At 43.8% G+C, this 61168-nt stretch overlaps 2 protein-coding genes across 2 annotated transcripts; both read left to right on the top strand.

The window, feature by feature from the left end:
- Nucleotides 1–6215: 6215 nt before the first annotated feature.
- Nucleotides 6216–58909, top strand: vwa5b1 (von Willebrand factor A domain containing 5B1). The gene is made up of 22 exons (XM_063207695.1): nt 6216–6354; nt 9047–9208; nt 10528–10747; nt 13396–13559; nt 15733–15864; nt 19421–19545; nt 21238–21414; nt 27259–27369; nt 37039–37241; nt 39427–39541; nt 40249–40434; nt 41087–41294; nt 41876–42075; nt 44022–44301; nt 45046–45162; nt 47104–47418; nt 47976–48113; nt 48933–49064; nt 50300–50374; nt 52346–52415; nt 55822–55945; nt 58070–58909. The coding sequence occupies exons 1-22, from the start codon at nt 6216–6218 to the stop codon at nt 58904–58906; spliced, it is 4230 nt and encodes a 1409-aa protein (XP_063063765.1). The 3' UTR covers nt 58907–58909.
- On the top strand, nt 32381–33613 carry LOC134456323 (uncharacterized). Its single transcript, XM_063207696.1, has 2 exons — nt 32381–32671; nt 32773–33613. Exons 1-2 carry the CDS (start codon nt 32497–32499, stop codon nt 33513–33515), a joined length of 918 nt encoding a protein of 305 aa, XP_063063766.1. The 5' UTR covers nt 32381–32496; the 3' UTR covers nt 33516–33613.
- Nucleotides 58910–61168: the final 2259 nt, after the last annotated feature.

Below are 61168 nucleotides of genomic sequence, written 5' to 3'. Positions count from 1 at the left end.
TCTCTTCATCCCTTCCTCCCTCTCTCCGCGTCGGCACAGCCCTGCAACTCCAGAGGCAGCCGAGAGTGAGAGAGAGCTACTTTTTATAACCACATGTTGCTGTGCCACCTGAACCAGCGCTGCTTGCTATGATGCTGCTGCCACAATAGCACTCCTCTCTCTCTCTCTCTCTCTCTCTCTCTCTCTCTCTCTCTCTCTCTCGCCCTCTGCATCCGTCTCTTTCTCCGTCTCCTCCCCTCCCCTCCCCTCCTCTCTTCTCCTCTCCTCTCCTCTTCTCTGCTCTCTTTTGTTTCGCTTCCCCCAAGAGCGAGAGCCATTCAATTTAGTTTCTGCCTCCTCTGACAGCTGACATTTCCAGCACGCTATTCGCATGGACGCTACTGGAAAACATTAGGAAATGTGGAGAGAAGCAAAAGAAGGAAGAGAGTTCAAGAGAATGCAACAGATTTGAGATTTGTTAAGCACGTGAAATTGGTGTGAGAGAGAACAATTGCTACAAATGAGAGGTAAGGTGTACCATATACTTTTTGCCTTTACAAACAATCTTGGGATGTTCAATTGTACAACTATTCATTTATATTTAAATGAGTTGCTTTTAATTTGTTACATGGCTGTGTATAGTATGAACCATTAAGTGTGTTGTTCAGACCTTATATATATATTCCCTATTTTAAATTCACAATATTATGCTGTTGGCAGTTTTTCTTGTCGTAAAGCAATTATAACCTCTCCCCCAAATCGACAATAGCAATTGCACCTGCTGCATGTGAGAGCAGAGTAGACAGCAGAATATTTGTTTCCAAAGCTGCTCTGCACCAACAGGTGGTTGCCTCTGCCTCTACCTCTGCCTGTGTCTCTGTGTCTGCCTCTGTCTCAGACCGAGTCCAGTTGCATGACGTGCGTTGTATGAATGGTGGCAGGAGCGATGCTCATAGTGGATTTATTTTGGCGCTGTCATGAATGCTTTCCCGCAGGAACCGCAAATGATTCACACCTCTGACTTGTGGGTGGGTGGAGGTTGTAGGGGGTAGGTGGGATTATGATTGGTGTGTGTTGTGGCGGGGTGGGGGGTGGTATTGAGGGGGCGCTGTGTGTGTGCATGCATGTCTGTGTTGGGTGTGTGTGTGTGTGTGTGTGTGTGTGTGTGTGTGTGTGTGTGTGTGTGTGTGTGTGTGTGTGTGTGTGTGTGTGTGTGTGTGTGGCGGGGGGTAGGTGCTGGGATTGCAATCGGTTTGTGTTAAGGGGTGTCTGTGTGTGTGTCTGTGTGTGTGTGTGTGTGTGTGTGTGTGTGTGTGTGTGTGTGTGTGTGTGTGTGTGTGTGTGTGTGTGTCTGTCTGTCTGTCTGTGTGTGTGTGTGTGTGTGTGTGTGTGCGCGCGCATGTGTGTGTGTGTGGTTACACTGGGCTACTGGTCTGTGGAGGCGGGTAGGTGGAATTACGATTGGTGTGTGTGTGTGTGTGTGTGTGTGTGTGTGTGTGTGTGTGTGTGTGTGTGTGTGTGTGTGTGTGTGTGTGTGTGTGGTTATACTGGACTGCGAGTGGCTCCCTCCCTGCGTCTGTCACTTGAATCAGTCATTATCACGATCTGTGTGCCCCAGCCAAATTGGGAAAACACTTGTTTGTCACACTGTGTCACTGCCATGAAGCATTAGCACAGCACCCGCTGATGATAAAATTGGATTTTTTTCTGTTATCCTGGAACAGGATGCAGTCACAGTCAGAGAGTATTAGTTGTGATCAATTTGTAATTGATATATATTTTTACAATTGCTATTGTCAATAATGCTTAAAAGTATGGTTCATTTTTTTCAGACGATGTGTTCTGAATTCTGATCAGGTGTTATTGCTTTGCTCAGAATTGATAAGTAGCCTACCAGGCTCTCTGCAATGTATTAGTCCAAGCAAACGATACTAGTAGCCATCTTTGTTTTCATTAAATAACCCATAACAACATTCGACCTCTATCTTAATATAGGGCAATTGCTTTTTACAGTCACGTCTGTACAGTCTGTGTAAATGGATTGACATCTCTGTATGTATGAGTGTTCGGTTTTGTCTTTTCTGTTTTGGCACGTGTTTTTTGTCGGAGACACCTGATGGCTGTGCAGACAGTGCTAGCAGGGTGAGCCTGCCTGTCTGACCTTTTTGCTTCTCATTCTGCAGCATGGCAATCTGCCAGAGCCCAGCCTAAATGACTAGAAGAGGTTTCCTCTCCGCAGTGACTCATTGGAGTTCAGACTCATGTCTTTTTTTTCCTGTAGTGAAGCGGTATAACCCCCTACCCCTCTTCAGGGATTTTAATAAGACAGGAATCCACACTTAACCCACCCACAGAGTCTTGTAGTGGTAACTCACTGATTTTTACACACACACACACACACACACACACACACACACACACACACACACACACACACACACACACACACACACACACACACACACATTATAGTAATTTTTAATAACTTGCAGTGCAGATGCAGTGTCTGAAATGCTTGATTTGTGTATTGTGAGATTAATGCTTAATCCTTTGTATGTGGTGAAACTGAAGACAAATTTCCACATTGTGGACAATAAAGTATTTGTATTATTCGTATTCGTATACGTAATACGTACCTGTTCTTGTCCACAGGTTGTTGTAAGAACTCCTCTAATCTAGATGGACATATGTCAGAGAGAGGGATGTATATCATCAAGTGATTCTAACGACCCTTTTGTTCAGGAAATCCTGTTGATGTATCATGACATTCAATTCTCAGAAAATTGGTGAGCAGTTAGTAGAATGTGGCTTATATGTAATGTCTGATGCCTCGTCATTCTTCAGGAGCACTGCCGCAGAATTGGGACTCCTTGGCAGCATCATATCAGAGCATGCACAAAGAGCAAAAGTGTTGTTTTAACTCCGGCAACATGGTGAATGATCTTTTTTGTATGAGTGGAACTTCAACTGCAGCAATCAATGTATATTAGGGCTGTAACAATATTGTATTGAACCGAGAAATCGCGATACACAGTCACGATACTGTATCGCGGTAAAAGGACGCAATATTCGTGATAGGCCCTTTCCAAGTTTTGTTACCCATCAGGCCAGAAAACAACCACATGATATTAAGTGATAGTACTTCCAAGCTTCAAATCATCATCATTATATGGGTAGATGACGGATAGGCAGCAAAAAACATTTTTTTCACAAAACATTGTTTATGAGGGAAAAAAGTATATGTCTACGTAGTGCAGCAATTAATCTTTCAAAAAATCCAAGTGGTCACAATGTTGGTCTATTCATTGATTATTTATTTACGTTGATAAAGCAATTTGCTGAAAATATGTCCTTTGGTGTGACGTTAAGAAATAAATATATTAAGTAATGTAGAAATGGCTTGATGGAGTTTTATGAACATTGTTATACTCTTCATATTTATTGCAATTTTTTAAAGTCTTAATTTAATGAGAAATTACCATTTAAGTATTTTTTCCCCATTAGAAGTGAGATTATTAGAAACCCTCGAGGAAAAACAGGGATATCTTTCTTTTAAATGTTCAAAATTGTCCGAATTTATACTAACTTTTCAGGGACGATAATTTGTTCTTCAAACATATTGTTTAGCTCAAACAAATATTTGAGCGTTTAAAACATGTCACACCGTAGGACATTCATGTCACGCTAAAGGACAGAAATGCAAAACTGAGCCAGAAACAAATATATCAACATGATTATTTTGTCTTTTGATCATAATATAATACATAATATAACACTTTACACTTATAAGTCTTTGAATCGTCGATTATCAGCCTATCGTAACTCTTAATGACAGCCATGCGGTCATTGAATGTAACCTGCAGAGCTCATAAGGCTCATACTGAAGGGTGACCTTGGCATGACCATCACACTTTTGTAGGTATGCTATGACTGTCACACCATTGAACCTGTAGTGTGTAGTGGCCAGTGCCTGTTTGGTATCTCAAGCTGGACAGCACATTTATGCTGTATATTGAGCTCTCCACAGCATACTTTATTCATCTATACTCCTCTATATACTCTCTCACTGATCTTTCCTTCACTGTTACGTTATATTTTATGGTTTCAAAGCACCATTAATGACATTTTATATCATTTGACAGTATCTAAAATCAACAGCAAATATTCATCAACAATGCATCAAAGTATAAATTCCAAAGGCCAATAAAGGAATAAGTAATTTGAATACACAATATGTATCTAGTCAAACAACAAAACAAAAAAAATATTTACTACCAGTTGTTTTAAAAGCTATTTCTCAAATATCTAGTCCCTTGGTGTGACCTGTTTGTCCTTTGGTGTGATACTCCAAAGTGTCACACCATAGGACTTTTACCATCACACCATAGGACTTTTACCATCACACCATAGGACTTTTGAGCTTTTGAGTTAATTTAAAGCCATGTTGTTGCCAACTGAAATACAATTTCACCTTTAGTAAGATGCATTTTCATACATCTACATAAGAAAAAAATATGAAAAATATACACTATTGTCAAAATGTATTTTATGGCTGTCACACCAAAGGACTACAAAACTAATACATCTTGTGGTAGCAAAACATAATTGATTGACTGAAGAACTCTGAGAGAAAAATCTAAAATCCACACTTGCCATTGGCTTCTTAAGGGTCTAAAGTCACAATTTATGTACCGCTGGAGCTTCAACAATAGATAATTATCCACAGAATTAACCAAAAAAATTATCACACCACAGGACATTATTTTCTGCGACAAAGTTTCACAAGTCCATACGGTCTCAGAAAAACAGGAAAAAAATTAAGCATTGCCACTTGCTAAAATAGACACCTTGAAAAACATGCCAGGGTTGTTAAGACAAATGACTGAGCTTTGATTATTTATTTAAAAATGTTTTAATATGGAGAACCAGGCTTGCCTCAGTCACACCATAGGACAAATGTGACATTTGACTCAAAATTAAGTATACTTATTTAAGCTCTGGATTTATTACACATTACTTTTTCACAACAACGACATTAGTTTAATCATTTAAAGCATTGACAATTTTGAAAGCATGAATTTACTTAATTTTAAGAGCCTGCGACAGCAAAATTTGCACGTCACGTCATCTACCCATATATATATATATATATATATATATATATATATATATATATATATATATATATATATATATATATATATATATATAAATATTAGTACCCTCTTGTAACCTAACTATAAAGTATCATAGTTTTTATTAATAATTCTAGTTCATACTGTTGGCAATTGTGAAATCGTGGGGTGTATCGAACCGTGGGTCAAAAATCGTGATGCAAACTGAATCGTGAGTTGAGTGTATCGTTACAGCCTTAATGTATATTCATTTATGATACTTTGGCTAGTAAAATAGGCTTGTGCAAGACATATTGTGCGAGTTAAATGGATCTAAAAGAAAGGTAGCAGGTTGCCTTAATCATTTTTTAAGTGGATTGATTCTAAGCACCACTTTCTACCGCCCTGCACGCTGCATGGATCCTTCCTTTGATCTGGCCCATTTGCCTTTGATGGTGATGGTGAGATGCACTGAAGTAAAGGAAGCAGAAACGGAGTGTCCAGCAGACATTCTGGAACACATGACCTGTCCTGTGGTTGGCTGGCTGGCACTCAGTGTTCTTTTGAATCTGATTCTGGAACACAGATGGCCCATTTGAAGTTGGTGACTGACTGACAACCCTGCCCTGACATTTGTCTTCTTTGCCCTTTACCATGTGCATGTCTGGGCGTCCCCTCTTGTGTCAGTGATGGACAGCTTTTCCAATCGAAAAAAAAATAATGGAATATAATAAAAACAGCTGAATGGACTGAATTTGACGAGTTCAAAGAACTAATATTATGAATAACAGCATTACATTTGCATTTACATTCACATTCATTCTTCTATTTCACACAGAATTATCTGTGTGTGTGTGTGTGTGTGTGTGTGTGTGTGTGTGTGTGTGTGTGTGTGTGTGTGTGTGTGTGTGTGTGTGTGTGTGTGTGTGTGGTTGTGTGTGTGTGTGTGTGTGTGTGTGTGTGTGTGTGTGTGTGTGTGTGTGTGTGTGTGTGTGCGTGTGGGTGTGCGTGTGTGTGCCTGTCTGCCTGCCTGTCTGTCTGTCTGTCTGTCTGTCTGTCTGGTCATGTGCTTGTCTATCCACATGTTGTGTTATAAAGACGCCTAGGCTTAAAAGTCGCAGTATGCCGGGACTGATCAGCAAAGAGAAATGGAAGGCCTTGCCCCTGAGCGTGTCCGACATCAGCTCCTGCGTGCGGGGCTACACGCTGGCCATGACGGCCTCCCTCACATACGACAACATGGAGGACCACTCCATAGAGGGTGAGTAGAGCAGTAGAGAGCCCACATGCTTTGAATTAAAGGATAACTTCAGCCAATTTCAACATGCAGTTGTAATGCTCACACTACCCTGAACTTATCAGTACCTGAGTTTTTTTTTTCAGCCTTTTCCGAGATCCTGGTCATTGTAATGGGGGTAGGTGTTTGTTTAAATTTCAAAAAAACATCTTGATTTATTACCAAAAACATACTAAAGGTTATGCAACATGTAAGGGTTAACGTTCTGCGAGAAGGTCGCTACCGTGGAATAGCAGCACGACAGAGAGAATCTTTAGACCCCGACGCGGAGCGGAGGGGTCTTGTTCTCTCTGAAGTGCTGCTATTCCACAAAGCGACCGACTCGCCAAAAGTTAACCCGCTTATTATATGGATATACTTAAATGATTCACACATGACGGGGACATTTCTTTAGACCTATTTAATGTTAAGATTGTTGCTGCGCAAAACAAAACAGTGCCGTTGTGGAACACCGCTAGGCAACAGCTAGGTAGCCAGGACAAAAGGTGTTGTCTATCACAGCAGCTGATTAGAGTGACAAAAGACCGGACCCCCTGCGGAGTGATATGAAACATTCGCTTTAGCCACTGACTTGTAGGCCTATACAAGCCAGTGGCTTTAGCAGTGAACGTCTTGCCATTGACAGCGGTAGCCAGGACAACGGGTGCTGTCTATCACAGCAGCTGATTAGAGTCTTGTTGAAAAGTCGCTTTAGCAGTGAAAAGTCTTGTTGCCATTGACAGCGGTCTGTTATAGACCAACCCGTCCGTTATCGAAAAATAACAGACGTCCGAACGTTGGGGAGCCCCGTTGAAATGAATGGAGCATTCGACAGATGACGTCACAACCATATAATAACACCAGATAACTACAGCGATACCTTTTGGGAAAATATTTGGAGGAGGCGTTGTTAAGAATTTAAAAAATGTAAACAAAACCTGCCCCATTAGAATAGCTCAGATCTCGGAAAGGACTGAGCCAAAAAATGCAGCATCACTGGGTACTGACAAGTCAAGCGTGACTGAGCAATACAACAGTATTGAAATTGGCAGAAGTGGTCCTTTAACTAAGTAAGTGACCTTTTATGCACAAGTGCCTGTCTGTGCAACGCAACGCTGACCTAAAAAGGCAAAGAGCAAAAACAAAAATCACTATGTGAATGTGGAAATTGATTCAACCAATCAATCCAATCCGGCCAAATCAATATCCTTGCTTGGCAGTAGGATGTCCAGGTCTTGTGGTATTAGCAGGAATAATAGAACTGCTTGCATTGAGATGAATGAAGTAAAAACCCAACTGTTTAAAATAGGTTTGGAGAGTTGGACAAGAGGTTCTCCAAAAAGCAAACAGGTTTCCAACGGCACTTGACTTAACAGTTGATCCCCCCCCCCTCATTAAGGGGCACTTGTTACTCATCAACCATCTCTGGTTAAACAGCCTCAGTCATCAGTGCAAGCTTCACAATGTCCTCAGACATCAGTTGCAGAAGCAGTCATTCTCACTAAGATTGCTGTGCTGACACCCTCATCCTCTGGAGACTTCCTGCCTTTTGGGATCAATGCTTGAAAGTAATATTGACTGTTGACCATGATTTAAAATCACAACATGAGAAAGTTGTCCCAGTGACTTTTTAAATGATAGTTGTCGAGACAACCCAGGTTATATTTTCTTTATAGTCTGAGGGTGAGCCAGGTACTCAAAGCATCACTGAGGTAATATTAATCATCGCAAGCTACCGTTGAACTAAGTCGATGTATGGACCACTTTCTCTCCTGTGCTGCAGCTATCCAGATGTGGCCAGGGGAATCTGTAAGTCGGCGTGGCACCACAGTCACTTGCAAAGCTGTGGCCATATTGAAATGGGGGCAACATTTACATTAGCGCCTATGGGAAGGAAAGCTATGCTATACCTGACCCCCCCAATTGAATATAGCCAATACCTGATCAATGATGATAACATTACAAATGCCTTGGTGGCCATACATTCACTTGTTGAGACCAAACTAGCAAGTGACTTGTGGACTGCTGCTCTACATTCATCACATATTCCCTTTAATGAAAAATTCAATATGATGAGTCCAGATGGGGCCAGGCGGACGCAAATATAGTTTTGCGGGATGTAAATCAGATGCCTCATTACCATATTAATCAGCCCTCCAAATCCCCCTGTGCGAGGCCTGGCCTCTCATAAAAGCCAACTCCAGCTGTCTGAAGTGTAATGTTAATCCCCAGTCCTCTCATCACACCACACTTTCCAGCTGTAGACTGATGCGATGTGATGTGTGTAGATGGGAACAATGTAATGATGAATTATTGAGACAGCATGCTGTCCAATGTACGTAACAAGGTGTAACATTTGAATACTGCATGGGCTACATGGGTAACATTCGAGTGCTAAACAACACCGGGGTTGAAATAATGTGGATTCATACAACATTACAACTATATTAATAACGACTTTTCAACATTTGACACTGGCATCTCGGTTTACTGATTGCTTAATTTGTGTAATGCGATATAATGTATCCGCCACTAATGAGTGTCAATGCAGTGCCTCCAAATGTTATCCCAGATCATGTACACAGCAATGTCATGTATTATTTGAATGCATATTAGGACCGTATGTTTTGTTCTGCTACTGTAATTACCGTAACGTAAGGTTTTGTTCTCTCTACAGGAATCTTCATTTATCCACTGGAGGAATGCTCGACGGTCGTCGGCTTCGAGGCAATGATCTCCTCTCAGATCATAACCGTGCAGATCAAAGACAAAACCAAGATCGATGACTGTTACTCTGATTGTTTATCCTCAGCCAATGGGGCACTGCAGTCGGGAAGTGGTCAGTATTTCTCTCTCTCTCTCTCTCTCTCTCTCTCTCTCTCTCTCTCTCTCTCTCTCTCTCTCTCTCTCTCTCTCTCGCTTTTTTTATCTGTCTCCCTGTCGAAGTTGTACATCTATACATCTATCCATTCATCGCACTATCTCTCCGTCTCCGTCTCTCTCTATCTCCCTTGTCTCTCTGTCTTCCTGCGACCCATCCATCAGATGAAACGCAATTTCCTTAGCAATCATAGTGATTAATTGATCACGGTTCTCCTCCTCCATGTTTGCATGCCCTGCACTGCAATGTCCAGGCCCAGGCCACTCTCTCTCTCTCTCTCTCTCTCTCTCTCTCTCTCTCTCTCTCTCATTCATTCTCTCTCTCTCTTTCCCTTTCTTTCTTTGTTTCTTTGTATGACCCGTTGTTAATGTGTACACCTCTCTCTCTAGTGCATCTATATGTATCCATTTGTTGCAAAGATCAAAGGTCACTATCCATGTTGTGTGTCCTGTCCTGCATTGTCCCCCTCCAAGCCACTTAGTGATGGATAGATCTATCCTACTGTATACTCATATTCTGTATACATACGTATTGGTGGTGTCAACAATGATCGATTCGGCAATGCAATCCAATGCGGGGCTTGGACGATCCAGAATCGATCCGGCAAGTTCCAGAATTGATCCGGCAATTTTTTTAAGTTTCAATTACTTCCATGGATATTTCGGGAACAAATGAATGTTAAATTAAATAAAAGCACTTCAAAACATTGCAAGACTGATACAAACTGATACAGAAAACAGCCAATAAATTGTTGCTCAGTATCTGACTGCTTATATTGCCTCATCATAACTGATTAAACATTTGCTTTGCTTTCAGTAGAAATGTAATGCATTGCAATGTAGAATTGAATCGGATCGGATCGGATCGCATAGAATCGAATTGAATCAAATCGCTTCTTCCCGAATCGTGATCGAATCGGATCGTGAGGGCAGTGCCGATCCACACCACTAATACGTATGCTATATTAATGTTCTATACTCATGTCCTATGTTGAGGGTTCTATACTCATGCCATATACTGTACATGTTAGTGTCAATGATGGGCAAAATGGATTCATTATTTACAATCCAGCGCCACATATTCCAAATGACCTTGGTTTGACCTGTCCAATTCAGCCAGGTGATTGGCTGGATGAATGATCACCTTGTTCAATTGAACAGGTAAAACAAGGTCATTTGGAATATGTGGCAATAAATTGAAACTAATGAATCCATATTGCCCATGACTTGTTACTGTTGTCCTGTTGTACTGTGCTGTCCGGTGGTGTCCACCTCCAGGCCACATCGTGATGGAGGAGGACCTGGAGAGGATGGTGCTGGTGGTGAACCTGGGCGAGATCCCCCCTATGGAGACAGTCAGCGTGCTGGTCAGCACCTCCTCTGAGCTCCCCACGCTGCCCAGCGGTGGCATCAGGGTGCTGTCCCCTCCCGTCTGCACCCCCAGGGTCCAGCGCTCCGTCAAGGAAGAACAGCTCTTCTCCCCCAGCGCCAGTAGGAGGTAAGGGCAATATATAATAATAACAAGGGAGGCTCACAGGTACACGGGACAGAGATTGGTGTGCAGACATTATTGTGTAGAGCAGTGGTTCCCAACCTTTTTCTTCAGGGGCCCATACTTTTACCATTGTAAGCTTTGGTGACCCAATCGTGCAAGCACAAGTCACATTCTCATTAGTTATCAGTTTATTCCTCAATTTGTCTTCAGTCAAATATAGAATAAATGTTTAATTTACTTAGATTTTGTTGCTTCTATAGTAGTTTAAATGCTTTTTCATTTATTCAGCATTGGCTATATAAGTTATTAAAATTAACCCCCTTAAAATCAAGAGGGCTTCGCGACCCACTGTGGATCTTTGGCGACCCACAAGTTGGGTCCCGACCCATAGGTTGGGAACCACTTGTGTAGAGCAGTGGTTCCCAAGCTGGGGGTCAGGACCCCTCGCGGGGTCGCAGAGGTACTGAAGAGCGGTCGCAGACAAAAGAGACATCGCATAAAAACAGGAAATACACAGGCTAATGTATTTCCATAATTTGGTTAGTAACAGTATTCACTTGTAAGGTTAATCAATGTATTTGCTCTCCTGTGGATTTCTAGCAATATTAATGGACCAACTACTAATGGAAAATCTAGCAATATTAATGGATAAAAAACATGCCTACATTTGCCTAGAGGCTGAGATATTTACCACAGGTTTTTTACAGGATGACAGTACATTTTCCCAAAAATGGCTCAGGTTTTTTTTGCAAGTGTCTTAGGTATCATTGGGTTAAAAGATGCCACTTTGAAAGGCAGACACTCCTCCATCCCTTTAACGACAGACACTCCATAATTCTCATGGCTGCAGCCCAGACATCAATGAGCTAATTATTTCTGGATGCCCATTAGCGGGACAGCATCTCACTCTGTGTGACCGGAGGATGGTTAATGTGTCCTGTGCAGGAGGGGGACAGGCATCATCACTGTCCTGCCTGCCTGGGGCACTGCTGACCAGACCATGATTTGGGTGCTGGTTACACGTATGCGGAAAAATGTTAAATGACATTTTTTATCAGTTTATGTATTACCACGACATGTGGATACAAAATAAAGACTCCATTGTGACAGGTGCGTTTTAGCCCCCTAAATGGAGGCTATTTTTACAACCAGAGTTTTGAAATGCACATTTTAAAATGCTGTGTACATGTAAATGAGAGGCCAAAACCCAAATATATCCACATACGTGTAAACAGCACCTAATACTACAAAATAGACATTTGTCGTCAACGGATACCATTCCCAGTAATTTTCCTTATTGTCTCTTCAACCGTCTGAGCCCCCATGGTTATTGCTACGTCTTTTTCATGATTTTTTCCCTTAAGGGCTCTGCACACCACTTCTGACCGCATTGCTGAGCACTTTCAAATTTGACGACGTCACTTTCCCCTGCTTACTGGCAGGCAGACTTTATGCCCCAAACGTAACACAGTGCCAGCATAGTACCCTGTTGATTCAACCATAGATTTTAATGAGTGACTCCAACAAAATACGCTTGAATTGTGATCAACAGGTGGTGACGGCAGACTTCCTCACTGGTGTGGGAGACTGTATTGGAAACAATGGATTCGAATGTTGGCAGAGCATTGCTCAGCATTTTGTCCGAGCCGCTACGCAGAGGGCTTAAGCCTGAGGATGAGCCAGGGACCCAAGACAGTTAGTGTTTGTCTTTGTGTAGGAGGTGCATGCATGACTGTGCCATGGGCCACTGCTGGCCATGATTTAAATCCAGACTAACACTAGCATTAAGACAGAAATGTGTCCACACATCAACACTGTTCCCAGAGATTTTGGCTATTGTCTTTGTCACCATCTTGGCCGTTGGTTATCCCTTTATGTTTTTCATGATTTTGGGGAACTCATTGCTAGAACTCATTGCTAAGTTAGTAATTACATCATTGCAAAACTACAGTAAATAAGTAGATGTACAGACTGCTGTGCTGTAGTCAGGATTGTGATTCGTTTTGCAGAAATCCAATTATGACCAGGGGATGGCCATACACAGGCACTCAACACGGGCACATTCCATTGTCCAAACTCCCGTCCTCTACTTGTGCTTGTGGCCTTGCGCTTTGCTGACGCCCTGCCTCCGTGGAGAAAACAATTAAGTATCCCCGCTGTCAACCCAGGCACGACACCTTTTGGGAGACTTTTCTCCATTGAACAGCCTGATGAATGAGACACTGACTTTTGAATTGTGTGTTTGCAAGATATTGAATTAAACTTCTATCATAAATGACGTCTTGTGACGTCATCAAAAGGCCACAAGCCCAAGGGATGACGATAAGTTTGGATAATGGAGAAGACCCAACGTTTCCATGTTGTCAGAGCAACTTTTGAAGGGCTTTTCCCCATTGGACATTCCACAACAGGAAAGGACGGGAGCAGCTAGTTTGACTTGCACCGTGGCCCTGCCATGGCCAACTGGTAGGGCACTCGGCTGCCATGCGGCCGGCCCGGGTCATTTGCCAACTCCTCCCCATCTCTCTCCCCATTCGCTTCCTGTCCACCTCTCAAACTGTCCTGTCAATAAAGTCGTAAAAAGACCAAAAAAAAATCTTTAAGTTTGACTTGCACCCTAGATGGTTAACGGTTGTTTCTGGTTCTTCTAGGAGGGACAGGCATCACTGTGCCCTGGGCCCCCACGATCAGCAGCTGGTCCCGGGCAGCGGGCAGCAGCTGTGCCTGGCATGGCTGCTGGAGGATGAGGCCATCAACTCCATAGACTACGACTTCAACTTCCAGCTGGAGATCCGAAGCCCATACCTGCTCGCAGGTCGGTCAGAAGACACTTTCTTGGTCCAGTTACACCTTGTTTGTTTTACGGTGTTGTAGTGTAACCCATATGTAGCGATATGGTCTTATATTGAACCAAAAGGTTTACGTTAGTACTTGGTAAGTACAGTACAGATCAAGGACATAATACAGTATTACATAGTGTTGCATGTGGATGCTGGTGCAATAATAGAGAAATAGAGAGAATTGGTAGTAATTATACTTTTACAACTTTTACGGTTAGGGTTAGGGTTAGGGTGAGGGTGAGGGTGATGGTTAGATCATACCTGCCCATACCAGCTCGCAGGTCAGATGTTACCTATTGTATGTCTGCGTTCTCTGATTGGAAACTTGTTTGCTGAACAATTAATTTTACTTTTTCCACTGATACATTAGTTACCAGTAGGTGCAGCCTAACGAAGTATCTAACACCATATAAGATTGTGTACTTAAGGTTTTAAGGTTATGTTCAATTGAAGTGCACAGCATTACATGTTTATATATGCACTAAAAAATGGTGTTCCCTTCATTCTACTGTGCTTGTTCCTACAATTTGGCACAGTGCAGCTTGCTGGACTCTGTTCCATAGGGTTAGGGTTAGTATATGTACAGTGTAAATACGTAATATTATTCATGCACTGTATGTTGATGCAGTGCACTAAATGATAAACAGCAAAATGTTGACATCTTTCCTGTTTGGCTTATGTGAAGGGTGCGTTGAGGTAGATGAAATCAATATTCACAACCAGAGGTGGATAATCCTCACTTCAGAAAGTAGCCATCCTACCATGTATTGGTTGCACCAGTGAACACAATCTCAGTAATTTTGCAAAATTGTTCATCTACCTGATTATAGAACTGGGCTCAATAGTATCAGATGGAATCAGTAGTATCAGATGTTGGGCATGGTATGAGTAAATATGGGCTGGAACCTTTAGGCCATTTTCACACTTGGTCCCTTTAAGCCATTTACGGTAAGCAAAATCAGACCTGTGACTCCAAAGCGTACCCAAATCTCTCGGAAGTGAACCGTACTGAGACATTTGTTGACGTGGTCTCAGTTCTATTCACTAAAAAGTATACGGTACAGTTCACTAGTTTGCGCATTGTGAACTCAAAGCAGTCCTCACTTTTTTCGATTAATTATTTCCTCCTTTTTTGAAGTTGGGCAGGAGGAATGTGAGGAAATGTTGGATTTTGAAGTATACTACTGCTTCAATTTACCCTAGTCAACAATGAAGTCTGATGTCAAAGCCTGTACAGTATATCTTATTAGAGAATGAAGTTTGAGGAGAATTTTGTACAGGGTGGATAAGAACGCATGCAGAGGGTTACTGTATGCTCATTAGGTACCGATCACTCAAACAGCGTGTTTACATTATGAAAGGCTGCCTGCTTCAACTAGCCTGCTTTAACTAGCAGTGTTGTGACAAGTTACAAGTTACACCTTTGGTTATAGCTTTGGTTTTAGGTTACACCTTTGGTTTTGACCTCTTGTTTACATGTAAACAGAGTTTTAGATTTCATTTCTAAAAATGTATTTCATTAAAAACATCCCAGTGAGAGGGCCAGTTAAAGGGACATTGTGTGGGATTTTTAGTTGTTTATATCCAGAATTCATGCTGCCCATTCACTAATGTTACCTTTTTCATGAATACTTACCACCACCATCAAATTCTAAGTATTCATTATGACTGGAAAAAATTGCACTTTTCATACATGAAAAGGGGGATCTTCTCCATGGTCCGCCATTTTGAATTTCCAAAAATAGCCATTTTTAGCTGCAAAAATGACTCTACTTGGACCATCACCATACTAGAAAATATTTGTTTATTACTTAGTAAACTTTCATGTAAAGATCAAATTTGGCAATAGGCAGCCCAGTTTCAATGAGCAGCATAGTTGCAGTACCATTTTTGACCATTTCCTGCACAGTGTCCCTTTAAAGAGTTTTTATTTTTATCCACATGTCGTGTTTTCATGTAAACGGATAAAAATATAAATATCTGCATACGTGTAACCAGGACCTATATGTACAGTAGGCCTACATGGTAGGGGTCTGTGCTCTATGGCTGTTTTCTGGTTCTAGTTCTAGATGCTTAGAGCAGTCTTTCAGCTTGCGTGGCCGCTGCTTATTCTATCTAGAGAGCTTGAGAGCATGTTTTTTGGTGCAGGTGTGGAGAGCCCGTCGCATGCCATCCGGGCAGACGCAGACCCCTGTGCCCGCTCCGCCACCAACATCGTGGTCACCCTGGCTGACAAGTACACTTACGACTGCCCGGTGGAGATCCTCATCTACCCCAGTGGTGCGTTTTTAAACAGATTATACATACAGACAAGTTCAACGCACACCTGTATACCCACATGCGAGCATGCACACACACAAACGCACAGACGCACAAACACAATTAATGAATTAGCATTTTTAATTAAAAATGAAAAGTGCAAAGCCAACACCTACAAGGATACACACACCTTCACATGCCACACACACATGCAAGCATGCACGCACGCACGCATGCACACACGCATGCACGCACGCACAAACACACACACACACACACCAGAGCCCTGGAGTACCATTGAAAAGCAAGAATAATGGTCAACACAGCATTCCCGAGCCTATGCCCAGTATAGCCTTGACAACGACCATTTACTTCCTCCAAGTGTGAAGAGCTTATTAGATCACTCGCTATAAAGGAGCCTCTACCTGCCCTTAGTGGCCACTGAAACAACCTGCCTCCAGCTTTCTTCCTCTCTGATAAGATTTCAGAGTCCTTTTTTATCCTATTTCTCTTTATCGTTCCCTCTCTTTCTGTCTTTTTCTGTCTTGCTGCCCTCTTCCTCTCTCCCTCTCTCTTTCTCCCTCTCTCCCTCTCCCTCTCTCCCTCTCTCCTTCTCTCTCCCTCTCCCCCACTCTCTCTCTCTCTCTCTCTATCGCTCATTCTCATGCATCCTCTCCTCTATACCTCTATACTGTAGTACCCTTCCCCCCACTCAAAATATGTCTGATTCTACAGCATGTGTGTCTGTGTTTTTTTCATTTCCTTTATCTGTGTCGGTTCTCTCTGTTCTGGGCTGCCCCCTTGTATGTCTTTTCCATGCGTGTCTCCCAGCCTTTCTCCCTTTCTTCTTTTCACAGTTACACTGTACCTCCCTCCCTTAGTCTCTGCCAGTCTGACGGCATGACAATGAGAAGTTCAAGACACTTGTAATGGATCTAAGCTACTGTATTGTGCGGGAGATGAAGAGCTCCTTGAGAGAGAGAGAAAAATGAAAAGATACCCAGAGCAACAATGCAGCCGAACTCAATTCAATGTGGATGCATCCACAGCCAGTATTATTGGGTCTTCTAGACTCATCTGTGGGATGTCCTGGGGGCATAAAAAATTAACCCTGCCTGGCCTGAATGAATACCCCTCAAATATTGCACGCTGCTTCATTTGTTTTGGATAAATGTGTAAAAATGGAATAGAATAGAATAGAATAGAATATAATATAATAGAATATAGAATACAATATAACTGAATTGAAAGTCTTTATTGTCAATATACAAAGTGCAATGCGTTTTGAAGCCTCCCACACAGGTGCATACAGCGCTATAAGAGCATAATGTACTAATAGAAGGTTCAAAAACTGCTATGCAGTAAAATAAAAGACACCCATGCAAGCCCACCAAGGTACACCACAGACAGACAGAAAGACAGGCAGGTAGGCAGGTAGGCAGGCAGGCAGGCAGACATCAAGGCAGCCAGACAAAAGGAATATCAGTGGGTCATGTATAATGTAATGTAGTACTGTAATGCAAAGAAGAATGGGGGGCATAAGGATTGACAGGTCAGGGGGAGTAAGGGAGGATGGAGTGGGTAGGGGGAGTGGGTAGGAATAGTAAAGTACAAGTGATTGACTGCTAAGAGCCGTGGAGCTGCATACGCTTTCGGTCATATTTCACCCTCAGTGAGTGATTGTCCGAGAGTGATTGCGGTGCTTAATCAAGCATGTCTTTCACAGGTGACGCAGGTAAGAGAAGACATGAGAGAATGGAGAAGGGGAGAAAGATGGAGAGGAAGAGAGGAGTAGGAGGGAGGGAGGAGAAAGAGAATATGGCCAAGGCAGATAGAGGCTCATCAGAGAATGGCGTTAACAAGGGATATTGAAACACCTTTGGTGTCATTCAGGAGTTGCTGGAGTCGTATTCACACATTGTCTCCCACTCTCAGACAGCGGAGAAGTAATTAGTCCAGACAAAAAGCACACTAATTGACAGTGATGGGAGACGTGGCTACAGAAGCTACAGTACATGTATTCAAATGTCACATTTCTTCCAGCCATTAAACTAGAATACTTCATTCTAATTTGTGCTGTACTTAAGCTTTTATGTGGATGGGTTATTTTGTGAAATCATCTGTATTGAGAGAACCTGTACATTAGATTGTGGCATTGTAAGTTTAAGAAAGAAAAAACACACACATCAGTCTCAAAAAAGTTTTGGGTGCAGGACCAATGAAGTCACATGAAAACTGAAAATAAAGTCACCATACCAATCTCCCATTTTTCTTAATTTAATAAGGTGACGTTTCGTGCAGCATCCATGCCCTACGGTACATCTGTCACCTCATTCAATTAAGAAAAACGGGGGATTGGTGTGGGGACTTCATTTTCAGTTTGAATGTGACATTGTAATCTCTATAGTCAGGTTTCTTGACTTATTAACTACAGTATGTCAGCTACTTTGTTTCCGTTGGCAACCAACTAAGTTGAAGACTGGCTTACTACTGCCTAGCAACACTGCTTTCAAGAAATGTGATGCTGCTGGACAGTGACTCCAGTGAACTCCAGTGTATTGTCAGATTTGGTTCCTTCCTGGTTGGTCTCCCTTGCAGAGCCTCACTTGCCCCTTACGATATGCTGGTGGAGCATGGAAGAGAGTCGTCTGGTTGGTTGTATCTTCATTCAGCTGCATATGTTAGCTTTTGGCACAGATTCTCCACAGGCTATGCCCACCTCGGTTGGTTAGTAGGCCTTTTGAGATGGGCCAGACTAAGCTCCTATACCCAGACTACTTCTGATGTGACAGTGTTATTGGTGCTTTTGCCTGGGCAGGGAACCACTTGCACCCTCACCACCACCAGTGCTCTGTCTGATGTTGTTCCCCCTGTGTGTCTGGCTCACCCTCTACAGAGGGGGGGACAACCGCCATTCCGACATACCTCCACACTTTTTCATACCGCCATTCCGACACCAAGTTACTCTTATGGGGAGCTGTTCACCCGCGAGCGTACATCTTCATCGGTGTGTCCAGAGCTGTCCACGTGCGTGGTGCTGAAATCTGTGTATGCTCCGAGTGAAGCACAGAGAAAATATGTATCCTGTATCTATGAGAGGCTGGGAGAGCGAAGGCACAGACAGTTGAGAGCCTCACCTGCCTCACCTGCCTATGAGAGCCTCACCTGTCACATGTGCTGCTGGAGTGGTCCGTCTGCTATAACCATGCTATAATAATGACACGGACTCTCTGAGGTAAGTATCATAACGCAAGTCGTGTATTGCGGAAACATCACAAAAGCCTTACTTCTGGGGTCGGTGTATATCATACCAAGAGTCACAACTAAACTAAACCCTGTAACACGTTCTATTAGAACTAAGAAAATCGTTGGTTATAGCTTTATTCAGTAGCATACATGGCTGGTTATTCCCACCCCCGAGAAGTCCTAAATTCTGTACTTTGTTGTCCTCATAGCCAAGTTACTGCTGCTCAGCTCTGCTTGACGCCACTTTGCCTTTACCTTGCCATCAGAAGCGATGTCTGTCTGATTTGGTTCCCCTTGTACAGTATGTCTGCCTCTCCACCCCCCCCCCCAGAGCCTCACCTGCCCCATGTGCTGGTGGAGAACGGGGACATGACTCTGGAGGAGTACGATGAGTACCTGCACAGCAGGAGTGACTTCATCAAGGGCACCAAGAAGGACGGCAGTGACCAGAAGAAAGTGAGTGACCCTAACACACACCATGCAGACACACACACGCATGCACACATTCACACATTCACACACGCACGCACGCACGCGCACGCACACACGCACGCACGCACGCACGCACGCACGCACGCGCACCCACACACACACACACACACACACACACACACACACACACACACACACACACACACACACACACACACACACACACACAGACACACACACACACACACACACACACACACACACATTTAAGGACAATCCTTTATTATGAATAATTTTAGCCTCTACCAGCTTTTTACCTTTATGAAAACTACATGTCCATGTTTGTTTTCTACTGTTTTTTTCACTAATTATCCTGTACCTAGCTGACCATGTATTTGGTAAGGGGTCTTGCTTTCAACGTTCAATGACACACCAGCATTGAGGAGAGGCCTGAATGTGTGCTGGATTTTTGGTATTTGTGCCTTCTTCTAAATGGCCGGTGATAGATGTGATGATGAGATGGGTTAGTCTCCTCACCGCCAGCCAGGAGCCAGGGAGCATTCAGCCCCACAATAATCACAGATAAAACAGGTTGCTATGGCAACCACCACAGCTCCATCAACCCACTGCCAGGTACTTGTATCCGCAGCACAGCTAAACACGGGTTAAGTGCCTTTCTGCAAGTTAACTGATTGTCTTGGAAAAAATATTATTTCACATACCTGGGATTTTTCAACATGGGCTTTTTTGCACATGTCTATCTATAGACAGACTTAATGGGTGTCTCTCACAGCGCGGTTTCATTATGTTGGAGGGCTCAGTGGAGTGTTCAGATGTGAAATTGTACCATATGTTGGAATGAGAGACTACACGATTTATATTAGTATGTTGGAATGAGAGACTATGTATGAGGAAATACCATTTTCACAGAAATGTTCTTGTCACTATAACTAGTATATGATTTAACGGTAGAAAATGCTATGTTAATTCATCACTCATCAAATACACTCAAGAAGATGTTAAATGGACTGCAGTTTTTTTTCCGCGTATGTATTTTCAATTCACAAATTATGACCATTTGTGATTCATACAGAGTGAACATTTAGTCACAGCATTAAGATCATTTCTGCTCCACACTGTCCACCAAATCATTATGAAACTGGCCTGTCAGCCTCTGAGCCTTTTCCTGCTATTATTCCACCCACGTGTAGAGTAGACATAGTCCTCCTGAGGACATGACATCTCCACATGACATCCCTCTATCAGACACTGGACTGAACTCATGGTGTTCAGCCAGCACAGAACAGAACACCTTTTGAAGATCCCTCAACCTTCCCTAGAGCACCTCTACTGATCTCTTAGCCTCCACCGCCACACAGTAAAAAATGCAGAGGAGCTGGCCTTGGTCATCGTTCAAAAGGCTAGGGCATTGGTACTGTTGCGCTGGGGACGCGGGTTCGGTTCCGCCCCAGGGTCATTTCCTGATCCTCCACCTCCTCTCTCTCCCACTCACTTCATGTCACTCTCTCACACTGTCCTGTCAAATAAAAGCATAAAAAAACGCCAAAAAATTTACCCAGAATGCAGTGTTGATTCATCACATAGAGAGTATTCTGCGACCAAATACACTATTGAAGCCGTTAAATCAACTCAAGTTCAACCAATGCATTTTTTTGAGTGTGCATGTTCTGTTCTCTGGCTCTCTACGCTTCTCAGGTGGAGATCCTACGCAAGCGGCTCCACAAGGACATCCTGCACAACCCCGTGGTGATGCTCAACTTCTGCCCCGACCTCAAGTCCGTGACCTCCGACCTCATGACCGCGCAGGGCGAGTTCATCTTCCTCATCGACCGCAGCGGCAGCATGAGCGGCATCAACATCAGCCGCGTCAAAGTGAGTCTCTTTTTTTCTAAAGATTTTTTAAAAATCTTTTTCGACTTTATTTGATAGAACAGTGTGTGAGGTGGACAGGAAACTAATTGGAAGAGAGAGGGGGAGGGGTTGGCAAAGGACCCGGGCCGGGAATCGAACCCGGGTCAGCTGCATGGCAGGCGAGTGCCCTACCGGTTGGCCATGGCAGGGCCCAAAGTGAGTCTCATCTACTTATTAGGTCTAGTGGTGGTTAGACGTTTTATTGTCATTGCACGTCTGTAGCATGAGATTGATTGACAAGTCTGTGAGCAGCAGCATTATTTGGGAGGGCATCAGTAGTGTGAAAATGAGTCTCAACTTGGTGTTGGTGGAGAATTGGTGGATGAAGAAAGACTCCAAGACAACAGGATAGTTTGTTGTTATTGAACATTTTGAAAATTCAATACATTTAATGAAAAGAGAGAGCCTATCAGCGGCAGCATAAGAATGAATCTCACGTGTGTGAAAGTGACGCTCGTCTCAAAGCGCTAGTCTGAGGTAGGGAGCCAATCCAATAGCTTGCAGTTTGTTTGAATGCAACTGACACGACCTGCTATGGACTACATACACTATATGACTATATGACTACAGTATATGAGCGGCCGTTGGCAATAGTAAAGCACATCCCCCTACGAGAAATTCAGTGGGCTTTCTTCAGACCAGTGGTTCTTAACCTTTTTTTCTTAACGCACCCCCTTACCTGTGCCCAAGACAAGCCATGCATCCCCAACATAAACTTCCACATGCGTATATGGACTAAAACATTATTTAAGTGATTAATTACAATGATTCTTGATATAGACATTAATCAATACTTTAATGACTTAAAATGGGGACGAAAACACATTTTAATTTGGTCTTGATTTGGCCTAATTATAGTGTTTGGAAACAGAATTTTGGTCAAAACCTCAACACAAACAAAATTCTGCGCACCCCCTGAAATCTCTGGCGCACCCCCAGAGGGTGCCCGCACCCCAGGTTAAGAACCGCTGCTTCAGACCATATCTCACTTGTGATATGGTCTGGTGTGAACCAGGCAAGGTATTAGTGGTGTTGGGGGTTTCATTGATTGTGTTGTGTTGTCTGTACAACAAAATGAAGGGGAAAGGGGGGAACTTGAAGCAACAGCATGAGTGGGTAGAACATCAGCCATGTGAAAGTGAGTCTCTAATGTCTGTCGTCTAGTAAGTGTTGGCTGGAGGACGTGGAAAATGTACTCAAGCCTTTTTATATTGTAATTATACGTCTGTGCAACACAATTTATAAAATGTAATGGTCTATCAATAGTGGCATGAGTGGGGACAACATCAGCTGTGTGGAAGTTAGTCTTATTGGCTTTTAGTGTTGGTAGATGTGGAAAGACAAGATATTTTATAGTAATTGATTATTTTGTCTGTACAACAAATGAATTGAAAAAAGACAGTTGCTTTGAGCAGCAGTATAATTGGGATTCGCATCAGCCATCAGAGTGAAAGTGAGTCTCCTCTTGCGTATAACCTTCAGTCTCTATCGTCGTCTACTATTGTAATGTTGGAGGATGTGGAAAGAGCTCAAGACACTAGTCCTTTTATTTATTAAAGACCTTTTATTGTCATTGACATATGATGTCTACAGAAACCAAATTAAATGAAAAGGGATGGGCTACGAGCATCAGTATGAGTCAGGAGAACATCAAGCATGTGAAGGAGTCTTTGATGTCTGCAACAAGTGTTGGCTGGTGGACGTGGAAAGACTCCACCATTTTATTGGCATAGACCATGTTGTCTGTACAACAAATTAAATGAAAAGAGAGGGGCTGTGAGAGGCAGTATGAGTGGAGAGAACATCAGCCGTGTCAAAGTAAGTCTCATCTGCTATTAGTGGGCGATAGATGTGGAAAGACTCCATTTTTTAACCTTTTGCCATCATTGAAGTGAGTCTCTAACAGTGTTGAAAAGAGTGAGTGGGGTGAGCACCAGCATGAGTGAGTGGGGTGAGCATCAGCCATGTGAAAGTGAGTCTGGCCTGCTTGCAGTGTTTGTGGACATGGAAAGACTCCTGTCATTGTAGTACATGTTGTCTGCACAACAAAATTAAATGAAAAGATGCTATGAGAAAGAACAGAGTGAAAGTGTGTCCTCTGTTATTAGGGAATGTCGATGGACTCCCAAGAATTCAATATTGTTCTTGGTCATTGAACATGTTGCCCATAAAACAAATTAAATGAAAAGAGACGGGTTATGAGTGGCAGCATGAATGGGGTGAACATTAGAAAATGGATGGAGTCATTAGAAAGTGAGCCTCATCTGCTATAAGTATGGTTTCTAGATGTGGAAAGGCTCCAACATTTTAAGACCTTTTAAATGTCATTATCTGCATCCCCGCAGGTCATTGGGCAGGTATTACGGAGACCATGTCTGTCTGTCTATCTGTTTGTCTGCCTATTTCCTTATCTATGTGTCCACCTTCAGTGTTGCGGCTCACCTGCTAGTGGTGCCAAACCTACAACATGACATGCATCTACACTGGCTAGTGGGCCCGAACTACAACTCTAAATGCCCTTGTTGAACATAGTACAGTAGTGTTCATCTGAAAGAGAAGGGTCATGGGTGGTCCTTGAGGAATGAATTACACATCCATGATAGAAGTTTGAAAACCCAAAGATTAAAAAGACATGATGGTACTGAATATGCTAGGTGTTTTCCCTGACAAACAGAATAAGCTCAGAAAGGGTTTGAATGTGGGCTTTCAAAAGTACTATACCCTTACTACTGTAAGTGCAGACGTGCTGTATCTTGTGTTTTCGTACATTTTTACTCTCAGCAGTAGACTGTTGATTGTGCAATCATGCACATGATGTGATTGCCCGCGGTAAGATTTATTCCACAAACACAAGATGGTGGAGAATAATAATAGGGTTAGTACGAGCAGCTGCTGAGAGTCAAGGTTTTTGTTTTTGTTACACATCCTGCGCATGGATGAGGTCAGTCTTAATGATAATAATGTACTACTACTAATCACAACTTGAAGACTTTTTTATTTGCCATCATGGAGTTTCCTGTAGAACAAAACTAGAGGGCCTAGGCAAGGCCTCAGAGGTATGAAGATATGAAGGTATATCAAAGGTATTATGAGTATATTAAGTGCCAAGTGTACAAGTATAAGAGAAAGTGCGAGGGAGCAGTCTAGGGTGCTATGCAAGTGTGAACAGTAGTGCAAATAATGGTATTGCTACCGGTAGATGTCAAAAAGAAGCATTGGTTGTGGATACTACTGCCCAGGGCAGCTGCTGTACCATGGGATGAACTACGTAGTTCTCATGGGGACCCAGATTTGAGTCCGGCATGTTTTATTTCCCATCTCTCACTCCTCGCATTTCCATCTGTCATTCAAAAGAATCAAAAGGCAAAAAATAATAATAATAATCTGTGTTCCAAATAATTATTTGATGTGTGCTACTCCACAATTTTGCCACGCAAACTGGCCCTGATGAACTACTGAGCGGTGAGCGGTGAGCTGGCCGCCAAGAGCAAACGCGGCTCGTGCTCGTCGTCATATAATGATAATCACGGCAGCAGTGTTTTCAAAAGGCCCATTAAGCGACGAGTGAAAACAGAGCTCCAATTCAGCAGCTGGGTCCGGCCCCGGAGCAGAGCGGATCCTCTGTTGTGTTGTCTTTGAATGCTAAGCACCAGGGCTTGACTAGCCATCTGGCATAGCGGGCATTTCCGGGTGAGCCCTGCACCCTTTTGGGCACCTATTTTCATTTATGAGACACTTTCATTTATGAAAGTATGGGCCCAAAAGGGTGCCGGGCCCACCATTGAGTCAGTTCTGCACCGCTCATTATGAGGGGGCCCCTTTAAGCCAAAAGTGCCGGGGCCCTATTTCTCCCCCAGTGCAGTCCTGCTAAGCACATGCTGAGGGTGGGCAGCAGGCTAGAGGGAGTGGTGGGAGGTGGTGGGATGGAGTGGGGGTGTTGGATGCTGATGAGCCTGTGACGCAAAACTTACACCACACTGCTGCCGGCTGGCGGATGACTCACCCCCTCTTCAGATGGAGGATGCTCTGACCACGCATGACACCGCTGGCGCTGCACCCCACCTGCACCCCACCTGCACCTCCCCCTCTCCACACCACACTGCACCACACCACACCACACCACACCGCTCCACTCCACTCCTCATCACACCACACTGCAGTAGGCTGCCTGCCTGCAGCCCAATCCCACCTCACCTCATCGCACCTCATCAGGCGAACCTGTCTCCCCGTACCTTACCCCACCCCACCTCTCCACATCACTCCACTCCCCACCACACCACACCCATCCCCGCAACACCCCACGGCCCTAGGCTGCCTGCCTGCACCCCCATCCCGTCCCACCTAGCCACACCACAACGTACGTTCCCCACCTCACCACTCCATACCACTCCACACCACTTCCTAACACACCACTTTAGGCTGACTACCTACACCCCCCATCCCGCCTCTCCACACCATACAGCCTGCCTGCCTGCCTGCCTGCCTGCCTGCCTGCCTGCCTGCCTGCCTGCCTCCATCCCTGCCTGCCTGCCTGCCTGCCTGCCTGCCTGCCTGCCCGCCTGCCTGCCTGCCCGCCTGCCTGCCCGCCTGCCTGCCTGCCTGCCTGCCCGCCTGCCTGCCTGCCTGCATGCCCGCCTGCCTGCCTGCCCGCCTGCCTGCCTGCCCGCCTGCCCGCCTGCCTGCCTGCCTGCCCGCCTGCCTGCCTGCCTGCCTGCCTGCCTGCCTGCCTGCCTGCCCGCCTGCCTCCCTGCCTGCCTGGCTCCTTGTCTCCCTGCCTGCCTGGCTCCTTGTCTCCCTGCCTGCCTGCCTGCCTGCCTGCCTGCCTGCCTCCTTGAGTCCTGGGTCAAGCTAATGATAATATCAGTCTCACGAGTGGCTCCCTCTCATCCCATGACAATGGCTGGATCCCCATGGAGAATGTCAGCCGTCCGGTCCGGGTGGAGGAGATGGCACTGGGTCCCTGATTACAGGAGGAATCGCAATCAGAAGGGAACGTGAATGCAATCTTCAATTGTGCTTTTGGGAAAAGGTGCCCTCAGCCTCTAAAAACCTAAATATATCAGCCTGCGTATGCGCAGCATCAGGCTTCAATGGGTTAAACTGGGAAGTCTAGTTTTCAACACGTGTATAGTGATGCTGCAGACAATTTACGTCACAGATTTTCATATAATTTGACCACCATTCCTCGCTCCCTTTATCCAACAATAATGGATTTCTATTGAATTTCTCTGAAAGCCATGGCGCTTAGGGTTTAGATGTGTTATTTAACAAAAGGTCAGGTGTGATCATCGGCACCTCAATATAGATTTCTGGTGTTTACTTTAATGGCTGCCCTGACCTTCATGTACTGACCCCGTCTTTCCCCCTTTCTGCTCACAGCAATCCTCACCTCACATTGTCATCGGGATTTTTATTGCCATCCCCTAGCCATACGCACAGGCATGTACACAGCCAAACAGACACAAACAGACACAGACACAGACAGACAGACAGACAGACAGACAGACAGACAGACACACACACACACACACACACACACACACACACACACACACACACACACACACACACCGACAGACACACACACCGACACACACTGACAGACACACCGACAGACAGACAGACACACACAGACACACAGACACACACACACACACACACACACACACACACACACACACACACACACACACACACACACACACACACACACACACACACACACACATTGTGCAATACAATGCAGACGCATGCAAACGCACGCACAGTTTGAACAAAAAAAATAACTTTTCACTTGTCTTGCAGGACACAATGGTGGTGATTCTGAAGAGTCTCTTCCCAGCCTGCTTGTTCAACATCGTGGGCTTTGGCTCCTCCTTCAAGTCCCTCTTCTCCAGCAGCCAGCCCTACGATGAGGTAGGAGACAACATTCAAGATTCTAGAGCAGTGCCCACCATTGACAGTAACTCTCAATGGTGCCCACCCATATACATATGCTGTATAAACTACGATGAGGTAGGAGACAACATTCAAGATTCTAGAGCAGCGCTTTCCCTACGATGAGGTAGGAGACAACATTCAAGATTGCATACCCACCCATATACATATGAGTGATTCTCTAATTCGCCTACACTTTTAAGTCCGTGGATTTCATTTGGCAATTCCACTAACTATTAACTGCATCCAATGATGTTTTGGACATTAGAAAACATTTATCTTTCATATAATACAGAAAGTGTAGACATAGCATTATTTCCCTCAGCAAGAATGAATATTTAATACTGGTTTTGGGCGTTTTCATGCCGTCCTGTTTTCCAAATGTCAGATTCAGTCTTCATATTAGCATGTAAAGAAACTTGTTTTGCCCAAGACGATTGCAAATGTTGATTCACAGTAATCATCACAATATGACAAAACTGTCAGAAAGACCACTGTCCTTTCCATTATACATGAAATTTGCCATTTTGTGTGTGTCCACGAAAACTGTGTTAACCGTGTCACGGTCTGAAACCTCCTCCATAAATCAGTAATGGTTTGGTCTTAGGCCATACGAATAACATCACGTGATGTCATAACCTCTTTGGCAGGATACGGGAAGACTTTTTGGTAAATTTTGAGCTCCATCCTTCCATAATTTAATCCATTCTTTTTCATGTTCTCATAGCGGGAAAATTGCCTGTCAACAGTGTTATCAACATATTCATAAGAATCTGAATTAGAAATCACATGTAGAAAAACACAGATAAAGCATACAGATACATGAATTGATTAAGGTGTTGTGGTGGAACTTCTGAGGTCCTCAGTTAGCACAACACCATAAAAATGGCTGAAATGTCAACGGTGTTACCGTCAATGGTGTTACAATTAAGTATGACAGTCAAGGTTGCCAGATGAGGCTGATGATTTCCAGCCCAAAAAATGATCAAAATCCGCCCTAAAAACCCGCCCAATTCTATTGATTTATATGGCAGTGGGAAGGTTTTTCTGATAGATGCCATTTTTACCCGCAAACGGCCATCCTAAGCAGCCCAATTGGGCGGGAACCAGCCCAATCTGGCAACACTGATGACAGTTGAGGAGGAGTATGTTTTTGCCAATTTATATCCATATTGACAGACAAACAAACAAAATAATTTGTGTTCTAGGGAGATGGGTTTGTCTGCTCTGTTTTTTTCTCCTAAAAAAGTGCCGACTTGTTCCCCTGCACTGTTGACCGTAACACAGTTGAGTAACACCGTTGACTGTTTTGAAAGTATTTTTGCGCTATTGATCCCTTATGTGTTGGAAAAATCCTATGAACATACACTAGGGATTATCTCTGGAGAAGGAAGTCTTGTGTAAGGAGGGTGACTATATTCAAATCAGACGTTACAGGGATTTATGATGAAAAATGTGTCAGTCTGTATCACAGTGACTCATAAAATCCTACTTATGAAGCTCAACAATCACATTTTCTATATCAGTTGCACAGATTAATGACAACATTACTGCTAAGGGACATAAGCACTTTCAAACATATATTGTTTCAACTCTGTAGTATTTTTATATATGTTTGAAATGACATAGTATTTGTCCATAACACTGTTGACAAAATAATTAAGCAAATGTTCGTTTTCATTAGAGTATTTATCAAATGATTTAAGATTAAGCTTGGCAATTTGTTTGTTTGGAAACTTAAATATATACACTATGTAAACATCTAGGTCAATTAGTTGAAAAAAAATACTGATAATTGACATTTTGCTTTTGCCAAAAGCGTAGGGAAATCGTAGAATCACTCATATGCTGTATAAACTCACCGGCCACTTCATTAGGTACACCTTCCCCCTTTTGCCTTTCCCTGCAACAATACTCAGATAGGCTGTGGCATTCCAACAAAGTTCAACGGATGCTATGGGGCCCTCATCGAGCCAAGAAAATATTCCTATGCCACTACACCACCAGCCTGAACCGTTGATACAAGGCAGGGCGGATCCATATTTTCATTTTGTTGACGGCAAATTCTTGCCATATCATCCGAATATTGTAACAGAAATCAAGACTCATCGCCACATTTTCCAATCTTCTAAATTCCAATTCTGGGAAGCCTGTACGAATTATAACCTCATTTTCCTGTTCTTAGCTGACAAGAGTGGCATCTGGTGTGGTGTTCTGCTCCTGTAGTCCATCTGACTGGTTTTGAGGTGCTGTGCGTCCAGAGATGCTCATATGCATACCTTGGTTGTAACGAGTGGTTATTTGAGCTACTGTTACCTTAGTTTCAGCTCGAACCGGTCTGGCCATTCTCTTCTGACCTCTGGCATCAATAAGGCTTTTTTGCCCACAGAACTGCTGCTCATTGGATATTTCTCTTTTAGACCATTCTCTGTAAACCCTAGTGATGGTTGTGCGTGAACATCACATTTTTTGAAATATAAGGTTTAGGAACCTCTGTGCTAGAAGGTCATATGAGTGTGTGTACTAAGGGCTGTAGTGTGTGTCAGAGGGCCATGTGTGTGACTGTGTCTGCGCTAGAGGCTGTAGCTGTGTGTGTGTCAGAGGGCAGTGTGTGCGTGCGTGTGTGTCAGGGGGCTGATTGTGTATACTAGCGGGCTGTGTATGTGTGTGTGTGTGTTAATCAGAGGGCGGTGTGTGTGCATGGTGATCAGGGTGTGTGTGCATGGTGATCAGGGTGTGTGTGTGTGTGTGTTTGTGTGCATGGTGGTGATCAGGGTGTGTGTGTGTGTGTGTGTGCATGGTGATCAGGGTGTGTGTGTGTGTGTGTGTTTGTGTCCTTCGGCACCTGGTCTGCGCTGGTGATCAATGTAGCATTTTCTACTTGGTCTTGTCACACCCCAGTCCATTAGTTCTTGTTGAGATGACATAACACAGTGCACAATACATTCTTGTCTTTATGTGCGTTTATATGCGTTCTCCTTGGCCATTTCGATCCAGTGTTTTCTGGTGAGAGATGCAAAAGTTTCCCAAGCAAAGTTTCCCTCACATGACTTAGTGGGTTTATTATTTCCACGCAGCAGACGTTTCACAGAGAGCCAATCAAGTCTTGTTTATTATTTTCGTTTCATAACAGGGTAAAAGGTTATCTGCGTAATCACCTATGATCATAATACAAAGGATAAAAATACCACATACCACATAGCCCTCATTCAGAAGATGATGTAAATTTCATGATCAGAGGACATTTCATTTCATGCAGGATATACGAAATGTTGACTGGTCAATCATGTGTGATCCTAATTTTAAAAAAATGCAAAGGTACAGTGTCGTTTCTTCCATTACATGGTCATCCTTCAACGTTGAGTGTGGTCTTAATTCAGAAGGATAGCAAATATCATTTGGTCCAGGTAGACAAATGCTGAGGCACTCAAGGTTGCAATTATTGTAGCCAAAGAAAAAGAAGTAAACATTGCAACCTTGAGTGAAGTTTGAGAGCCCCTACACTGATGAGCACCAAGGGAAAAAGGTGAAGACCCAGAAGCACTCCAATTACCTGCTTGTAGCAAATATAATTATTTGGTTAAAAACGTGTGGGCATGGGGGGCGCTGTGGCGCAGCGCGCTAAGCCCCCCACAATTGGGCTTGCATGCCCGCGGGGACACCGGTTCGAATCCGGCCGGGGTCATTTCCCGACCCTGCCCCATCTCTCTCTCCCAACCATTTCCACTCTCATACTATCCTGTTATAATGAAGGCCAAACGGCCCCCCCAAAAAAACATGTGGGCACCATTCAACTGATTTAAAGGATAAAATATGTATAATAATTATCTGTCTGTTAAACTGCATGTGTGTGCCTGATTTAAAGGATAATAAACTATATGACTATCCGATTATTAATAGCATTCACCATCTCTCAAGACCCTCCAGTATTGTTTTAGTTTGTTTAACAGACAGCCATTTCACTTATAGGCAGCTTTAGAAGGAGAGAAAAGGTGGGCCAGGGCCCCTGTAAAATTGGTCCTGGGCCCTGTAATGAACAGTCTAATGAATACCTGAAACATTCAATGGGAAATTTAAAAATTGGAATAGGAGTGTACTGTACGGACATTCTGTCCATTTGATATTACTGTATAATTGCACTTGAGTTTTGAATATGCACACTACTACCTGTCTACCCCTGTACTGAACAGGCAATGGTTTAAATATTAATTTGTTATGAAGTTAAATGGGTATGCCACTATTTTGGAGCTTACTACAGTTAAAATCGTTGGCTGGGGTTTATAAAGGTGGTAAAGTATCTTATTTTTCATGTTAAGCGTTGTCTTGCTTTAAGACAAGTTAAAAGAGGGAATATGTCGCTAAGCTAGTGAAAGTCAATGGATCCGTGTAGTATGCTACACGGATCCTTTGACTTTCACTAGCTTAGCGACATATAGCGCCTAACATGAAAAATAAGACACTTTACCACCTTTATAAACCCTGGCCAACAATTTTAACTGTATTAAGCTCCAAAATAGTGGCATACCCCTTTAAATGGAAAGCTTCATATAAAATACAATGGAATATTGACCGGTTTTGCAGTGACCGCCTGGGCGCCTCAAGGTAGTCTACAATTTAATATTTCCTTAAAATATCTAGTTAAAAGTTAAGCTGGAAAAGTATAATACAGCTTCATTTGACAATTGTACTTTTTTTTTTTTTCATTATTATTATTAGTTTATTATTCTTTTGTTCATTTGTTTGTTGAAAGGGAAAGAAAAATATTCATTCAGAGTTCATTCATATTTTTGCTAATAAAAATAATACATATTCAATGGCCAGTTAACTTAGAATATTATTTAATTTTCTTGGATTATTTAAGATTATTAGTTTAATTTAGTCAGTTCACTTCCTATCTTTGGAGAGAGCAATGAACATTCTTGGTGACATCATAATCACTAAGCAACCAAAATGTTTTCATTAGAACACTGGCTTTAGAATTTTGGAGAACTAGAATGTTCAAACTAGAATGTTGGTAAAACATACTCACTTCTTACAAGAGCAAGCTGAAGGCAAGTCACTTGTGATAAACCTCTGCGATTTCAAAGCAATTTCAAGACATTTTCCATGGCATTCTCTCCAAGAACTGTCCACCAGAGAGAGCCATGGATTGGGACTGACCACCAGACTTCTTCTGAGCGAGTCATGTCCAACTCTGCAAGAGAAGTGGACATGGCATCTCACTGGAGGCCCCAGTCTGAGCATCCATACCAATATGTGCGATCCACACGGTTTTCTTCCAGTAAGAACATAACCTTCATAATCTAAAATGCTGCTAATGTTGTAATTTTGACAAAAATGTTACCATGATGTCATTTTAATAAATACACTTCATATTTGTAGGTAAGTATTGGAAGGAGTACCAAAAGGGCCCAGCTGTGTCTCAGGAGCAGTATAGTGGTGTGACCAACGTGCCAACCTCAGCCCCTCAGACCCTGAGGTTTGTGGGCAACTTGAGGCCAACTCCTGTGCCATCTCCTCATACCGGGGATTGCATCAAGGTCATCACCACCCCGTCATCTGATGACACAGCTGCTTGGCTAAAGGAGCTTGGGCCCCTCAAGTTTGTGGGGAATGTCAGTCTGCCTGCTGAGGTTCTTCATGGTCAGCAGAACAACATGGCAGTCAAGGCTGCCCAGATGCCCGGCAGCATAACCCAAGGAGGAGTAATGGCTCCAGGGATCAACCCGATTTCCTCAACATCTCCAGCTCCTGTGAGCTTCTTCACTGGGGAATTTGGTGGAGCTCCAACTCACTCCCATCAGGCCTCTGGCTCTCATTACAGCAGAGAGGACCACCTGAAGATGATCGAGCTCCACGGCGAAATGCTCGCCAAGTACAGACAGCTGAAGTTCAATGCTGACAACGTTGAAAAGATGATGAGGCAGTCGGTCCACTCTGCAGAGCTCCAGAAGAAGGCAGAGAGCGACCAAGACAGGAGCTGGGATGAAGAGATGGAGGATCTGGATGATCTCACAGGACGCCTGGTTCTTCCTGATGATGCCGTTGAAAAACTGGAGGCCATTCCTGGCATCTTGGACTTGGCCAAAGAGATGGGCTTCCCTGAGAGTCGTCTCATGAAATGACTTTATTCATAAATATCAAATACATATTACCTAGTGCTAAAATTAACATGTATTTTTTAATACTAAAAAATATTAGACTATCATCATCATTAATATTATTATCATTAAAATAAATATTTCTGTATGTAACAAAAACAACAACTGTGACCGAGTCCTTTCTTGCATCTGTGAATATCAATGAAGTACGATTGACTTGTATTTTATAATTAGCACTTCAATCATTTTCAAGTTTTATTTTTGTTTGTTTGTACTTTAAACGAAACCCTTGCTGAGTCTCTTGAGCTTGTCTCTTGCTGAGTCCCCTAAAGCGCAGTCATTGGTTTCCTATTTCTGTGAAGAAAAATACCTTGTATACACATTCACCAACCACTTAATTTAGCACACCTATCCAACTGCTCATTGATGCACATTTCTGATAAGCCATTCACATGGCGGCAGGTCAATGCATTTGGGCATGTAGACATGGTCAAGACGAACTGCTGCAGTTCAAACCGAGCATCAGAATGCAGGAGAAAGGTGATTTAAGTGACTTTGACCATGGCATGGTAAGTAGTGCAGGCAGGTTGGTTTGACTATTTCAGAAACTGCTGATATACTGGGATATTTGCACACAATCATCTCTAGGGTTAACAGCTACTAGTCAGAAAAAGAAAAAAAAATTATCCCATGAGCAGCAGTTCTGTGGTCGAAAATGCCTTGTTGATTGCAGAGGTCAGGGCTGATAGAAAGGCAATAATAACTCAAATAGCCACTTTTTATTACAACAAAGTTGTGCAGAAGAACATCTCTGAATGCACAGCACATTGAGCCTTGAGGCAGATGGGGTACAGCAGCAGAAGACCACGCCGGGTGCCTCTCCTGTCGGCTAAGAACAGGAAACTTACAATTCTTACACAGGTTCACACACTTTGGGCCACAGCCTAACTGAGTACAGTATTGTTGCAGGCTGTTAAGGATGAGTGTACATACAGTATGTACATACTGTATATCTATGGTCCCACCTAGCTACGTCTCAATGTATGAGGGGCACATCGCATTGCTGTTAAATCAGAAATATTGGTTAATGAAAAAAAAAAAAAAAACATTTTGCAGGCATGTGGAAGTGAAAAAAAAAATTCATAATATCCTACTTTCCTGGAAATCCATTTTACCCCTAAATTTTGGGCTTAACAAGATTGCGGACTCGCCAGAGTGGACACACACTCAAATCTGTCTGATAATTCAACACTGATTAGAAATTGTAATGCAAAATGTGAAAATCTGATTGCACGATATCACTTGACATGTAATGTTACCCAAGATATTCCAGAGTACTTGAACACTCAATACCTCAATCAAAACAGCATAACTCTATGCATGTAATCAACACTGAGCACTGAGATCACATGCATATGATCAGATTTTTTTTTTCTCTCTCGAGTAATCAAGTCAAGTCAAGTCGGTTTTATTGTTAATTTCTTTGCATGCACTGGTCATACAAAGAATTGAAGTTTCTTACTTTTCCATGCAGACATAGACATAGACTTTTGGTGTGGACATAGACAATTAGACATAGACCGTACACATACATTACACCTAGAGTACCTATGAGTGATTCTCTAATTCGCCTACACTTTTAAGTCAGTGGATTTCATTTGGCAATTCCACTAACTATTAACTGCATCCAATGATGTTTTGGACATTAGAAAACATTTATCTTTCATATAATACAGAAAGTGTAGACATAGCATTATTTCCCTCAGCAAGAATGAATATTTAATACTGGTTTTGGGCGTTTTCATGCCGTCCTGTTTTCCAAATGTCAGATTCAGTCTTCATATTAGCATGTAAAGAAACTTGTTTTGCCCAAGACGATTGCAAATGTTGATTCACAGTAATCATCACAATATGACAAAACTGTCAGAAAGACCACTGTCCTTTCCATTATACATGAAATTTGCCATTTTGTGTGTGTCCACGAAAACTGTGTTAACCGTGTCACGGTCTGAAACCTCCTCCATAAATCAGTAATGGTTTGGTCTTAGGCCATACGAATAACATCACGTGATGTCATAACCTCTTTGGCAGGATACGGGAAGACTTTTTGGTAAATTTTGAGCTCCATCCTTCCATAATTTAATCCATTCTTTTTCATGTTCTCATAGCGGGAAAATTGCCTGTCAACAGTGTTATCAACATATTCATAAGAATCTGAATTAGAAATCACATGTAGAAAAACACAGATAAAGCATACAGATACATGAATTGATTAAGGTGTTGTGGTGGAACTTCTGAGGTCCTCAGTTAGCACAACACCATAAAAATGGCTGAAATGTCAACGGTGTTACCGTCAATGGTGTTACAATTAAGTATGACAGTCAGGGTTGCCAGATGAGGCTGATGATTTCCAGCCCACAAAATGATCAAAATCCGCCCTAAAAACCCGCCCAATTCTATTGATTTATATGGCAGTGGGAAGGTTTTTCTGATAGATGCCATTTTTACCCGCAAACGGCCATCCTAAGCAGCCCAATTGGGCGGGAACCAGCCCAATCTGGCAACACTGATGACAGTTGAGGAGGAGTATGTTTTTGCCAATTTATATCCATATTGACAGACAAACAAACAAAATAATTTGTGTTCTAGGGAGATGGGTTTGTCTGCTCTGTTTTTTTCTCCTAAAAAAGTGCCGACTTGTTCCCCTGCACTGTTGACCGTAACACAGTTGAGTAACACCGTTGACTGTTTTGAAAGTATTTTTGCGCTATTGATCCCTTATGTGTTGGAAAAATCCTATGAACATACACTAGGGATTATCTCTGGAGAAGGAAGTCTTGTGTAAGGAGGGTGACTATATTCAAATCAGACGTTACAGGGATTTATGATGAAAAATGTGTCAGTCTGTATCACAGTGACTCATAAAATCCTACTTATGAAGCTCAACAATCACATTTTCTATATCAGTTGCACAGATTAATGACAACATTACTGCTAAGGGACATAAGCACTTTCAAACATATATTGTTTCAACTCTGTAGTATTTTTATATATGTTTGAAATGACATAGTATTTGTCCATAACACTGTTGACAAAATAATTAAGCAAATGTTCGTTTTCATTAGAGTATTTATCAAATGATTTAAGATTAAGCTTGGCAATTTGTTTGTTTGGAAACTTAAATATATACACTATGTAAACATCTAGGTCAATTAGTTGAAAAAAAATACTGATAATTGACATTTTGCTTTTGCCAAAAGCGTAGGGAAATCGTAGAATCACTCCTATACAATACCCTTAAAGACATATAAAGTGCAAGACTGGGCAACAGCAGACATACATAGAACATATTAAGAAGAGGTATTGTTGTGCATTTCCAGTTATGTCCTATTGTGACGTTTCTGACATAGTGATAGTAGCATTGTAATTGGTTTGTTCATGTGCTCATGTAAATGGAGTAAAGCCTAACCGTTTATTTCCGTAATCACTTTATTGTGCCCATGTAAACATGCTTACAGAATGTTTTATTGTTGCTGTGGCTCCACAGGAGAGCCTAGCAACAGCGTGCGAGCACGTCAGGAAGATGCGTGCTGACATGGGCGGCACCAACCTTTGGGCGCCGCTCAGCTGGATCCTGAGGCAGCCCCTGCACCGCGGCCACCCCCGCCTGCTCTTCCTGCTCACCGACGGGGCCGTCAGCAACACCGGACGAGTCATCGAGCTGCTCCGCCGACACGCACGCTTCACCAGGTACTGTAACGCACGTGACGCCACACCAGTGGCAGCCACCCACGGCCCTGTCGTCTGAGGAAGGGCCATGGGGGCCAAGACATTGAAACGCTCGCTTCACCAGGTACTGTACATTAACAACAGCCACCCACAGACCTTTAGTCTAAGGAAGGGCCATGGGGGCCAAAACATTGACACGCAGGTACTGTACATTAACAACAGCCACCCACAGACCTTTAGTTGGAGTAAGGGTGGTTGGGGGCCTAAACATCGCTAAAATAACCACATTAAAAGTAGTGAAATTAAATTGTATTAAATGGAAGTTCTTTGTTACGCTTGTGTCTTTTTACTTGGATTGGCGTTTTGATCCTGTACCCGTTTTTAAACCTTGTGGGTATATGCGCAACTTGACTCTGTGGAACATCAGCCACCCACTCACCAGTGAGCACACAAAGGCATTCAAGGAAGCTTACTGTAACACGACTGCATCTGCCTTTGCCTAATCAATTTTGCCTGGTTGTCATACATGGGATCACGAGTATGGCACAGCCACAGAGCCGTAAATCCATGGCTATGGTTTGGCAATAAACATGACTATGCAGTACAAACTGCCCTGCCCTGTTTATGCAATACATTCATACATTATAGGCGTACATTGAATATTTTTCTCACATGCAAATAAAATGGTTGCGCAAAGTGCATGTGAGGGGTAAAACAGTATGTGTATGAACTTTTAGTGATGATGTGAGACCTCCGTATTTCTGCTATATTGCCAAAGTGGCTCCTCATACCTGCAGTAAGTACTACTCAGGCCTAATTGTGTTTGGGAAACGCAGCCCAGAGGGTCTGGCCTTCCTGCAGTGACAAATGGCCACCCCCTGGAGGTGGAAGACTGTGCTTATATGTTTAAAACAATTGTATCTTTCTTAACCTAATCAAATCATCAGGTCGTGACTAAAGCAATTAGCCTGAGTCAGGGACATTTATCTATAGCTCTGGCTTGGCTATAAGCCTGTTCTGTGAGACTCAAATGTAGCACACAAAATCCATGTCGTCTCTCACAAACACTAGCCTGTCCGCTATATAAGACTGAATCTGAATCAAATGCATCCTTCAGTTCAGGCATTTACTGCACAGATATTTGAAAGATCATAGGACTCAGCTTAGACATTTAGCCCATACTAAGTCTGTAAACAAGCATGATAAACAGTGAATGATTGAATGAGGTAAGGCAGTAGCCTCTACAGTACATCATTGGCAAACCCCATCAGAACCAGGGTGGTATATAGAAGTTAGTACAGAGAGAATACAGGAAGAGGTCCAATATACTATCTCTGGTTGCTACTGGAAAGGATGGAATGGGGTCCATGTGGTCGCAGCAAAGCAGCAACACTTGATTGAAAGACAACCAAGGCACCCCCCCCCCTCTCACAAGCACACACACACACACACACACACACACACACACACACACACACACACACACACACACACACACACACACACACACACACACACACACACACACACACACACACACACACACACACACACATCTTGGATCTTGAAATATCATACAACATGCACATCTCAACTCTACATCAGGTACATCTAACAAACCTTTAGACTTCAGGTCTTTCAGACTGATACCTGAATAAAGCACATCAATCTTCCTCCTCATAATCGCCTTACTGCTATTAAGATAATCATCTTCAGTAAGATAATCATCTTCAGTACTGATGTAATTGCCTTCTGTTCCTGCGTATAACCTACCGTACCTTCCTAATAATACCCAAGAGACATCACATCTGTTTATAGTCGCTACAGTAGCCAAGGGAACAGTGCGTTTAGAAGTACATTGATGTGCTACGGCAAATTCTTAATAATGAAAAAAAGGACATTACCTAGTGTTAATGCATAGTGAAAATGATGACGTTTTTTAGCTGTGAAATTTACTTGCGAAATGAAAATATGATGCAGTGGTACTGAAAAAAAAAGACTCACCATGGCTCAGTTTCAGATAGGGACTGAATTTTTGTCCAAACCCCGACATTACAAAGCGCTAATGCATACTAATAATAATGACATACACTACAAGTGAAAATCACTTGTGAAATGAAAATTTGATGCAGTCATCCTAGGGGAAAAAAGAGCCACCATGGGTCACTTTTAGACCAGGACTGACTGTTAATTTGACCATCGACAGGTGCTACACGTTTGGCATTGGCCAGGGTGTCTGCCGAAGACTGGTGGAGGGGCTGGCCATGGTGTCTAAAGGGACCGCTGAGTTTCTCATGGAGGGAGAACGGCTACAGCCCAAGGTACTGTACAGTGGTGGAGCTATGGGGGGCCAAGGGTTTGACTGGGCCCTATGGTGGGGGCCCTATTGTGGCCGTATGGGGGGCCCTATCAGTGTTGTACCCTGGGGCTCAGTGTGCAATTGTTCCACCACTGGCACTATACAGCTGTTGCATGCTGCTGTGCTGCCGTCAGCAGCACATTTATGTATCTGGCATTCCCACACTGAGGTGTGAATATCACAGGACTCAGGCAATTATCAGGCCAGGCAATTATCAACAGGCTGCAAATTGCGGCTTGTCAAGGGGACACGGCTCTGATGTTTCATTTTCTCATTCTCAGTGGAAAAAAAACCCCATTCATACAATAAAGGGGAAAAAATATTAATTTTCAGCAAAAACAGCAAAGTGCAAAATCATTTCAATAACAGGATATGGTATGAAAATGTTGTTTATGGGTCTCATATACACAACAAATGGATCCTGTAATACATTATGAACTGACATGAGAAACATGAAATACATTCATCAGTACAACATCTTATTCACATATGTATTGTGAACATAAATACATATAGAAATTCATCTTGTACATCCATCAGGTCTTGTGTAGTCTTGTATTACATAAAAAAAGCAACAAACTTAACTGGCACTCTGGTAACAACACACTTATAACAGAGGTCTCGTGTGAATAGTTAACCATGTCTGTCATTGTTGGGTATTGTGATCAGATGATCAAGCTCCTGAAGAAGTCCATGACGCCGGTGCTGAGTGACATCTCCATCGAGTGGCTGTTCCCGGAGACCAAGGAGGTGCTCCTGTCCCCCGTGGGCAACACCTTCCTCTTCCCAGGGGACCGCCTGGTTGGCTACTGCGCCGTCTGTGACACCACACGCTACCACCCCAACCCCAAATCAGTGAGTGTAGCGCAGCCTCATACCCTGCCATGATGTTTTGACACCATTTAACCAGGCAGCAGTGCTGGATGTCATGTCATGTTGACACGGCCGCCTAGACCTACACCCTGCCCTAAACCTAGGCATCATGTTCCAAATGGATGCCAATGATAAAAAACGTGCTTTGTGTTCTTTTCTAAAGACTCAGAGGCACTTTTTTCAGAATATTAGTGAAACTATAGTGCTTCTCACACTGCCGATCAAACATAACTACTTTTCCTCCCTTAGTAACTCCAGGTCACCTCCACCCTCTTCCATTATACAGTAATCATGGAAGCAAAGGGATTCCTCAGCACACACAACTACTTTTCATTGATCTAGATATGTATTTAAAGAGCTCAGTGGCTCAAAGGGTCCCTGCTGGGTTCCCAATTTTGGAATCATACCACATTCATTTTTATTAAAAAGCTTTGTGAATGCTTTGTGTAAATCTCCAGGGACTGTAACCTACCCTGTAAATAATTAAATCGCTTTGGCTAAAAGCGTCAGCTAAGTGTAATGTAGTCGTGTAATGTAATGTGTCATGTTACAGGGCCTTAGCCCACTGAACCACAGCACCCCCACCACAAGTTACATTTGAGAAGACTTTTCTCATCTCTTTTCCCCCATCTAGGAGAAGCGCAGGCGATACAGCATGATGCGATCCAATGAGTCCACCAGCTCCGTCTTCTACCACTCTCAGGAGGAGGACTTGACTAGCAGGAGCGCACTGGACAGCACAGCCACACACAGCGGTCACCACGTGCACTCTGGAGCCATGTTCGATGGCTACCAGGACAGCCTGTCCGAGAGCAGCCCACTACCGAATGAGAACGACTCGGGTAAGGCACTACTGCAGTTGCCTGGTTAACGTCAGGTCAGACTATCTCACACCTGCGATAGTCTGGAGGCTAACTATGCAATGTCTCATAGGAAAGGTGTGGTGATTGCCCATGGCCGTTACGAATGTATCATTTGGCATATAGTACAGTATGTAGCCCATAACCGATTGTTTCAGTTGCATCTATTCTAACTTTGTAGAGCACAGCAGAAAAGAGAGGCTTTTATTGGAATACCCCTAGTGCCCAAGTTGTTCTTGAGTGGTAACTTTGGGTCAATGGGGATTATAACCAATAGACCAAACTCAGTGAAGAAAACTGTTAACATGTCCCTATATTACCTTGGGAACAGGGGACATTAATTCATGTCTATAGTAATGTTTTGGTTAGGAAAAATTAGGGTCACAGTGGGTTTCATTATATCTTATCAGGAATAGATGGCTGAAATCAATTTCCTCAAAAAGCAGGTGACATTTGAACCACAGAGGATGATATGCATGATCTGCATAATGAGTACTTGCACTCAGCGTTATTCTGTATGTCGGTCACGTATGGGTATGAATGAATATTATTCCGCCCAGCAGGAATGGACACACAAACGTCGCCAAGGAGACGGGCCTACAGCACCAATCAGATAATGGATTACAACCCGGCCAAGAGGGTGTACACGCCCAGCGACCCCACGTCTGTGATGGGCAAGAACCCTCTACGGAGAGCAAAGGTCCAGGAACTGATTAACCAGACCAGTCCTGACCATGGAGCACAGTGGAAATTAGATTATCAGGTCAGCCACCCCACCAACGGATGCCAAAACATACTGTAATCAGTTATTTATAGGCAAATGAATAGATAAGATACCATATGTTCAGTTGATCTGATATACAGTATGTCTGAAATCTACAGTAGAATTTCATTCCAGTTGCTTATCTTGCTTACAGTTATTCACTTGAAATGATTGGTATTGTCATCAGAGTTTTTACAAGGAATACCCAGCAATTAAACAATCCTACATTCCTTCCCCCTGCACTGCGTGTTGATAAAACAAAGCATGATTTAAAGCAGCTCCACTGAGTTGTTTCATCAGAGTACGAGCCAACCCCAAACAGTCATTTCAATTTCGATGGCAATCTGATTTGATGGCGGATCATGTCATTTGGCGTCTAATCGAATTATGAAGGCAGCCTTGATCCCTCCTCCTCCCGCTGGGCAATATGCTGTGCCTCCCATAGCTAATAGCTCATCTGAAATGAGTCTTCTGAAAGGGGAGAGGGAGGGAAGGAGAGTGGGGAGGGAGGGGGCGAGTCTCCTCCTTACACATGATCCGTCTGCACGTGCCTCTCTCACCTGTGCTGATGAGATGTCTAAATGCAAGGACACGTTTGTCTGGAATTCAACTGATCCTCTGGCTGGTCAGTCAGAGAGAGAGAGAGAGATAGTCAGAAAGAGAGAGAGCATGCAGGAGAGACAGTCAGAGAGAGAGAGAGACAGAGAGAGAGGGGGGGGGTAGTCGGAGACAGTGAGAGTCAGAGAGAGAGACAAATAGACAGACAGAGAGAGTGAGAGAGAGAACGATAGAGAGAGAGAGAAATACATTAGGACTTGTCAAAAAGTGCACGAGCGTTGGGATTGCCATGGCAGCAAAGAGACAATGGAGCGAGCGAGTGAAAATAGGCGGTGACGGGTCTTTTGATGTGCACAGTGCACCCCTCCTAATGACTGGTGCAATCATGGCCAGCGTTTTGGCTGAAGAGAGGGGACCAATATATATGATAAACACCCAGTGTTGTGCTAAATGAAAGGGGGACAAGAGCATGCGTGCAAGTCTCTTGTAGTATTGTTGTCGTGGCTCAGAATCTCTCCTATTCTGTAAACAGGGAAGCCAAAAGTGGGGGCACAAATAGGTCAGTTGTCTCCAGGCCCAGGGAGAGGGTGGGGGGGCAGAATAGGGACCTCATTACATTGTATGTATTGGGTGAGGGGGCCTTTCAGATTAATTTGTTCTGGGCCCAGGCAAAGCTGACTGTAAGTATCGTTTAGTTTAGAGATGCTAAAGGTACCCAGAGAGAACAACACAAGTCCATATTTATGGATTTTTCTCCCTGCATCTCGTGTAATGGGCCTTGTCACCCATATATGGATGTGATCTGAAGAGAATCTCCCACAAAGAGAGAAAAAGGAAGAAAAAAATCCAATAAGCTGCAATCAAACAACCATTTATCTCAATCCCCTTAGTGAGGGGGAGGGCCTGTGATTTAGTAAAATCAAAGGGATGTGTCAAATAAATCGGCTTTAGGCTTAAAGGAAAGGAAGCTAAACCAGATAGAACAAGGAGCATTTATCTCAGGGTGTATGAGGAATGCACGGGGGTTTTAAAGACAGACATTTATCAAAACCGTTGCCTTGCGTGAGAAGGAAGTCTTCAATGATTTGTGCATTTTTCTGAAGCAGTTAGTTTTCAGTTTTTGTGAACATCTGACGGGACTGCGATCCAATTGGTATTTGTCAAAGCCAGTGTGTGTGCGTGCATGCGTGTGTATGCATGTGCGTGTGTGTTTTTTTGTCTGAAGACATGCTTGTGCTCACGCACGTGTCCGAGAGTGTGTGTGCGTCTTTGCCTGTGAATGAGTTAGTGAGTGTGTGTGAAAGTGGATGTTACAATAAAAGACCATATCCTTCCCACAGCCGGTAATGAATTTCTCCTCCATATTCCCCATGTTCCTCCGCCCTCAGCCGCAGCTGGCCAGTTTGTGTGCCACGTCCTGCAGGGGGCAGACTGCTGCAGGAGGGGAGCATGGGCGCTGCCCCCAACCACTACAACCACCACCACCACAGCACCAGCAGGAGCATCAGCAGCAGGAGGACCACCAGGAGCCAGAGCTAGAGGCAGCGGCCCAAGTAGAGCCACAGTTTCCCCAGCCAAGTGCCAAACCACAGCCAATGGGACGCAGTACAGCCCCAGCCTCACAAGCCCCAGCTCCTGCCCAAATCCAAGCCCCATCATCTCCACACAGTAAATACGCCAGTTTTAATATATCGCTAATATAACTTCAGCAAGAGTTGAAATGAACACAGTTTCAGATCCCATTTGGTCCCACGTGCAATTAGTGTTAATTTTACCCTTTGATCAAAGTAATAAATTCTGAGTTTTTTAGGGATTTCTGCCTTTATTTTTGTCAGGATAGACAGGAAATGAGTGGGGAGAGAGAGATGGGGAAGGATCGGCAAATGACCCGGTCCGGAATCGAACCCAGGTTGCCGGCATAGCAACCTAGTGCCCTACATGTACCGTTAGGCCACGGCAGGGCCTTTCAGACAATTCTACTCAATATTGTGTAAATAATATTAACTGCTGTAGAGTTGAGGTTACAGTACACTGGCCACCTGCAGAATTTTACACTGTTGACTGTTGACTGCACTGTCAACTGCCATTTGACTCTGCACTGTGTTGTTAATACTCTATCTGGATTCATGAGTCTACACTGAAATGAAGAGTTTATTTGCAAAACGGTGCATCTACCATTTTATTACTGAAAATGACTGTTCAGAGGTCCTATCACCTATGTGTAAATTTTTGCCATTCAGATATAGAGAACATACTTTTTCTACCTATATAAAATGCATCTTGCAATGCAATGCAATGCAATGGAATGCCCAATAAAGAATTTCCCAACATTCTACAAAATGTAGATACACCGTTTTGCAAATAAACTCTTCAAATACTTACACCTCATTTTCATTTTGTTGTACTGTGCAGCTCCTGCTCCTGCTCCTGCTTCTGCTCCACTGCCAGCCCCTACCCCTGTGCCAGTCTTGGAGAACGGCTCCAGGTCCTCCTCAGAGAGCCCCTCCATGGGCAGCACTGGAGAGGGAGGTCAGTCATCAACGCTCAGTTCTCGTAAACACAGGGGGGGGGGGGGGGGGGCAGCAAAGAGTTCAGTTGTTACGGGCCCAGCAAGAAATTGGGGGTGGAGGGGTAGTCGGTAGGGAAATCAGGGCCTCATTCCATTCTATGTATTTGTGTGTGGGGGCCCTTTCAGAGAGGGAGGTCAGTCATGATGAAAGCTCAGCTCTTGCTCTGGGAACCAGGGTCATAAACACAGTGAAGACAATAGAGGGGACAAAGAGATCAGTTGTGCCGGGCCCAGGGAGAAATGGGGAAGGTTCTTATTGAATTGTATATGTACAGTATTGGGTGTGGGGGCCCTTCCAGATGACTTTGTCCCAGGCCCAGCCAAAGCAGACAACGGCCCTGCTGGCAGCAAATGTATCTGGAGATGTTTTTTTATGATCCATCAGGGTAAAATAACTTCCATATTGTTTTGAAATCACGTGTCTACAGTACAGTGCAAGTGTCTACACAGACGTTTTTATGCCCCCGTGAGGTGTCATTTCAGGGGTGCTTTCCTCTTCAAGGACAACCTTAGCATAGTCAGTATTAAATTTTAATATGGCTCGATAATTCTTGTAAAACTGTCGGAGGCTGCAGTAGAAGTCCAGTAGAAGGCCTTTTCGATTACAAATGCATTAGACGCAATGACATGAAAAAGTGAAACATCTGCACGTTTACTGTGGGATTGATCAGGGTTAGGATAAAACGTTCTCCCTGCCAAAATGCAAGGCTTTACTTTACATTTCACAAGTTAAGTCAAGTCAAGTGCTTAAAAATACCCTCAGCAGGGCACAACTTTAAAATCGCAAGTCAAGTACTTTATTTGTCACAGTTTAAGTTTGTGCAGTAAATGGCTCAAATAATAGGTGTCCACATTGTTATGGTAATTTAGATGGATATGTCAAAATTTAAACTCGAAATTGAAAACGAAATGGGCTCCACGCAGGGTCGATTTGCCTCCTGTTGCTTTAATGCTCACCAGTGTGGCAAATTGCTCAAATCATCCTTGTCCACATGCCTACTGTTATTGCTTATTTCGTTCAAGCTGTTCACGTGCATGCAGTGGCGTGGAACAGGGGGGGAAAACCCTGACTCATTCTTAGGGCCCAGCCCACCTGGGGGGGCCCATCGGGGGCCCTCCTATGGAAAATGGTCCATGGAAAATGTTCTTGAGGGGCCCATGAAAGAGGTTGTTCCTGGGGCCCCAAATTTGGTGCTACGCCCCTGCGTGCATGATGAGAGCAACCCAGAGGGTACATTTCATGGTGTTTCAAGTGCTGTGTCATCATCGCACAATGATCAGCACCGCAGACTTTCATTCATATTCTTTTTTCAGATCTTTATGTCTTCATTCAGAATAGGACAGTGAGTGATTGTGAGTGGAAATGAGTGAGACAGAGCGATGGCGTTGGACTGGATTTACATTATTGGTTCCTTAGCCTATTGAGCCAAGGTGCCCCGATTTTCATTTCCTTTTATTGCCTTCCATGTTATGCATGTCAGCTGTGCGAAGCGGAGACCCCTCAGAACCCTCACTATGGATTAGTTCACACATGAGAAAATAGATCAAATCATACTTGCTCACTGGGCTATTTTTGATTATTGTCATTTTGTTCAAGTCCCCGATTCATGTACGTATGGGATGGGTGAGACACCAAGGTCATTTTATTGTGTGTGAAAGTCACCAACAAGGCTGACTTTCATTCCCTTGAGGGTGAGAAATGTGCACATACATGGAAAAGGTGCAGGACAAGGGGACTAAAGGTTTGGAATGAGGAGTCTGCACACTGAGAGAATCTGATGAAGACAATGGTTGAACTGTTGAAACGTAATCCTGCCATGGAATTTAAAAAACAAATTAAAAAGGATTTTAAGTGTGGAGACTCCTCACTCCAAACCTGACTTTCATTTCCTGTCATGTAGACGGCTATGCACATCAGCTGTGTGAAGCGGAGACTCCCCAGGACTCCCGCCATCCCGTGTCTGCCGCCACCACCTCTGCCACCAGCCCCCCCGTCCCTGTGAGGGGTGAGTGCAAAGCTGTGGTGTCGGGGCTGCTGTGCGGTAAAGCGGTGAAGTGGGAGGTGCCATTCGACATAGAGCCTTACCTGGAGGGCCGCGAGCGGGAGGAGAAGGTGACCGAGGAGCTGTGGAACGAGACCTTCCACCACCTGGCCGCACAGTCCATCATCCAGGACTTCGAGCAGATGGCGGAGAGAGAGAGCGAGATTGAACACGGTGAGGGTGTACACAATATACACTTAGAGTACAGCATTAGTTTTTCATCTTGCATATCTTTATCATTTATATTCATCGGTTTCTTTGTTTAAGTTGATTCATTAACGGTGTGATGTATGTATACAGTATGCCATAAATGTGATTTCATTTACCCTGGTTACTTGATTAGCCGAGTTGAAAAACATTACATTTTGGAATTTTGGAAATGTGTACTTGGATGCACTTGATGAACCTCCATTCAGGACATCATCCAAAGTTACCTGGCATTTCTTTAAGACCTGTCCACATTAATGCAGATACATATGAAAACACATAAATCAAACTCAGAAAACTGAGATTTTTGAAAACCACTGCTGACGTGGAGAAATCTGAAAAGGCCTTAATGGCAGAACATTCTGAAAACTATATAAAAACGAAAAGATGGTGTGGATGCAGACCGTTTTACCTGCATATTCACATATTTATACATTCATCCGATCCAATGTGGTCATGGTCTTAAAAAAGATTGTGTATGTCTTGAACTACAGTGATGGAGGTTTTGTGCTATCACCTCACAGGGTCTGGACGCAGGTATCAGCTGTATGCCATTCACACGAGCAAAGCCTGCAACATCCTGAGCAAATACACAGCCTTCGTCCCCATCGATCTAGACACTAATGAATATTTACAGACCTCCATTGAGTTCAGCAGCACGGGTGAGTCACCCGATTGTGTTTGCACTCCACCGCACCGCACCACACCGCCACACAGCATCACGCTACCTGCCACATAGGATCCCAGTCCAATGCACAGCCCTAACAGTACATCAAAGGACCGCTGGTATGCCACACCATAAATACAGTGATGCCTTACTTGTGTGTTTTTTTTGCAGTAGGTCTATGAAGCCTTCTTGTTCATCTACACTAATATAAGTCATATACGTTTGCACATACCACATAAGTAGTATTACATATCATTCATTTGTATGTATAGTATACTGATAGTGTGGGGCCCTTTGGAATTCAGAAGTTTAAACAGAAGGACCAAGCTCCTTGATGATTAACGGTTCAGTAAGGTGATGTATGAGTTCTACATTCTACATTCTACGATCATGTTAGGGCCTGCATTACAGTACCAAGGACCCCTAGTCCAGTGCCTCTGCTAGGCATAGGCAGACAAGGGGGTCGCCTAGGGCACCAAATGACTTGGGGGCGCCAGTAACACCTGAGCGCCCCACAGAATTAGTGAAGTAAAATAAAAAAAATAAAAAATAAAGGTGAAATAAAACACTACTTTCACAATGATTCTTCATGGGCAGTCGCTCAGAATATAATGTATGACCTATGGTAGATCAGCTGGGCCCAATCAGATGTACAACGCTATGTTTACAGATGGTAATTTCTAATTACACGAAAAGGAAAGGGAGTGCTCACCTAGGGCAAGAAAAAAAGAATCGGTTCAAGCCCTACTCCATAAATAATGCTTCTCTATACTGTATGTGACTTACCTTCTGTATATCAACTGAATGTGCCCAGGAGAGGACTCCAAGAAAAGCTCCCAGCCAGGCTCGCGGTCCGGGAGCAGGAAGAAGCGAGGCTACTCTATCGGCCTGGGCCGCTCCCAGTCAGGCTGCATGTCGGAGGCAGAAGATGGCCTTCTGCCCGCAAGTGAGGACTTCAAATCAAATCCATGCAAAATGAACTTACCTTGACCACTGATTATCTGTTTGTGTCTTTTTCACTTTCTCCTCTTCTATTTGTTCTCATATCTCTAAAATTGGACTTCAAATTGAATCCATGCAAAAATTTGCTTCTCTCTATCATTTATCTTTTCATGTCTTTCTTACTCCTCTCTTTCGCTTTAGTCCACTTCCCACTTGTTCTCCTAACTCGTCATATTGGGTTAAGGCGTGAGAATTGAATGGACCAGTAAATTGCAGACCCCAATTCTTCCGTCCTGTCGTCTCTGAGTCATGAAGTCGGACTGCACTTACAGTACAGTGTGTGTGCACTGCAGCGGCCAAGTGGCCACAACGCCAGTGACATTTTGACCAGCTCCTTCCCTGCTGAGGTGGAAATGAAGGCTCTGCTCCGACGCCAAGGAGCACTCTGAAGCAATTTCAGACTAAATCTGCCAGCACTCTGCTCTGCTCTCCAACTCTTTTAGGGAGCACGGTGCTGTGACAGTGTACCCATGCTCTTTTTACAGATGAAAGATGGAGGCGACTTGTGCTATTACGCTGCCAGTCGTACAAAAAGAAAAAAAAATCCTTACAAATCAAACACCCTCTCTGTTGACCTTTGATTTTGTTTCCAGCCATATTACATCTGTCTTGCCTGCCACTGAGTCAACAAACAGACGTTGTGCGATTTATTCTTGTTCATTTAATGTTTTGTCACCGAATGTGAGTGTAGTAGGCTCTGGATCTCCCTAATCCCCAGCATTGAGAGACACCCACAAGACGACGCCAGTGTTTCTCTCAGCTAAATGTCAGCAGTGTTACTGAGTTAACAGAAATCTCTCTGGCTATGTCGTGATTTGCTCCTCTGCACTTTCTGCTTGGCGAGGCTGAGGGAACAATGTCACATTAAATGCCAGTTATATAAAACTGTCGAGGCAGCATCCCCTCCTCCCCAAAAGAACAGTAGCAGAAGTACTTTATCACAAAATACATCACATATACTTTAAACAAGAGGTTCAAGGTAAATCTCGGTTCCTCCTACATATATTAAGCTTACAGTGTAACAACAATATGGTATGCCATGTGTTTGCAGTGATTCATTATTAAGTAATTATGAGCTCAGAAAGCTCATACTGTTTCTGTTTTATCACACAGCTTTGTTTGTTTGTGTGTTTGTTTGTTTGTTTGTTTGTTTGTTTGTTTGTTTGTTTGTTTGTTTAGATGTTGATGAAGGCGCCTCCTACTGCAGCACTCCATCATCCTCATCTGGATGGGAAACGTACAGATTCACAGATGGTGATGTATACCTACCAACTATCCCTGGGCTGTGTGTGTGTGTGTGTGTGTGTGTGTGTGTGTGTGTGTGTGTGTGTGTGTGTGTGTGTGTGTGTGTGTGTGTGTGTGTGTGTGTGTGTGTGTGTGTGTGTGTGTGTGTGTGTGTGTGTGTGTGTGTGTACGTCAGTCAGTGTGTGTTATGTGTATTGTGTATCTCTGCTCTGTGTGTGTGTTTATGTGTGCGCAAATGTGTGCATGCGTCTGTGCATCTATGTGGCTGCGCGCCACACCATTGTGGCTGTCTGAATTGCTACGAGATATTACATCATCAGAAAACACCACACCTGAAGGCATGTGGCCTTCACATTCGCAGACGTGATGACAAAGGGTCCGCTCTGCGCTCTCTTATGGGTTGTGTTTGCCCACCCTTTTTCCTGTCCTACTCTCAAGGCTGGCTGAGTGATTGAACAGTGTACAGTATTGAGATGTTTCTCATGAACAGGTTAAGCTTTGTGAGCTTTGTGAGTGAATTTGTAGAGCGCTGAGATGTTAATCAAAGGTTAGCAAAGGGTACTGCTGAAAGTGTGAGGGAAGCAAAGGCTACTGCTATATGTGTGAGTGTTTTTTCTAGATCCGAATGGCTGGTGAGTGTGAGTGAGTGTGTCTAGTCTAGATCCTTGAGATGTCTCTCATGAACAAGTGTGACTGCCTGAGTAGGATTCTATATTGTCGATATGTTAAGAGTAACCAAAGGTCATATTACATTACATGGCATTACACTCAGCTGACGCTTTTATCCAATGCGACTTACAGTTGTTTACAGGGTATTGGTTACAGTCCCTGGAGCAGTGTGGGGTCAGGTGCCTTGCTCAAGGACATCTCAGCCATGGGGGGAGATATGGGGCATTTCCCAAAGTCTAGTGTGTGTCCTTCGAAGTGTATCAGCCTTCATAATTATGGCCAGTGATTTGATATGCTTTGGTGAACTCTGCAGAGTGTCCGATCACTGGGCGTGACTAATTAGGCTGACACACTTCCAAGGCTCATACACTTGACATTGGGAAATGGTGATGGAGTGGAAGGATTTGATTTCAACCTGGAACCCTCTGATCTGAGGTCCATCATGTTGAACCACTAGGCCACAGCTGCCTAGCCTTGCGACGCCATCCTCTGTACTCCACCCAAAGATTTTGGCTCCGCACAGTCGGCTATTCACCCAGGCTAACAGCTGCCCTCTGTGAATGCTAAATGTGTCTAGTCTAGATCCTTGAGAGGTTGTTTCCGAACAGGTTAACCGTGAATGTTTTGAGTGGGATTCTAAATCAGTGAGATGTTGTTAAATGACTACGTGGTTAGACCACGTTGAGATGTCATGAGGTGATCACTGACCAAGATTGAATGCTGAAGGCACCGTATGAGTGTGTTTGCACTGCAGATCACTCAAGTGTGGGGTGGTGACCAAGTAGGATATGAATGGCTAGGTGGGTTTAACCATCTTTTAACCGTCTTGAAAAGTACTGTATGAAAGCTATTTGTTAGTATTTTATTATTACAATAGAGGGCTGAGATGTTGTGAGGATGTGACCAAATAATGCCGAAATATCTGAGTGTGTTTGTTCATGGGTCAGTGACGTTTTTTTTTGGCAGGGCTCAGACGTGAGGTGGTACAACCACAGCTAATGCCAATATACTGTAGTAATAATATGCTTCTTAGATAATCCACTAAAAACAAAAAATAATAATTTAATCCATACAATAGTGGCATTAACTGTGGTTACAGCACCCTGACGTGTGCTGCTACTAAAACGTCATTGACCCACTTAACATCGCTGAGATGTTTCAAGGTGGCTCAAGTTGAATGCTGAGTGACAGCGTGTGTGTACTGTAGAGAGCGCTACACAAAGGTGTGTGTTGTGAGATGAGCAAGTAGGGCTATGCATGACAGCCTAACCTGACCTTCACGGTCTCTCTGTCATCTGGTCTCTCTTGCAGCCTCTCAGCGGAGTCCGTCAGTGACCTCGGAGCACTCACAGAGATCCGTGGAGAGCCTCTTCTCAGCCAGGTAGGCACGAGAGATGATCCTACAGTGACGCACACACACAGACACTCTCAAATAAAAACACACGCACACGCACACGCACACACACGATTACACACCCACTCATCATGCATAACTGTTTCCTCTGGCGAAAAGAAGAAATAAGTCGCACACAAGAGCTGAATGCAAAATCAAAACTGTATTAAACAAAGCCGAATAAAGTAAATAAAACCGACATACAAGGAACAAACGTTTTGGGTCTAGCCCATCATCATCCCAACTGTTTCCTCTGCCCATAACTGTGTCAAATTAAAAGTACTTTGTCGACAAATTTGGTATTAACAGCATTTAAAGAAACTTACTGCTAAAGCCATTCAAACTCTCATCAAAATGTTTTAGCTGCCTAAAGCTTCAAAATAAAAGTACCTCAACAAAGAATGTGAAATTGAATAACTGAACTATTGAAAATTGTAATTATTCTATGTGACCGTTCAGCCATGTCAAACTGTCAGCTATGTCTCCAGTCAACCAGATTACGATAAACCATTTATCGACCTAGCAACCAACATAGAAACCATTGACATGAAGCAACCATGGCAGTTTCCATAACAACAAAAGTGATTATGGTACCCATGCACTGTATATCATGGTTACCAACATGGTAACCACTATGTTGATATGATATCTCTGACTACGTATCCTCCGGGAAGCATGCTGGCGATCAACTGCTTCAGTTTTCATGCACTATGGCGTTCTGTTCAATTACGTTCTCTCTCAGTAGTGCCACATAATTAACCTTTGGAATCTGTGAGTCTACGGTAGTCTTTCTCTCGCAGTGACTGACAGGCATGCACGCACACACACACACACACACACACACACACACACACACACACACACACACACACACACACACACACACACACACACACACACACACACACACACACACACACACACACACACACACACACACGCACAGACTTCACTCTTTGAATTTCAATGACACAACTACACATACGTACATAGAATGATCATCCAAATAATCTTTTTTACAGACATGCAGTACATTAGTGTAGACAATTACAGCATGCTGTGAAATAATACAGTTATATGGAGAGTCAACATAGCCTACTACAGCACAAATCCCTTTAAGGGCCATCCTGATTGGGTGGACTTAAATACATGGTATTAGCTTCAGACCAGAGTATGGTGTCACAGACCTTGCAGCACCAGAGGCAATTTACTAAGGTCAGTCTCTTGGGGAAGAGAAAACCTCTGCCACTGTGGAATCTCTCTCTCTCTCTCTCTCTCTCTCTCTCTCTCTCTCTCTCTCTCTCTCTCTCTCTCTCTCTCTCTCTCTCTCTCTCTCTCTCTCTCTCTCTCTCTCTCTCTCTCTCTCTCTCTCTCTCTGTCAGGCTATTGGCAATGCACACCTGTCCCCAGGGGCCACTGACAGCTTTGGCCGGGCCCCATCATCTAGAAGGCCCCTCCACCCACCAATACATACAATATAATGAGTATCAAATTCTGGGCCCCCTCTGTCCCTGGGCCTGGAACAACTGTCCCCTTTTTGACCCCTCCCTGATGGCCTCCCTGCCTGCCTCTGCCTTTGTGTGTCTCTGACACCGTTCAAACAGCTTTTCGCCTGTAATGGCTTCTCCGTATCCCTTTCACAGCCTTTGTCTGCAAAGCCAGTCTCAAACAGGGCTTGCCTTTTCTTTCTTTCTGTCTCTCCTGCCACCAGCACCAGCCAGCGTGGCTTCCATTCCCTCAAACCCACCCGCCAGGGTCATACAACAACACCTCCAGTGGTTATCCATTGTACACGGCACTGCCATAGATTCTGCTGCCACTGTTGTTGCTGCTTGACTTTTCTGTGTACCGTGCATTGGGGTTTAAACGAAGGGGCTGTTAGTCAAGCTCTCTAATGCGCACACAGAGGTGGCAATCCTACTGTAGCCTCAGAAAGTGAATAACCTGTGTGTGTGCAGTGGTAATGTAATAATAATATAATATATAATAATAATTTGCATAGCACAGTATCATACAAGGCATGCAGCTCAAAGTGCTTAACAAATGGATAAACAACAATGTTAAAATAAAAAAAATAATGGAGTGAGGTAGAAAAGAGACACAGAAACAAGAGCGAATAGCAAAAACACAAGAAAGGAAACTAGACAGAATAGAAAAAAATAAGTAGATAGATAAATATGTAATTAGATGTAAAGAAAAATGAAGTAATGAGTTTAAAGAAGAAATAAGTAGAGAGTAAAGAGGCATAAGGTCCACAAGGGTTAGGCCCAAGATAAGTGATAAATAGTCTCAGTGAATAGGGCACTCAGCTGTGACTGAGCAGTGTTCTTTCTTTCTGTGTGATTAACTCAGCTTGATTGATTAATTATCCATGCTCCTACAATACCTGCCTGATAATTAGTGGGCTTGTTAGGATCACCTGCTTGCTTCAGTAAAATAGTCGGCCGAATTTTTTTGGACATTATTTAAGTCGAGATTGATAAAATGAAAGAGGTAGGTCTGCACACAGCCAATTGCACACACACACACACACACACACACACACACACACACACACACACACACACTCACACATGTCGCTAAGCATGCTACACGGATCCATTGACTTTCACTAGCTTAGCGACATATTCCCTCTTTTAACTTGTCTTAAAGCAAGACAACGCTTACATGAGAAATAAGAGACTTTACCACCTTTATAAACCCCAGCCAACGATTTTAACTGTATTAAGCCCCAAAATAGTGGCATACCCCTTTAATAAAAACGTGCAACGTTTCGATCACCCCGGATATTCACCGTGTACAGTCTACCTCTTTCAACTGTCTGACACTAAGGTCTGGCACCTGCGAAAAAGTCGCTTTAGATGTGCTCACTCTACCGAAAATGACTTAACTTGAGATTGACACACCAGCTAAACGCTTTTAGCAAGGCTTTTCTTCTTTTTGTTCCATGATGACAGACCCCATACTGTACTGTATATAGCGTGTCACATGAGGAGGTGGGTCTGGCTGCATAGCGTTTTTTTGTGGCGGGCACCGCTCAGTGTGTGAAGTGTTGTGTGTGCGTGCATGTGTGCATGTTTGCTTGTGTGAGTGTGTGTGTAATTTCTCGTGTGTGTGTGTGTGTGTGTGTGTGTGTGTGTGTGTGTGTGTGTGTGTGTGTGTGTGTGTGTGTGTGTGTGTGTGTGTGTGTGTGTGTGTGTGTGTGTGTGTTTGTGTGCGTGTGCATGCGTGTGTGCGTGCGTGCGTGTGTAATGTCTCCTGTGAATGCATGTGTGCGTGTGTGTGTGTGTGTGTGTGTGTGTGTGTGTGTGTGTGTGTGTGTGTGTGTGTGTGTGTGTGTGTGTGTGTGTGTGTGTGTGTGTGTGTGTGTGTGTGCCTAATGTCTCCTGTGCAGGCTGAGCCTGACGCGGACCAGGCTTCTGACCAAGGCCGCCAGGGGCTTCATGAGCCGCAGCCAAAGCAAGACCAGTGACACGGCAGGGGACGGGGACGGGGACAGCAAAGACTACATCCCTCTGGTGCGTCATTTAAAGAAATGTCACTTGCATGCTGCAGTCACATTTGAACATTGTGTAACGTGTTCACTGCCATTGTCACAGTCTCCTTAAAATGAAAATGCCAAACACTAAATTTATTAAACTATTTCCACAAGACTTGGTGGGGATGAAGAAATGTCTCTGACATGATGCTGTCACATTCGAAAATGTATGGGCAGCACATTTATTTCCACGTTAACGAGAGGGACAATGACAACAAATTTGTAGCTTAAGAAATATCACACACAGAAACTCAGTGGAGAAGGAAAAGGTGTTACTTAATTGTCGAAATGACATTTGAACATTGTGTAATATGTTTGCTGTCATTTGTCACAAAAAAGGCTAAATATGTTTGTTGTGTCTTTTAAGAGGCATCATATAGATATTCATGATTCATGACAGTTATTCATGATAACATCACAACACAGAAACTCAATAGTGATATGAAGGAAGATGTCATTTGCCATACATGCTACACAGTCACATGTATTGTAGAGTATGTTTAACATGTTTATTTCCATGTTTTGTAGACTGTGACAATCGCAATAGTGAAGAAAGATCTCATTTACATGTTGCAGCCACATTTGATTGATGTGGAGCATGTTTATTTTCTATGTGTGGGAGACAGTAACATTGACTGTGACACAGAAACTTGACAGAATAAAAAAAAAAAATGCATGTTCTACTTACGGTTACCGGGGTATATTTGAATAAGACATATTCATGTATTCCCATATTTCGTTTTGGCAAAGGAACACAACACGCAAAGTTAGAATATCCGTTTAACCTTGTACATCGAAAATCTTCTAATGTGGCTTGTCTCGTGATCTGAGGAGCATTTTCTGAGGTATTTTAGTGTAATTTGCCCACAGTGGAGACTAATTAAAGTAAAGATGGAAATTATTTGCTGAAAAAAAGAGTGTTCTTCTTCTCAGCTCATTTGATTGCTGTTTGCGTTGATAGGTCCCCTGGTAGGCAGTAAGAAACTGCCCTTGCCGCTGTATGTTTTCGCTACTAAGGCCATTCTCCCTTCTATTCTTGGCTCCGCTTTGACGTTGGTTTGTGTGGAGGAGAAAGAACACGAACGGGCGATGGAGGAAAAAAAAAGAGAGAAACGAGAGAAGAATCAGAACGCTCCACTGCTGCATAGCAATTAATCTCTGTTTCAAAAAGGAAAACATATTTCAAGTGCTGATTAATTGGTCTGCAGTACGTCATTATACATAGAGCGGGTGACGGCAGGAGGAGAACGGTGGTGTTGGTGGTGGTGAGGGCCTTAAATTGTAATTGTCCTCTTCTAACTGTAGATGGTGACAGGACCGTCCTTGAAAAATGAGTGCGCTTTCGGGGCACATCCCATTGCATTTTGTAAAATACAAAATGAAAAAAGAAGAGCCTATTCTAACTGTATGTATGATTATGACAGGAATGTCCCTGAAAAAAAATTGGTGGGCTTTCACCGAACAATCCACAGAATTTTGTTAAAAGGCTAAATGAAAAACGGAAAGAACAAGGTCCTTTCAAAGTTGCCTGAAAGCCTAGACCCCCTCGTGCTGTCAGCTAGCAATTGATTAATTGGCAGTGGAGTCTGATAATTATCTTGTGAACTTCATCATTAAGACTGTTTGTTCAACTGGACAATAGGGAGTAGGGAATGTCTATAGGAATCAATCTCTCCGTATCAGTAGAGTCAATCAATCAATGACAAGGGATTTGGGTAAATAGCATTGCTTGACACTCGCAGCTTAGTGCACGCACCACAATCCAACAGCCTTTTTCACATGACGTCAGACACCATCAATTGAATGCATTTGAAGCAGGAAAAATAAGCATCCGGTGGCATAGACATTTTATGCCCCACTGATTTGTATAGAAAGCGGTCGTCGTTTTTCCTGCTTCGCTTCCAAAACGGAACTTGTCTGACGTCACAGTGAAGTTTACTAAATATGAACTTTGCTGTTTACTCGTGTTCGAAGACCTTGTAAGAAATAGTTGGGAGTTGAGCACACTTTCTAAAAAAAAGACTGTGACGTCACAGTGTAAAAGGGTAACCGTTGTGCCGCCATGGGCTAATTCTGGACGCTCTTTGTGTTCGCACCACGGCAGGTGTCCTTGCAGCTGGCCAGCGGGGCCTTCGCGCTGGACAGCGCTCTGTGCGAGGCCATCGGCGTGCCCATTAGCAAGCTGAAATGGACGTCTCCCTTCACCAGCCACCGCCAGAGCCTGCCGCACCTCTCCCACTCCAGCAGCCGCCGAGGAGAGAGCCAGGACGGGGATGCAAGTGGAGGAGGGGGAGGGGGAGGAGGCAGCCCCCAGCCCTCTCCAACCCCTGAAACGAAGCCTGACACAGAACTGAGTGTGGGCAGCCAAAGCCCTCTAGCCAGGAGCCCGCACAGCCTCCGGGCAGACACTGCAGCAGCAGGCTCCCCTTTCCTAACCAACCCCTTCTCCATCACCACCACCTCCTGCTCCTCCCCCTCCTCCCCCTCCACCACATCCTCCCTCTCCACCACCTCCTCCTCCCTTCCTGCCCAGGAGCCTCCGCACTCCCCCGGCTACTCGCAGATGGACAGTGGCCGTGGGTCAGATTCGGAGCGGCCGGGGACCCCTGTGGAGGCCCAGGGCCGAGGGCCACAACACCCCCACCAACACCACCAGGCCCAGCAGACCCAGGCCCAGCAGAGGGACTCCCTGGATCCGGAGAGCCTGGTGTGGGCCACAGCCGTGTCCCTGGCCTGGCTGGAGCACAGCTCGGCCAGCTACTTCATCGAGTGGGAGCTGGTGGCCGCCAAGGCCAGCATGTGGCTGAGCCGGCAGGACATGCCCGAGGGCAAAGACCTGGCCAACGTGAAGGCGGCCGCCAACCAGCTCTTCATCATCCTCAGGCACTGGGACGAGAACCTGCAGCTCAACATGCTCTGCTACAACCCCAACAGTGTGTGATGGAGGGTGTGTGTGTTATTGGTAAGGAAGGGTCCGGGTACAGTGTGTACAGTAAAGGTGTTTTCAGAGGGGAACGATGACTGCAGTGTACTTCAAAATGTTCAGTTTTCCTGATTTTACTACTCATAGGTATGCGTTTCAGTAAGAAGTTGATTTTAATCAAAGACATACCTACAAATAGCATAATCAGAACAACTGAAACATTTGAAGCGGCCTTTCCAGAGCTGTACAGTAATGAATAGGGAGGTGCACTGAGATGAGAACCTGCAGCTCTTATAGCTCTGCTCCAACCCCAACAGTGTGTCGGGATTAGAATGGCGGTGTGCGAGTGTGGATCGATGGCTGTGTGTGTACTGGATGTTTCTACTGTATATACACAGTTATTGGTGTGCGAGGATGGAGGACCAGTTCAGCATGCTCTGCTACAACCCCAATAGTGTTGTGGAGGGTGAGACTTAGCCTGGTTCCTACCAGACCTTTTTGTGTGTGTGTGTAGCTCTGGAGCCCGCTGGTGGCGCTCAGCACACACAGAGGTCTGGGAGCATGTAGCAGCATTCCATTTCTCCACTCAAAAAATAAGTCGGAGCATTTAATGCTTCAATATCAATGGCAGCTCGCATTGAGGAGTCACAGGACATATTATAGACTATATTGACGCTTTGAAGATCAACAGAAAATGTTTTTGAAGGAATTTGATGATATTGAAGCAATAAATGCTCCGATTATTTTTTGACCGGAGAAATTTAATCCTGCTACTTGCTCCCAGATCTAGTAGTGGAGCTCACGAAGCTGCGCGGAACTACAGGTCGGGCAAGAGCCAGGCAAGGTGAGACTGGGATTGAGGAAGGACTGTGCACTGTACTGCGCTGTGTCTGTTTTGCACAGTGTATCCAGTCACTGGTGAGGAAAGGGAATCCCAACCATGTATGTGGGCTGGTTGGTATGATTTGCGTGCAACGATTGTACTGTGCGGTATGTCTGTTCTGTTCAGTTATTGGTTAGGAACAGTGATGGACAACTTGAATTCATTAGTTACAAGCCAGCACAATTCCAATACTTCATATGACCTGGCTTTGCCTATGCAATTCAACCATATGATTGCCCGGTTGAATGATTTAACTGGTTGAATTGCACAGATAAAACCAGGGCATTTGGAATGTGTGGTACTGGATTATAATAACTAATCAATCCAGGGGTGCATTTCTGGAAAGCATAGTTGCTAACTTAAGCTACTTTGTTGGTTGCAATGCAATTTCCCATTGGCAACTACTGAAGTTGCTAACAGCTAACAACTACGCTTTCCAGAAAGGCACCCCTGGTAGGCCATCACTGGTTGAGAAGAGCAGAGTAAGAGGGTGGTGTGAGTTAGCTCTTTACCATGCTAGACGACATCTGCATCTCAACATACTGTGCAGCAGCCTCAAGAGTGTGTAAGGCCAGTTGGTGAGTGTGAGAGGGGAACGATAACTGTGTACTGTCTGTCTGTGTGCACTGTATACAGCACAGTATTCCGTATAGGCTATAGAGCTATGGATTGGGAAGTGCGCAGTGTGTTTGGGTAGTGATGGGGCCGGAATTTCAGGCAGGGCAACAGGGTATTTGCCCCTGGGCCCAGGGCCCTCCCGTCTTGGTGGTGGGGGTCCTATTATGACCTTGGCAGGCTGTGTGGGGGCCCTTTCAGTGTTGTGCCCGGGGGCCCTGTGTGCAATTGTTCCGCCACTGGGTAGTGAGCGTGGGAAGGCAGCACTCACTCAGCATGCCTCTCTGAAGTTGTGCCGTATGCCAACCCGCTCCCTCCAGCAACTCGCACGCTCCTTGCATGTGATTGCAGTGAGCTACACAGAGAAATAATAAAGGCACACATAAGGTTCAATTATACAGTAGCTCCAGTACATTTTTTTGCATCTAAAAGGGTACACAGCAGATCCTTTTAAGATATCTATTGTACTGAGGAAGGTACAGTACATGATTTTAAAGACGTAATTGTACAGTACATGATTTTAAAGACGTAATTGTACCTAACAAAACCGCAAAGGGTATTGACTCAGCAACAGGCTGTTCTATCCATTTACCGTAGCTACTTAGTGGTACTTTCATTTCTCTGTGTGTATGTTCTGCTACTTTTTTTGTTTATTTGTTTGTTTGTTTTGAGAGGAATGATACATTATGTTAACATCCTGGAGTTCTGAAGGTTAGGATATTTGAGTTACTTATGTTTTTCAGTGTAGTGGAATAGTGCTGTGAAATGTTAGTTTGTGGGCA

Source organism: Engraulis encrasicolus, chromosome 10, assembly GCF_034702125.1.
Source record: "Engraulis encrasicolus isolate BLACKSEA-1 chromosome 10, IST_EnEncr_1.0, whole genome shotgun sequence".
NCBI classification, from domain to species: domain Eukaryota; kingdom Metazoa; phylum Chordata; class Actinopteri; order Clupeiformes; family Engraulidae; genus Engraulis; species Engraulis encrasicolus.
Note: the sequence above shows the minus strand (reverse complement) of the source record. Positions and strands in the feature narration are given on the sequence as shown.

Excerpts from the sequence above, each read along its gene's own strand:
- vwa5b1 (XM_063207695.1), top strand. The coding sequence starts at position 6,216 with ATGCCGGGACTGATCAGCAAAGAGAAATGGAAGGCCTTGCCCCTGAGC. Across the intron at positions 48,114-48,932 it reads CATTGAGTTCAGCAGCACGG|GAGAGGACTCCAAGAAAAGC; the intron begins GTGAGTCACCCG and ends GAATGTGCCCAG. Across the intron at positions 50,375-52,345 it reads AACGTACAGATTCACAGATG|CCTCTCAGCGGAGTCCGTCA; the intron begins GTGATGTATACC and ends TCTCTCTTGCAG.
- LOC134456323 (XM_063207696.1), top strand. The coding sequence starts at position 32,497 with ATGGCATTCTCTCCAAGAACTGTCCACCAGAGAGAGCCATGGATTGGG. Across the intron at positions 32,672-32,772 it reads ATCCACACGGTTTTCTTCCA|GTAAGTATTGGAAGGAGTAC; the intron begins GTAAGAACATAA and ends TCATATTTGTAG.